The sequence below is a fragment of the Phascolarctos cinereus genome, unplaced genomic scaffold (assembly GCF_003287225.1).
Source record: "Phascolarctos cinereus isolate Bilbo 61053 unplaced genomic scaffold, phaCin_HiC Scaffold_5;HRSCAF=322, whole genome shotgun sequence".
NCBI classification, from domain to species: domain Eukaryota; kingdom Metazoa; phylum Chordata; class Mammalia; order Diprotodontia; family Phascolarctidae; genus Phascolarctos; species Phascolarctos cinereus.
Genome location: NW_027555958.1, coordinates 177,693,230 through 177,765,318, shown reverse-complemented (window position 1 = coordinate 177,765,318; position 72,089 = coordinate 177,693,230). Strand labels below are relative to the sequence as shown.

At 37.4% G+C, this 72,089-nt stretch overlaps 1 protein-coding gene and 1 non-coding gene across 2 annotated transcripts; one reads left to right on the top strand and one right to left on the bottom strand.

The window, feature by feature from the left end:
• Nucleotides 1–12,869: 12,869 nt before the first annotated feature.
• SPACA1 (sperm acrosome associated 1) lies at nucleotides 12,870–52,892 on the top strand. Its single transcript, XM_020963046.2, has 8 exons — nucleotides 12,870–13,198; nucleotides 13,449–13,532; nucleotides 18,253–18,309; nucleotides 28,710–28,811; nucleotides 31,121–31,227; nucleotides 31,628–31,763; nucleotides 44,440–44,560; nucleotides 52,656–52,892. The coding sequence occupies exons 1-8, from the start codon at nucleotides 13,060–13,062 to the stop codon at nucleotides 52,810–52,812; spliced, it is 903 nt and encodes a 300-aa protein (XP_020818705.1). The 5' UTR covers nucleotides 12,870–13,059; the 3' UTR covers nucleotides 52,813–52,892.
• On the bottom strand, nucleotides 35,314–35,419 carry LOC144457996 (U6 spliceosomal RNA). Its single transcript, XR_013487560.1, has one exon. It is a non-coding gene; the product is annotated as a U6 spliceosomal RNA (small nuclear RNA).
• Nucleotides 52,893–72,089: the final 19,197 nt, after the last annotated feature.

The following is a 72,089-nucleotide window of genomic DNA, read 5'->3' as shown; positions in this document are numbered from 1 at the left end:
GGCCAGAGTTCTCTTCAAAAAACTCTTTTCTTTTTAGTTGAAGGGGAATATCTAAAAATATGTTTAAAGTTCAGTTTGTGCTGGATGAAATGACCAGGCCAGGAAAAGTGTAGTATATGACCTTGTCTTTGATGATTACTAAAGATACTAAGTTCACATGTATAATCCCGGGAGAATTTTATGTATTTCCCACACTCTCATTGGTTTTCTTTGACATACTCGTTAAGTTGCAAGAATTAAATCAGCTTCTCCCTCAAGCTGTACCTCCCATGGGTGCCTGTGTGTTACTACACAGGGTGGGGTGTTACTCAGAAAGCGGTAGGTGGCTGATTGGCATACTTCACTGGAACTGTATTTCCTTTAGAGTGGAAACAAACTCTTCTCCCTGGGGGGCTGATTAAAGGAGGGACAGAGGAAGGAAAAGAGATAAGGAGACTGAGATTTTTGTCTCTGGCAATAGAAAATCTTTGCCATCTTAAAATTTATTGAGAAAATATTTAGTTATATGCTCTTGATTAGAGGCAATGGGTTGCTCTGATTTGGGAATTGCTGGATCTGGGTTCAAATTCAAGATAGGTCTGACTCTAGGTGAAATTTTTATTGCCTGGGTCTTAATGTCCTCATTTGTAAAATAAAGGGTTGGGCTTTAGGAAGCCAGAAGGCAGAGGTGAGATGGGAGAACATTCAAGGCATGGGAGACAGCCAGTGAAAAAGCACAGAGTCTGGAGGTGAAGGCCACGTACAAGAAACTGCAAGAAAGCCAGTGTTCCTAGATTGTAGAGATTGTAGAAGGCAGTAAAATATAATAAGACTAGAAACGTAGGAAGGGGCCAGGTTGTGAAACACTGAAAAGCTAAGTAGAGGATTGTATATTTGATCTGGGAGGTTATAAGGAATCAGGAGGTAGGGGTGGGGATGGAGGAAAGGTGGGGAAAGGGCAGGGCATGGTAGACCTATGCTTTTGGATGATGACTATGGCAGTTGAATGAGGGTGAAACTATGTCTATCACTCTATTCCCTGTGCCATAATTTTTCTTTTAATTTTCCACCTTTAGAAAAATGTGCCTTTATTTGGTAAGCATGTGTGTAATTTTTCTCTCTACAGAAGAAGGTTGTAGGGATTGATGAGAGGAAAGTCCCTTAAGAAATAACTATTGTGAAATGAAACTGCTGGAATTGGCTCCATATATAATCTGATTGTGGTCCGGCCCTAGAAATAAGTATTGAAAGGAGAAAGCTTTGGGGAATTGACTTACCTCTGATATGAATGGTCCCTGGGAGAATAATTTAGTTCTAAGGCTGCTCTTGGGTTTATTTCCTCTCTAAAGCAAACCAAAGGGACATTCCCAGTACCAATACAAACCTAAGTCTGTAATTTATTTCGTTCTCCAAGAATTTCTCATATTTAAAGGAAATATTTTGCTCAGAAAAGAACTAAGACCTGTGTCATAATGCCAAATAGCTCTTCTGTCTGTTTTTTATAATGGACTTCAATCAGACTAACCTCCAGTCTCAGTCCAGAACCACAGAATTTAGCCTTTTGTTAGATGCTAAGCATTCATTCATTCATTCATTCATTCATTCATTCATTCATTCATTAATAAATTTTTATTAAGTGCTTATCATTTGCAAGACACTTGAGATACAATGTTAGGGTACAGAAAGGGGAAGACAAAAGTATACAAATAACTATGATATGTGGAAGGGTAAGATAAGAGAAAGAGCACATGCTCTGGAGTGTGAGGATCTGGATTTAAATCTTGCCTTTGATGTTTGCTACCTTTTCGACTTTGAGCATGCAACTTCTCCTCTCTAGATCTCAGCTTCTTTATCTACAAAATGCAGGGAATGGCCTCTGAGATAATCTCAAGCTCTCCATTTGTTATTTTATGAGATATCCAGGAAATGTGCAACGATAATTATGAAGAATGTGGGATCATTTCATCTCTGCGAGTGGGGAAGTCAAGGAAGACTTCATGAAGGAGGTTTTACCTTAGTGCCTTGAAGTGTGGAATAGACTTCAAAAGATATAAAAGGGTTTCCCCTATGGGGGTTAGAAAGCTACCTGGAAAATAGAAGTGACATGAGGGAGGTGGTGTGGTGCTTGGTTTCAAGATCGGGGTGGTTTAGGCCCTGAGTGGGAGGCAAAGGTGAAGGCCTCCTGCCCCTGGCCCAAGGAGAGCAAATGGGGAATCATTGCACATACAAGTTGGTAAGAACAAGAACAAGAAAAGAAGTGTAGGGTTATCTGGCTGCAATGTAGAGAATGGGGAGAACAACATCTCATTAAGGGAAAAGGATGGATAGGCAAGTGAGTGGGGTCTTGAATGCCTGGACCAGGAGTTAATACATTGATTTGTAAATAATGGTAAACCATTGAAGGTTTGGAGGTAGGGGGGTGGTGTTATAAGCATGGTACATGAATAAGCTAAGGCACCACTGTGAAGGACAGTGCCTCATTTTACAGATGAGGAAACTGAGTCCTTAAAGGGTTAAATGATGTGACCAAGGTCATACAGGTAATAAATGTCAAGAGAAAGATTTAAATCTAGGGGAGATTGGTCTCCAGAGCCAATGCTCTTTTCACTGTCTCATAAGAGGGAAGACTAGTGAGAAGGTTATTACAAGAAGAGATAAGAGCTTGAATGAGGCTGGCTATTATGGGAGTTTAGAGGAAAGGACAAATATGTGATATTGTAGAAGAAGAAAAAACAGGATTTGGCAACTCCTTGGATGTGGGGGAAGGTGGAGAGTAGAAGAAAGAGTCAAAAATGGTTCTCAGTTTACAAGCTTAGGTGAAGGGAACAGATTTGCTTGAGAGTGAATAGAATACATAGGAAAAGGAAAGGGAAGGATAAACCTTATTATTAAACAACATAATAGTTAATTATGGTGACAGCATAGGGAAGAGAGGGCAGGTTTCAGAGTCAGGAAAACCTGAGTTCAAGTCCTGCCTTTGACACATAATAGCTGTGTGACTGTGGGCAACTCTCTCAAACTCTTTTTTCCAGATACTTCTCTAAGACTATAGGTTAAAAAACAGGTGTGTCAACATGCATCAGTGGAGGAAGTTCCTAAATGAGGAATTCCCCATACCAGTGAAATCACATCTGAATGGGAAAAAAAAAAGGTGATTATAGATCCCTTGACTTCATAGAGGACAGCAATAAGTTCCCTCTTCCCCTTTCCCCACTTCCTAGATTCTGCCTGCCCTTCCATCCCATCTAACATTCTACAAGGACATCTGTCTAGTAACTGTTTTCTGTCCACTCTCCAAGAAAACACTGACTCCTATACGAGAGTTTCTCCATCTGTCTATTCAAAGAGTACAGTGGTGTGGTGGATAAGGCATGGTCCTGCAATCAGGAAGACCGAAGTTCAAATGTGACCTCACATACTAATTCACTGTGTGACCCTGGGCAAGTCACTTAACCTCAGTTTCCTTATATATAAAATGGGGATAGTAATAGCAGCCACCTTGCAGGATTGTTGTGAGACTCAAATGAGATAATAGTCATAAAGCACTTAGCTAGTGCCTGGCATGTATTTGGTACTATATAAATGGTAGTTATCATTATTAGTCTACTAAGAACTAGTACAGTTATCTCTTCTATACATCATGGGGGTTAGGGGGGCAGTGCCCCCACAATCTGAAAAAATGCATGTGAAATTTTTTGGCCTTCCCTCCATACCAGAAAAGAAGTCCAGATTTTTTCTTTTTCTTTTATGGGGTGTTTACAGTACCTAATTGTAAAATCTGGGTTAAGTATTTGATCATAGGCTCTGTGTTGTTTGCTAGCCTTCCCCTGTTGTCTGTGGCTTCCACAAAGCTCTCTCAAAGTCCCCATTTAATTTTTTATGCTGACCCAAGATATACTGAAATGACGATGGGGAAAGTTGTGACGTGGAAGGGATAACAATATCTAGAAAATCTGACTCTAGTCCTTTTCTGCTCTGATAATTGATGCCAATGAAATCAGATCAGAAAGTATGGCATCTGAAGGATCTGAATATAACAGCATTCTATTTTCATTCAAAAAAGATTCAAGAAGTTTAATTCAACAAACATTTGTTAGAAATTTATTAGAAGGCCCATTTCTCCACCAATACTAAGCATTATTTGGTTTCCCTTTTGGACTTTAGGACAATCTACTTTCTGCCCACAGAAGACAGAAGGGCAAGGTTGAGTTACTACTTCGGGTTGGCCCATTAGAATGCAAGCTCCTTTTGGACAGGGATTAACTTTGCCTTTCTTAGTATTTCTGGCACTTAGCACAATGTGTGACACATAGTATTTAATAAATATTTGTTGACTGATTGGACACTGCTGGGACAGCATCCCTCAGCATTCCATATATCTCTCTACAATAACTTTTTAGGGAAGTTAGGAAAAGGTCTGTCAGAGTCATCTATTGGGGCAGGCTATTTGGGGAAAGTGGTACTCAACATCCATAAATCAATCTTGGGTCATTAGCAGATAGCAAGGAGAGAAGAGGGAAGAATCAGAGTTAGAGCTGATTGAAGTCCTTACCAGGAAAGAGTGAAAGCGTTAATCTAGGATTGAAGACAACAAGCAAAGACCTGGTTTAGTAGATGTAGTCAACCTGCAAGAATGGTAGGGGAGGGATGAGGCAGGGGATGTAATAGGGCTTACACATAAGCTTTGTGAGGAATTGCTTCTTCAGTGAGGTTCTAGACTTTTGTCCACTTATTACCTGTCTGACCACCCTTTCCAGTGGCACTGCACCCTGGTGCCAAGGTACACACAAGGCATTATCACTATTACTGGTGCTAGGGTACCTAACGTTCATGTAACTGTTTCTGGTGGCGGAGGAAGGAGAAAAGTGAGGTAATTGATCTGGGGAGCAGCCACAGCTGGGAAGCATGGGAAGCCTCAGAGGGTGTTTCCCACTGGCTAGGGGATTATTTAGCTGGGAGAACTGGAGAAGAGAAAGGTATGAATTGATGACAGGCTGTTAGCCAGTTGAAACAGCTCAAATAACTTCCAAATAATACTTTAGGATGTTGTCTTGTTTAGTGAGAGATCAGCTGTGCTTAACTGGATAAGGATTCAATGACAGTATGTGACTAAAAACCAATCAGTCAAACTACAGATCCCTTCTTCCCCCAAATACATATTTGGATTGTATATAAAATCTAGTATAACCAATATCGGAGTTGTCAAAACATAAGTGGGCTTTAGATATACAAATGCTTAGGCATTCTCATATGTTCCCACTGTGACATCTGGAAATGTGGAGATTAATTTATTTCACCTAAGTGGTTTGGGATTGGGGAGAAGAAGAGTAATACAAAACTCTAGAAAGAAAGAAAGAAAGAAAGAAAGAAAGAAAGAAAGAAAGAAAGAAAGAAAGAAAGAAAGAAAGAAAGAAAGAAAGAAAGAAAGAAAGAAAGAAAGACAAGAAAAAAATCTAAAGAATCTGCGGGTTCAGAAATAGTAAGAAGCACTTCTGAGATAGTTCAAGAGTCATGTGCCCAGGAAAGGAAAAGTTGATTTTGCAGAAATATTGCAAACAAAATCTAGGGAACTGGGCAAGTTGGGGCTTATTACATCATAGATTTAGGGTCAGAAGGCTCCTTAGAAACTATTTAGTAAACCCCAACCCCTTTATATTATAGGTGAGGAAATTGAGAACCAGGGAAATCAATTGAATTGCCCCTCATCATACAGGTAACTAAAGGGCAGAGAAGAAATCTGAACCCAGATGTTTGGATCCTCAATCAAGTGCTCTTTCCATTAAACCATATTGGGGTGGCTGTGAAGAATGTACTTTTGACTTGGGACTTAAAGGGTGGCTCAGAGATCCAGAGAGCAATGACTTTACTCCCTCAAGGACCAAGAGGATTGAGCTTTGTCAAGAATACTAGGGGTAGGGGAGTAATGGTTAACTAGAAAGTGGAACTAGAAATACCTTCAAAAACCTATCTCACGTATGGATATTGGCCAACCAGATAATGACAGCCCATATTTATATAGTACTTTAAGGTTTGCAAAAAACTTTACAGACTTTAGCTCAGTTAATTGGTTGGTTGTTGTCCTTTGTTCTTGAAGCAAACAACAATGATATCACTATGTTAGAGTCAAGTTACAATGTGTCCCACTATGACTGATCAGACCAATGCAAGCTTGGAGTTCTCTACCACAGGTTGGGCACAAATAGTCCATGTGAACTTTTGGGGTAGATTCTCTAAATTTTCACATTTCATATTTCTTTTGAGCTCCTTCAACTCTGCTTTGCTCATAGAGCACACCACCCTCTTTGATTCAGGTACACATGCTGGGTGTCCTGTGACAATGTCTCCCACATCACTCAATCAATTCCAAATCAATGACCAAGTGAGATAATATTTGTGAAGCACTGAGCACAGTGTTTGGCACAGAGTAGGTGTTTATTAAATGCTTGCTCCCTTCTCCTCCTCATTATAAGAGACAGTGTGGTATAGCAGCAAGAGATTTGGAGACAACAGACCTGTGTTCAAATTCCAACTCTATGCCTAACTACACATGTATACTTGGGCAAGTCACATAAATTCTCTAGACTTCAGTTACTTCTCTATAAAATGAAGGGGGAGGACTACATGATCCCTAAGATCCTTTTCCACTTTATGATCTATAATCCTCACAATGTGAAGTAAGTGCTATTACTGACCCTGTTTTACAAATGAGGAAATTGAGGATTGGAGAGATTAAGAAACTTGCCCAAGGTCACACATTTAGTGATTCTGTGAGATAGGATGAGATCCCAGCCCAGACATTCCTGACTTCATGACATGAAATCTATTCACTATGGCCCACTGCATCTTGAGACTGGGTACTTCCGACCAAGCTAACTCAAATGTAAAAAGTACCTACCCCATTTGAAGAGGATATGTCCTCATGATTTCCAGAAATGAAGAAATCCTCCCCAACTGTGCCATACTAATAATAATGCTTATTCAAAATTTAGGATTTGTTCTCAACATAAAAAATGATTCGAGCAGCTCTCAAAACCTCTTCTTTTGAAAATGCTTTTTTCATTTCTCTGGCTATATCAGGGAGAGAAGCTCTCTTTGCTGCTAATCTCTCTTTAATTCTTTTGGGTCTCTCTTTGTTCCCAATCAAGGAAAGCTGCTAATCTCTTTTACAATGGAGGACCTGTCCCAAGCAGCAGAAGGGTAGAGGCAGAGGTTGGGACTGAAGTCTGGTGCAGAAAATAACTGTTTCCATGGTGCACTGACAAGGTACATGGTGAATATTTGAATCTCAAAGGCCAAATCTCTCCCAAAATTTTCTCACACTGGAGTGAACAAGTCTATCTCTGGTCACAGTCAAAGAGTTTGTAATGATGGTCCAAGGGTTCCCACTAAAGATTTTTTTCTTAAAAAAAATAATTATTTTATTTTTAATCCATGGGACAAAATAAGCATTTCCATAAACAGTACAATGAAAAAGATAATTACATATGAATCTGCAAATCTACCATGTACAATTTACTATTCCCTCCAAATATACAACAAAGTTATCATGTAAATTTCTTTTTTTCTCCACCCCCTCCCCCAGGTGGTTACCAGTAGACACAAATACATACATACATACATACATATATGTATATGTATATGTACATGTATCTGTATCTGTATATGTATATGTGTATGTGTATGTGTATGTGTATGTGTATGTGTATGTGTATGTGTATGTATATGTGTATGTGTATGTGTATGTATATGTATATGTATATGTATATGTATATGTTTATGTATATGTATATGTATATGTATATGTATATGTATATGTATATGTATATGTATATGTATATGTATACGTATGTATGATAGCACTGTTAGGTGAATCTGGAAGTGGTTGAGCAGCTGGACTCAAAGAATCCTAATAAGTTCATTAGTGTCAATCCAGAGGCATGTTTTTCTCAAAATGCCATGGGGCTCCTAACTTGCCTCTGTTTTGTTCAACATCTTAATAAATTGCTTGAATAATAGAGGTAGCCTGCTTAACCCATTTTCCCACAGAAAAAATATAAGATTCATGGGGAGGAGAGTTACCCAGCCTCCAGAATGGGTTGCTCTCTCCTTCATTGCATGGATACCCACATTGATGAGATCACAGATCCATCCAAGTATTCAATTAAGCCTTGAGGTATGCATTCTATTATTTCAAATAATTATTTTGATCTTTTATTATTGTTTAAATTTGTACATGTTCAATCCTTGTCTCTCAACTAGATAATAAGTTTCTAAATGACAGGAATAGTTTCTTGTTTATTTTTATAACTGCACACTAGATATCTAAGTGGCCCAGTGGATAAAGTGCTGGGCTTGGGGTCAGAAAACTTGCGTTCAAATCCAGCCTCAGACATTTACTAGTTGGACAAGTCACTTAACCCTGTTTCCCTCGGTTTCCTCACCTGTAAAATGAACTGGAGAAGGAAATGGCAAACCATTACAGTATCTTTGCCAAGAAAACACCAAATGGGATCATGAGGAGTCAGACGTGACTGAAAAATGACAGAACAACAAAACTGCACGCTCAACTTTCTTGTAACTGTCAAGAACACTACCATCCTCCTAATCATCCAGTCTCACAACCTCAGTATCATCTATTGTGTCATCTTCCACTCCTCTTTCACACTCACTCCACATATACAATCTGTTGCAGTCTTGTTTTTATTTTCACAATATCTGTCATATACATCTCTCTCCTTGCACTGCTATCTTCCATGTACAGGTCCTCATCACCTCATGCCTGGACTATTGCAATAGCCTTCTGCTTGGTTCCCTGTCTCAAACCTTCCCTCACTCCATCTAGTTCATCCTCCACTCAGCTGCCTAAGTGATTTGGTGCTCAGCTAGTAAGTAGAGCACAGAGTAGAGCACTAGATGTAGCACTAATCCTAAAACCTGAGTTTAAACCGAGTTTCAGATGATTACTACCTCTGTGAAAACCTGGGCAAGCCACTGAGCTTCTCTCTGCCTCAGTTTCCTTATCTATAAAATGGGAATAATAATAGCACCTACCTCCTAGGGTTGTATCAAATGAGATAATATTTGTAAAGCACTTTGTGAACCTTAAAGTGCTAAATGTGTGTGTGCTAGCTTTAATACTACTGATTATTATTATTATTATTATTATTATTATTTTTATAAAGTACAGATTTGACCATCCAGTGATTCCCTGATACTTCCAGGATCAAATATCAAATGCTAGTTTGGCATCTAAAGCCCTTCACAATCTGTCACTTTCCTACCATTCTAGTCTTACAGTGTAATCCATGCCACACTACTGACTGGCCTATGAACAAGACTTTTCATCACCCAAGTCCTTGACTTTTAACTGGCTGACCCTGTGTCTGTGTAACAGTGATTCAGTGGCCCCTTGATTGGAGCCAGGTCTGTTATATCTGTCTCTAACACCCCCCCCCCCCGAATTTAGGGGGCCGAGCACTCTAATTACATTTAACTACTCTAAATCAGATTTGGTTATTCAAAGTAATATTTATTTCAAAGATATAGCAAGAACAAACATTTTGAAAAAACGCTCAACATTTCCCTGACACCTGAGGACATAATCTTCCCTATGTTATCTCAGACTCTGGGAAGGGAAAGGGGATTAGATTTATAGGTTAACTTCATTTTTATATAGCATTAGTCCCACTAAATTCAAATTCCCCTCTGGCTTTGTACTTGGACAAACATCCTAGTACTCTCTCTTCTCAGGGCTTTTCTGCTGGGCTGATTGTAACATCTGGCCTGGAATTATAGGCTTAACTATTCCCCATGGCTCAGGGTCCTGAGTCCAGGACTCTACTCTCTATACCTAGAAAAGGCAAACCAGACATGAAACCCATTTGTCAAGGCCACATGGCCTGGAATGAGGGGAGTGAGCTGGGAAGTATGTATGAGGGGTAGTCCTTAGACTCTACCTCCCTTACCACATAGTATCATGGTGCTGTGAGTGAATGAGTTTACCTGCAGCCTTGAATGCAGAAAAAGAGAATTGCTGTGCTTGGTCAGGTAGATTTAAAACACAGTCTATTCTGGCTATGCAGCCAATGGAAAAAGACTGCTCTTAGCCAACGTACACAAGCCCTCTACACTCCCAGGAGCAAGTTTCAGGTATCTCTTACATGGGTAATACCATTTTAGGTGATACGGAGATATGCCACATTTTTATACCTGGAGTGTTCTTCCTTCTCACCTTCCTTTAGAGGTTTCCATTGCTACCTTTAAGACTCAGCTCAAATCCTTCCTTCTGCAGAAGGTCCTTCTAGTCTCTATTCCATTGTCTTCCAATTGAGATTATCTCCCATTATCTCCCATTTTATTTGCATATTGTCTCTCCCATTAGACTGTGAGCTCTCTGAGGGCAAGGACCATGTTTTTGCGCTTAGCACAGTGCCTGGTACATTAGTAGTTACTTAGTGTCTGCTTTGAACATAGGAACTCAATAAGCATTTCTTTGATCTTGATGCTCTTTTGCTAGATGTTTTTATTTTATTTCAGATATAAATCTTATAGCTTGTCTTTGAGATCCTTCATTTCCATTTTGATTCCCACCAGATCTTATTAATTTATTAGGTCAAAAATGTTTCTCTAAGCTAAATTAAACATATTGGAGTTTGTGTGACTGAAGTTTCTCTGCCAGAGGAAGGCAATATCTTCAACAAGATGTGAAGGTGTTCTGAATTGACATTTGAGTTCCACAACTGTACCCATGATAATAGAACAACTATTTATCTGGAATATTGCATTTGACAGTACATATTGTCACTTACTTTAGCTATCCCTTTGAAAATGTCTTTTAAAAGCTACTAGTATGAATTTTTTTCTGACCTAGTATCTATGTATTTGTCATAAAGGACTCACTTGTTCATGAAATAAGGGAATACCTCTAAATTTCAGGAATCCGCATACATTTTGATCTTTCTTGATCTATGATATTTGAAGTAGTTTAATGATCTAAAATTTTAAACCATCCTTACACTATGGTTTTCAAGCCTGTACAATGGCTACTTTTAGGGTTCCTGTCTTTTATCTGTGTGGCAACAAATCAAACTTTCTATTATTGTCATAGATAATGAACTAAATGACCCTTTAAGGCATGCTAACACTTTCCTCAAACTTACTGTTATTGAGGTTGAATATCCTCATTTGACATCATAGCATTTAATCTGCCCCACTTTCTCCCATCCCCCAAGAATGTAAGCTGATAGGGCAGAGATAGTATCATTGTTGCCTTTATACCCTCAATATCTAGTAAAGTATCTGGCACGTAGTAGGCCAACAAGCATTATTAATAAAATACTTGTCAAGCTGTCCATTTAAAATTGTCCTTATGTACTTACATTCTAGTAAGGATCATATTTACCTTTGCATATGCCTAATCACCCCTATTAGACAACCCCTCTCAATCACACACACACACACACACACACACACACACACATACACCCCCCCCATGATTTTAATTATCTCCCCACATAAGGAAGAGATTTCTAACAACTTGAAGGGAAAAAAAAGTATCCATCCATTATAAAACCTCCTTTTCATTTGTTCTAGCTTTACAACTCTTGGTGAAATAAGAGCTTATTGTATTTTCATAGTACAGTCAGAATTTTAGAACTAACAACTTCCTTGGAGATCATCCAGTCCAACTTCCTACATGAACCAGTCCTAATAGTGTATACAAGAGGAGTAGATAAGTTATTATCTTTATCATTTATTTACCAGGTGTTTGTTTCCTGGAGTAGCACAACTCAATGACCTTCTAACTTGTTTCCATCTAGGAAACTTTGAGTATGAGAAGGGTAACTTTGATGAGAGGGGATTTGGTTTTGGGAAAGGAAGAGAGTGAATGTGTGGTGAAAAAAGCCTTGAATTTGAATATAGGCTCACTCTATTTAGAGCTTATATCACTTTAAGGAAGACATTGTGACCTCTGTAAGTCTTAGTTTCTTCATTTGTAGAAGGAAGGAGGTTAACCTTGGTTATGTCAAAAGTGTCTTATAGTTCTAGATCTTCAAGAGTTTTTTTTTAAAGTGTGGGGGTGGGGTAAGGGTGGAAGGGGGATGGAGAAAATTAAGCAATTCCTTCTATTCCAAGAAGTCTTTCTAAATATGTACATATTGGGGCAGGGGCTTTTCCTTGATGATACTTAGGGTATTGGGGGATAGAATGCAAAGAAGGAATGAGGTTATGAAAGACACTGGGAAAGAGACAGTGAAAGTGAGGGAACAAGCATTTATTAAGTTCATTTCACCTCTGCATCTTTTTTTAATTCATTGCCAATTCTTTTAATCAATTCTTACTCGCCAAGTTCTCTATTTTTCTGACCGTTCTGGTTGTCTTCTTGTGGACACACTCCAGCTTGTCATAATCTTGAAGAATGCTGTTCCGCTCAGACAACTACTGGAATATTGTTTACAAATATTAGGCGAAATAGTGCCATAGAAAGACCCCAGTGTTCAAATAGCAGGGCTCCCACTTACTACCTGTGTGACCTTGGGCAAGTCATTTAACCTCACTGTGCCTCAGTTTCTTCTTCTGTTAAAGAAGTTTGAATTAAGGTCCCTTTCAGCTTTAGATCTATGATCTGTAATACAAGCTGCAATGGAAAGCAGAGTTGAAGATTGTCTCCAATGTAGAAAATACTAAATGAGAAGGCAAAAGTGTCCAAGGCTGGGAAATGAAATGAATTTTTAGCCCTGCAACTGTCCTGTACCTCAGGCAAGCTCACAAGCACCATGGACAGAGTAGGTGGAGGCCTCTTTAGAACCTCCCCTAGGTCAATTCCACTTTCTGTCTCCTGCCAACCCCAGCCCTCCTAAACCTGCTGTGCAAGCCACCAGATTCATCCCGGTGGAGCGAAAGAAGGGTTGTCAGGCCGTTCCAGAACGCTGCAAGACCGGGGGATAGTGACGGGCCCAGTGACGCTTCAATGGTTGCCTCGGGGACTGGGGGCTTGCAGGGCCCAGCGGGGTGCCACAGGGTTCTGTGCGTCCTCACTCGGGTGAAAGCTGCGCTCGGAGCTTGGAGATTGTAGAGGCCATGGGCTCCGGCTGCAGCTTCTCTGTGCGGCTGGAGTTCCTACCAGGGGCTTTGCTCCTGCTGCTGGTGGGCAGAGACCTGGCTGGGGGAAATAACGCCACCGAGCTCAAGAGCCCCAACTTATTCATTTCGGAGGGCGGTGAGAGGCTGCAGCTGAACTTAGGCGTGGGAGGGAGTGGGGAAGGTAGAAGGCCAGGGACTGCTGGCTAAGGCTGGAGAGAGAGGAGGGAGGGAACTTGCTCAGAGCCAGGTTAGGACCCCCTAGTTAAACTTCATGTGCTTTGGTTGAGGCGGGGGGAGTGGGGGATAAGTGGAGGAAGGATGGGAGAGAGGGTTGGCAGCCCTGGGGAGAGGGCCTGGGGGAAGTACGAGTTACCTTCCCTCCCCAGGCATCCGCGAGGAAGATTTCCCGGACTTGCCTCCTGTCAACCCTCACTCGTTTGCAAGCTCCAGGGAAAGCCCCTTACTGGAAGGTGAGCGTGTTGATGATGCTTTTGAATGTGCTAAGTGTGGCAATACGAGCTCTGCCACTCCAAAGTGAGGGGACCTGTAGGGACCACGTTCTGACTGTGACATCACAAACGCGCTGGTCCCAAGGGCCAGCCAGGCCCGCCCTCCCCAGAAAGAAAGGGCAAGAACCGATTTTCTCTCTCTGGCTTACAATGGGGGGGGGGGGGAAATCATAATCACAAATGGTGACACTGTCTTTTCTAAGTAGAATGTGTAACAGAAACACTCACATTCCTACTTGAGAGCTTTTCTGTGTCTTCCTCACTCCACCCAACAATTCCTTTTTTGGTTTGTTTGTTTTGTTTTGAGGGTGGTCACTGAAGAAAGCTTTTAGTCAGCTTCCTCAGTTCTGTTGCGTACTACTTTTTCTTAGTCCTAACTTTAAGAAAGCAATTCCCTGCCACTATCACTTTCCACCTTCCCCTATGACACCTCTCTGCCCTCACCTCACAGAGATTTTTTTTTTGTTTGCTTTTGGAAAGTATGTTTTTTAGCATCACTTAGCCACATAAGGATCTCTGGATTGTGACATGTATATATGTGAATATAAATACACAGTGTCCCTAAAGTCTTAGTGAAGTTTTATGATTTAATAGCTTAAAACTGCATTAAAACTTAGAATAGCACATATATAGATATAGGTAGATACATGTACAAATATAAATACAACTATACAAATGTCCCTATTTGTATTTGTATCTACATCCATATCTATATTTATGTCAGTATCTCTATATATCTAGTATTCCAAAAGTTTTAATAGTTTTAAGCAATTAAAGCATAAAACTGAGCTAAGATTTTTGGGACACTGTGTTTATATTCACACATATATGCATCAGCATGCTTCCAGTAAGCCACACAACTGTGTGTGTGTGTGTGTGTGTGCGCGCGTGTGATTGTGTTTTACCAACCTATCATTGATTCACACTATCACAGTATATTTATCCAAGACAAAAATCATCATGCTTTATTAACCAATACCTGCCAAAACTATACAAGATTTTCTCCTTTTCTTAATATCTTAAGGAAGATAAGTTTCACGTGCAATTTTTGCTTAGACTAGAAGTAACTAGAACCACTGTACTTTGCACATAATAGAAACTCTGAAAATATTTGTAATGGTCAATTTCAAATAGAAGCATAGAATGGATCATAGATTTGGGATCAGAAGGGATGATATAAAGATGATCTAGTATAATTCCTTCATTTTCCAGACAAGTATACTGAGGCCTAGAAAGGGGAAGTGAGTTTTCCAAGATCACACAGGTAAAATGCTGCAGAGTGGGAATGTGAAGCCAAGTCCCTTTGATTCCAAATCTAGTACTTTTCATACAACAAGTATATATTTCCATTACTGAAATAATGGTGCTTATGATCAGGGCAGCTAGGTGACACAGTGGTAGAGTACTGGGCTTGCAATTAGCAACTGTTTGACCCTGGGCAGGTCATTTAACCCTGTCTGCCTCAGTTTGTTCATCTGTAAAATGAGTTGGAGAAGGAAATGGCAAACCACTTCAGTGTCTCTGCAAAGAAAACTCTAAATGGGGTCACAAATTAGACACAACTGAAATGACCAAACAGCAATAACAACAAATGGTCAATTTCAAATAAAATGGTTGGAAAGTTCACAGCTTTTAGATCTGAAGGGATGATATGAACATAATCTAGTACAATTCCCTCATTTTCCAGATTTGGAAATTGAGCCATAAAAGATGAAGTAAGTTTCACAACATTGCATAGGTAAAAGGAGGCAGAGTTGGAATTTAAATCCAAGTCCCTTTGATCCTAATCTAGTGCTTTTCCCACTACAGGTATATATTTTCATTACTGAAGTAATGGGATATTTTACACTACTACAGTAAAGAAACAAATTAAAACTCAACCTCTGTATACAGTAAAGAAATGTAATGTCATAGATACTTAAACTAACATTCCTTTATATACCTTTTTTACAAAAAAAACCCTAAATCAATCAGCAAATATTTATTGAATGGTCACTATTTCTTCTTCATTATGCTAGAAATGGTGATCACATGACTACAGCAAGTCTGCCACTCCATCTTGTTACCATGAATAAAGTATGTTGGATTTTCCATTATGGATTCAAGGAAAATCTAGCTCCCAGAACTACTTTTTAAGGATGAGATTTGTATTAGTAGGAACATTTTCACTTTCCAAAATAACTGCTCCAACATCATGTAAGATCTTTTTTCCCCCTTAACTTTAAGTAGCAAAGCAATAAGAAATTTATGACCATGACTCACTTTAAAAGAAATTTGCAGATATTTGTTACTTGCAATATTTTCAGATACATCTAAGTCAATATTTTAAAACAAGAAAGCTCAGTAAAGCAAAATTTGTGACCCTTTTATCTGTACAGAATGCTTGGCTTATTTTATATCAGATAAATAAAATGCTTTTATTATATATATTTTATGGGGGAAAATCTTTATACACAAATCTTTCACATCATAAGATAAAAGAAAAAAATTTTAAATAGCTGCGGTTCTAGTCAAAGAAATACTAGGATTTTCAAATCGAAGACCATCTAGCCTTGGCTTTGAAATATCATCAATTCATATGCAACTCATTATATATCAGCTTCAAAACAAGTTGTATAAATAATTAAAAGTAATATGTAAAATATTTTATATGTCTCTGAGATATTCATTAGAACCTGCTTTAATTCTTGAGCACTTTAGTATTAAAATACATGGGGATGGGGTTTCAAAACCAGTATGGAGAGAGAAACTCAGGCATGTACTGAAATGTTCATTCTTCCCCAAGTTTAGAATCACTAATCACCTTTTCCACAGCCAAGTATCTTTCTACCATTCCATAATGGCATGCCATTTAGGCAGCTACAAACCTTGATCCCATCATTAGCCCCAAACAATCAGTTATTTTCTGACACTGAAGATCACTATGTCATCAAGGAAGAAAGAAAAGACCATTAAATAATTGACTTCCTCCCAATAGACAGGACAGAGAGGGAGAGAGAGAGAGAGGGAGCAAGAGAGAGAGAGAGAGAGAGAGAGAGAGAGAGAGAGAGAGAGAGAGAGAGAGAGAGAGAGAGAGAGAGAGAGAGAGAGAGAGAGAGAGATTGTCCGAAACGCATGAGACCACTAACTAGACTAGGAGGTAATCTCATGACTAGTCCTGGGCAAAGGGAAATCACTCAGCTATAGGAAGCTCAAAAAATCAAAACCTGCACCTAAGCTTTTGCTTGCAAGCACATGAGCAACTAATTAACATAAGTAACACCTTGTCATGGTTTCCTGTTTAATGAACCAGTAGAATGCAGCAAATTTATGTACCAGGCAGGTACAATAGCAATGGCTCCTTTGGATTTATTTAAGACAGTCACAGATTAAGTTTCTTGTCTGGTGTTATCACTTGGGTAAGAAGTGACCTGGGACAGTTGTGTGGCTTACTGGAAGCATGCTGATGCATATATGTGTGAATATAAACACAGTGTCCCAAAAATCTTAGCTCAGTTTTATGCTTTAATTGCTTAAAACTATTAAAACTTTTGGAATACTAGATATATAGATAGAGATAAACATGAAGATATAGAAAATGAATAGAATTGATGTATAGCCTTTATAATTTTAATAAATCCAATGCATGAAACTTATCTACCTGTGTACATATTAGCCAGTTGGAAAATAGACCACAGAGCCTAGTCCTTTAGGCAGGCAGATTACTAGATCACACAACTATCATTAATTTAACATGGAATAATTGGTAAAGAAAACACAATGTTTTAGAAAATATGTGTGGATTTTTTAATAGAAATCCTGTTTATAGTTTAACTCCTTGAATACTTGATTTCTTTCTTTAAAAAAGTATTTATTTTGGGGGCAGATGCATGGTGCAGAAGATAGAGCACCAGCCCTGGAGTCAGAAGGACCTGAGTTCAAATGCAGCCTCAGACACATGACACTTACTAGCTGTGTGACCCTGGGCACGTCACTTAACCCCAACTGCCTCACCAGAAAACAACAAAAAAAATTCCTTTAAAAAAAGAAGTGTTTATTTTTAACATCCTTTTTTTGTTAAATCGAGTTCCAAATTCTCTCCTTTTGTCTCACTCCTCCCCCACCCATTGAGAAGGCAAGCAATATGATAGCAATTTTAAGTGTGAAATCATGCAAAACATATTTCCGTATTAGCCATGTTGCAAAAAAAATAATAATAGAAGCAAGAAACAAAGAAAGTGAAGAAAGCCTTCTTTAATCTGCATTAAGAATTCATCTGTCCTTTCTCTGGAGATGGATAGCATTTTTCATCATGGTCCTTTGGAATTGATTTGGATCATTGCCTTGGTCAGAGTAGCCAAGTCTTTCACAGATCATCCTTACAATATTATTGTTACTACGTACAATGTTCTCCTGGTTCTGCTCACTTCACTTTGCACTGGTTCTTGTAAATCTTCCCAGGTTTTTCTGAAACCATTCTGCTTGTCATTTCTTGTGTCACAATAAGAATAGTTGATTTTTTTAAGCACTTGGACTCTGCATAATTAGCAATAGAATACTTTTGTTACTTATTCTTGTACCATATACAAAATTAAGAAATATATTTACCAATAACAAGATGTCTTTTTCTCTCTCCTTGGCTAATAGGGCTCCACCTGGGAAGAATTTGATTGTAAAATGTGTCTTCATGCTTTATGTTTAGGTATAAATAATGCAGTAACCAAGGAGGTAGAATATGGAATGTGCACAGTTACATGTGGTAAGTAGCACAGCAGATGAAAAGGTACTGTCACTTTTTTAGGGGATGGTGTAGGGGAGGGAATGCTAACTGTAGCAATCTGGCATTTGCAGTCATTTACTTTTATTCACCTTTCATTAATTTCAGTTTCCAATGGTCATAATTAACAGAAAGAATTGAACTGATTGTCCTTAAAAGTTTGGGGCAAATCTTTTTCATTTTTTTTTAGAGCTAAATTTTAATGCAGCTTCCTTTATTAATTGGCACAGGAGCTGCCTTCACCTAAGTAACAATTTTCTTCATTTGTGGTCATCGGGAGGTGTTAAGAAAATAAAGAAATCTGCCAATGCAGATTGAATATGTTTCCCTATATTCAACACTGAGAAACTGATCCCCTTCCCCCAATTGTCTGGTCTGTAGCAGTCTCTCTATCTTTCATTTCTGCAAGTTGTGGGCCATATAGCATACACTGGAGAAAAGGGTTATAGACTGTGGGAGAGATAATGTTTCAGGCCTCTGCCTGACTGAATATTTGTCCTGTCTTTTAATAGCTGTTGGCCTTATTGTAGAGAGAAACTCTCTGGCTTGGGGGTAGGAATAAGGCCTCAGATGGTATGGACCACATTACTTAGAAAGCACTGTATATTCACAAATAAAATTAACTGTATTCTGAATAGAATCTGCCCTCCTGAGAGCAGGTTAATTGCTGTGGATTTGGCAGCAGATAAAAGATATGGAAAAAAAGCTGATAGGAGAGAGAAAGGGGGGAGAAGTAGCACTGAGCAATATCATAAGAAAAGATGGAGAATTCCTGCTGATCTGGCATCAAGGTAAAATTCTATGTCCCATATTTAGGGTCATCAAAATTCCCAAACTCAGTAAAAGGCAATTATAGCAATTGATTTCTTTCTTTCAGTGTGTATAGTTTGCTATTCAGACATCTAGATTCTTTCATCAAATAACTTCTGAGACCAAATCTCTTCACCTCTCCTTGATAATAGGAATCACAAAGTAAAAAATATCCCTATAGTAAATGTGTGAATCTCTAGTTGCAATTTACACTTTTTTTTTTCACTGTCTTCATAAAATATTCACAGAAGGTGGAGAAGGGTCTCTGATTCCTGGCACTTTAATTACACGTATGGTGTCTGTCACTTCAAGAACTCATTCAATAAGTTGTACGTTATCTCTGGGAAATATAAAAGCTTCTCAAATGACACGATTCACATTTTTGGACCAAATCTGTAATTTTGTTGGTCTATAGAACTCCTGGACAGGAAACCCCCTATAACAATGCAGATCAGCAGCTCTTTGGTAACTTTGAGTCTTAAACAGTTGGCTGGGAGTGCTGAGAGGTTAGGTGACTTATAGGCAGTTTCACAGCCTATATGGGTCAAAGACCAGGATTTGAACCTAGGTTTTACTGACTCAGAGGCTGGCTCTCTATCTGTTATGCTGCATTGGCTCTCATGATGCATATTTAGAAGAAGTAAATGCTTTCCAATGCAAATTATTCCTCCCTGGACCAAACTGTTTCATTCTGTCACCACAAAATCTGAAAAGACTCTCAGAAATAACTGTGGTCAGAAATCCCCTGCCTACAATATGCCTAATGAGATGCAAGTCAACCATCTATCCTCAGCTTGCAAGCTGGCTTGTGTAGTAGCCTTCTCCACTCCATTTCTCTAGTTGTTGGACAGGACTTCCTAATATTGAATCAAAATCTACTGCCCTGGAGTGGCTACTCACCTGCTTTCAGCCTTTAAATAGTTGAAAACAGCACTGGAAAATAACACTGGATTTGAAGTCAGAAGCCCCATGCTCAGTTCCTGGCTTTTGCTGACTTTCTGACTTTTTGAAGTCACATCACCTCTCTTGACCTCATCTTCCTAATCTATTAAGTGAGGGGATTGTAATAGATGATCTCTAAGGTCCCTTTTAGTTTTAAATCTATAACTTAGTGAGCCTCATAGGTATCCTGTTCTCCAATCTTACCATCCTCATGAGGTTTCTTTGTTGTTGTTATTGAATCATTTCAGTCATTCAGTTCAACTCTATGTGATCCCTTGTGGAGTTTTCTTGGCAAAGATACTGGAGTGGTTTGCCATTTCCTTCTCCAGTTTGCTTTCCAGATGAGGAAACTGAGGCAAACAGGGTCAAATGGCTTGCCCAGAGTCACACAGCTAGTAAGTGTCTAAGGCTGAATTTGAACTCAGGAAGTCTTCCTGATTCCAACCCCCATGTTCTCTCCACTGTACCACCTAGCTGCCTCAAGATTCTTTGGCACGTTTTCAAATCCTTTCCCAATCCTGATGATCCTGTTTCTGAATGATCCTTTAACTGAATAAAATCTATGAGGTCTGAATGCTGAAGAGGAAATTGAGACTAGTAACCTACCTTCCTATACTTATTGCTTCTTACATACTAGAGACTAGTATACAGACACACACATAAACACATACTCACATACACAAATGCCAAATGCACAGTATACAAGGGGAGCAGTGTGTATACACACAAATATATTTATGTATATCTCTACACACATATATATTCACATATGTAAACATATGTACATATATGCAATATGTATACACATACATGGATTTGTAGTCAAATGAACTAGGTTCAAATCTGGTAAACCTCTTCAATCTCTCTGAGCCTCAGTTTCCTTATCACTAAAATGGGAATGTTGGATTAGATGACCTCTTCCAGTTCTAAAGTGATGACCATCCAATAGTTATTTAAAGGACTAGGAACTGGCAAATCTGGCAAAGAAAGACGTGAATATTAGATGGCAGAACTTGGTCTAATTCTAAGTCAGTTCTTGCTTAACTAATTCTCAGAGAAGCTGGTCAACTGTCTTTGAGCTGGCTGAGCCTGAGGGTAGCCTCTAAATACCTTTCCTGAATTTATGTGACATAATCTGCACAGTAGACCCAGAGCAGCCTCAGTTAACCCTCTCTGTAAGCCCTTAGTCTTCCCAGCACTATCTCTGCCTACTATGTATCAGAATCACTTAATGCCGGATCTTTGCTGTCGCACAGCTTCTGTCCCACACACGTACACCAAATACTAAGACTTTGAGAGTGTGTTTAGTGACTGAGGGTCCCCCTTCCCATCAGTCACATGACTAAGTGGAAAAGAATGTTGGATCTGCAGTCATAGGTCCTGGGTTCAGAGCCCAGCTCTGCTATTTACAAACTGTGTAAACTTGAACAAAACCATTTATGTCTTTGGGCCTTATTTTTCTTATTTACAAAAGAAAAAGGAATGGTTTTTGATGATTTTTTCAGCCACTTTCTAGCTCTAAAACTCATGCTCTTACGAATTGCATGACTGATTTGGTTTCAGTAGCTTTAACCCTTGCTGGCATTTTTCTTCACTGGCTCCCAGAATCTTGACCTTTGGGACTTCTTCACACCAACCTTCGCCAAAGATTCATCCAGTGACTCATGCCATCACCTGGGTCCCTGCTGCTGGTCACAAAAATAACAATGATACATTCTGGTAAGGTCATTACTGTGGAATGCTGAATTAGATCACCCTCTAGGACTGACACTTTCACCCAAAGATCCCTGACTTACTGGATTAGTTGTTCCATGACAATGTTCTTGCCCTCCCCCTCCCAATTGGACCTTCAGGGTGCCTATGGTTTTTATACAGAAGAGGGATGGGTAGAAGGCTACATTCCTGGACATTTCAAGTATAATATGGTACCTTTTGACCTTTGGAATACTCCAACAATCTTTTAACATTCCATGGTCCGTTGTCCACATTTATAGTCCCTAAGACTAGGGTTTTACTTTTTTGTGTGTCATGGGTGCATTTTTAATTGCATGAAATACATAGAATTATAGAGGAAACCAAGTGTATTGAAATGGTTATTAAATATTTTTCAAAATAAGTTCACAGACCCCCAGGTTAAGAACCTCTGTCCTAGATGAAAGGTTGACTGTATATCTAGATTATATGTCTCATTCCAAGATTCTAAGTGGTACTCCCAGATTATCTGGACATCTTTGGGATCTTTCAAAGCTAGGAAAATGTCATTCTGAAGGAGAGGGGATGGAATCCCTCTTTGTATACATGGTATAGGCTAGAAAGGGATCCAGATGGATCCAGGAAAGGTTGGTATGCTATAAACTCAAAGGATTAGGAGTTGGAGAACTATTATTCTTCTTTCCCCCTCAACTTCTTGATAATGTACCTCATAGACTCCTTTAAGATGGTGCACCTTCCAGCAGTTTTCAGTGACCAGCAGTTTATGTAGTGCTTTAAGGTTTATAAAACCTCATTTTATCTTTAAAAGAAACCCTGGGATGAGTTTCCTCATCCACAGATGAGAAAACTGAGGCAGACAGAGGTTAAATGATTTGCTCAGGGTCACTTCACACAGGGCTAGATTTGAACTCAGGTTTTCCCAACTCCGGGTCCAGCATTCTTATCCACTGGAGCACCTAGTTTCTATGTTGTGGTAGAGGACACATACACTTCCTCCACCTTAATAACCTTCAACTAGAAGTGATCGCCCCCTTTTCATTCCTCTCATATACTTTCATTTGTACTTCTTATGGCTATGATATCTTTCTCCATTATGTCATTATAGTATCAATTATTTGCAGACATAGCTTATTTCTTTTCCAATATCTCCTTGAGCATGAGAATTACAGATTTTCCCATCTTGATACCATCCCTCCAGCAGTTAGCTTAGTTAATGCATTACAAATAGAAGGCACTCAAATGCTTGTGCTTAAATTGAGTAGGATATTCAAAATGTACAATGTTGCAATAGAGATTTAATCTGAAAGTTGATACCTCTTATAGACATTTCCATAGTATCCATTTATTACATTGTATCCCCAATTCTTAGTACAATGCTTGGCACATAGTGTTTAATAAATCTTATGGATCAAGATATTCTAACCTTAATTAAACAAACTTTCATTGAGTGCCTACTGTATGTCAACCTCTAGGTACTCTGGGGACAAAAAGACAAAATAAAATCAGCTCCTGCCCTCAAGTTTATGTTCTACTGGGGGGAAACAACATACACATAGATAAATATATACCAGATAGATACAAAATGAATATAATTTCTACTGGGGTGAGAATTAATAACTAGGGAGATCAGAAAAAGCTGCCTGGAGGAAGTGGTGCCTGAACTGTGATTTGAAAGAAAACAAGAATTCTATGAGGAGAGGTGAAGAGGAAGAACATTGATTCTCAGGTAGCATATTGTAGTGAGTCCCCTGACCGTACTGGTTAGCCTTCTCTGCACTCACTACATCTTAAACTGATCAATGTCCTTGAGACTTACTCTAGCTTTTGTTGATTCATCTCCATGAGATTTATTCCAACTTGTCAACACTCTTTCTGAAATTTTAAGTGTAGAATCAGAAATAATACTCCTGTCGTTGCATGAAGAGAGTTCAAACACAGTGGAATTATGACTTTCTCCTCCTGGACTTCATATGTACATTTATACAGTGGAAGGACACCTAAGAGAAGTAACGGATAAAAGGGTCAGTATCTTGGAGTCAAAAAGATGTCTTGTCTTCAAGTCCTGCCTCTGACAACATACTAACTATGTGACCTTTTATTCTCCCAGGCAACTCTCCATAACTACATTGTAGATAAATTGCAGATTGGAGTGCATGATAATCCTCAGTTCTAATGAAATTCTTTCTAGTCATATAGCCTCCCCTTCTCCACCTCTGTACTTCTGAGTTGATTTTTTTGAGCCTTCACATTCAACAACATTTTCTTTTGTTAGACTTGGACTTTTGTTTAAGCCTATCAAAATCTTTGGGGATCCTGATTCAGGAATTTGAATCTTTGACAAGACCTTGTCTATTTGTCCATTTGATCCTATTCTCACCTGTCTCCAGGACTTGTCCCATTGATTATGTGCTCTGTCTCTCTCTCTCTCTCTCTCTCTCTCTCTCTCTCTCTCTCTCTCTCTCTCTCGTTTAATCTCTCTACTCCGCATCACACAAACATATCATCATTCCTCTATCCTTAAAAAATATTAAACTGATCCTGTCATCCCTTTAAGATGTTATCCTCTACCTTCCCTTCCTTTCACAGCCAAATTCCTAGAAAGGGCCATTCTACTGTATGCTCGTTGCCCCTATTTCCTAACCTCCCATTTACTTTTCAATAGAAAAAGCTAATTTCCATCCCCATTACTTGATAGAAACTATGCTCTCAGAGGTTACCAACAACCTCTTAACTGCTAAATCCAAAAGCCTTTTCTTAGACCTTATGCTACTTTATTCTTAATTTTTTTTTTTTAGCTTTTGACACCTTCAGCCACCTTATCCTTCTGGATACTTTCTCTTTTCTTAGATTCCATGACCCTGCTTTCTGTTGGTTTTCCCTTTACTAGTCTGATATTATCCCTTTAGACTCTTTTGCTAGATCATCATCTCCTGCCTACTAAATACAAGAATACACTCAGGCTCTGTCCTAGACCCTCTTCTCTCTCTACATCCTCTATATTGGTGATCTTATCAGTTCCCATGGGCTGACTTGTGATCCCTATTCAGATGATTCCCAAATCTGTATATTCAGCCATAATCATGTTCCTGAACTCTGGAACTCAATTATCGTTGTCCTTTTTAGATGTCCCATTGACATCTAAACTTCAACATATCCCAAACAATTCTTATCTTTCCCATCAATACCATCCTCCTCCAAACTTCTCTGTTTCTGCTGAGAACACCAACATCCTTCCAGAAGTCCAGGTTCCTAATCTCTGAACCATCGTTGGCTTTGTTATCCCTCCTTCACTCATGTTTAATCAGTTGCCAAGTATTGTTGAATCTACTTTCACATTATCTTATGCATCAATTTCTCTCTCTCAATTCACTCTACTCTTTGTAGCACTTTTAAGATTTGCAAAAACAATTTACATGTATTATTTACTCCTAACAACAACAAAATTGGTGCTATTATCATCCTCATTTACTGATGAGAAAATTGGGACTGAGACAAGGTTTGGGTAACTATTACCACCTCTGGCCTACATGACTGCAATAGTTTCTTAATTGGTTCCCCCTACTTCTGGCATCTTTCCCTCTCTAAGGAATCCTCCACATAAGCTGCCTAACTGATATTCCTGAAATACAGATGTGATCATCTCATTCATGTACTTAAAAATCTAGTGTCTCTGTTACTTCTAGGATAAAATACAAAATGCTATCCCTAGTTTTAAAAATTCTCTACCACTTGGCTCCTACCTACTTTTTAATTTTTGTTTTATATGATTATCTTTCACAAGTACCCATTCCAGTAAAATGAGTAGCCCACTAGCTGTTCTGTGTTCATAGCAATCTCCTGCCTCAGTGTCATCGCATAGGCTGTTACACATGCCTAGAACGCTCTCTCTCTTTTTTGTCATTGTCTATGGGAGTTGCTGGTTTCTTTTAGAAATCAACTCAAATACCACTTTTTTTATGAGGCTTTTTCTGATATCCTCAGGTGTTACTAATAAACACTAGCATTTATGTAGTGCTTGAAGACTTGCAAAGTAACTTTATAAATATTATCTCATTTTATCCTTATAATAATCTTGGGACTATTATTATTCTCACTTTACAGATGAAAAAACAGTCAGATGGAGGTTAAGTGATTTCCCTAGATTGCTCTGTTTTGAAATTATATTGTTTGTGCTTTGCATTTACTTAAATGTGTACTATACATGGTATATCACATCCATCCCCCAAGAATGTAAGATTTTTGAGGGCAGGTATTTAATTTTTTTTTCTCTTCAGCATCTAAAACAGTGCTTTGAATAAGGCACTTAATAAATTCTTGTTGTATTAAATGTGTACTTTATCATTGCTACATTTTAGTCATGAATGTCATCCAGCCTAGTTTCAATGATATCATCAGGCCATTTTTACTGTGAATTAAAACATCTAGTACATTTTGTTTATTACCCACAATTTTGGCATTGGCATATAGCTATATGAGACTAAAAATATTTCACCCTTCTTCACTATTCTTGTGTTCTATGAAGTTCTGAGCATCTCTAGTGTTATTTTTCTAATGCCATAACTGATTCTATTGCTTAGTAGATATATCTAGGCACTCATCCTCCCTCACCCTCTTCAGCCTAAAGGTCTCTTAATCAGGTAAGCCAGTCTAAAGAGAAAATCCATTCTAACTTGCTTTTATTAGATGTCATCTACCCCTGATAAAGCTCCCATTATTTCCATATCTTATGATATTGTTCAGTCATTTTCAGTCACATCCTCCTCTACATGGCCCCATTTGGGGTTTTCTGGGCAAAGATACTAGAGTGGGTTGCCATTTCCTTCTCTAGCTCATTTTACAGATAAGGAAACCAAGATAAGCAGGATTAAGTAACTTGCCCAGGGTCATACAGCTATTAATTGTCTGAGGCCTGATTTGAACTCAGGAAGAAGAGTCTTCCTGACCTCAGGCCTGGCGCTCTCTCCATTGCAAAGATGAATCCCATCCTCTGACATAATTTCCTAGGCCAGCCAGTCATTTTCCATATTCTCCTTTCTCTTTTAAATTTCTTACCTTCGGTCAGCAAAAGTGATAAACCACTACTGTGCCCCAACTTCTTCAATTTCTTTCCTATGTCTTAAAAAAAAAAACCTAGATAATCTACCCCAGGTTCCTCTATGCCAGTGTTATTTGTTGCTACGTTAATTAGAAGACAGGAGTATTCTACAGGGTTTTTTTTGATAAGTCTAGGAAGGCTATTTCACCTTGAAACTGTATCCCCACCTATCCACTCATCTCTAATATTCTCCCTGGACTTTAGCTATTAACAACTCCTATCTGCTTCAATTGTTTTCTACATTTGAAATGGCAGAGAGTTCACATGAATTCACGTTTTCTCATAGTAATCATCATTTCCCTTTTTAAGGGCTCACAAACCATCCACTTAATAATCTGTTCTGAAATTCTGACAGGAACTGACATCAAAATTAGCTAGTACAATGACTACCACAGGAAAATAACAGTGAAATTACACATTAATTCCACTTATTTGGCCTTGCAGCAATATTTCAGTAATATTAAGTAATCTTAGTGTTCTTTCAATTAAGAATACTCATTTCCTTTGAAGAGCTAGCATTTTTTCCATCAATCAATAGTCAATAAACAATAAACATTTAATAAGTACCTACTATGTGCTGGGTATTGTGCTAACCACTGGGGATACAAGTACAAATTTTAAAAAGAAATGGTCTCTGTCCTCAAGGAGCTTTCTTTCTAATGGGGGAAGACAACATATAAAAAGAAGCTGAAAAATAAGGGTAGGAGGTGTGAATGGGGAGAAGTTAACCCTGTGCAGGGGTATGATGGAGAAATCCAAAGAAATCCGAAGGCAAACCAACTGGTGGGAAATGAGGGGAAACCAGTGCTTGGCTTCTCTTAAATGGAGGCTTTGGAGCTCATGGTTCTTTCCTCTAATTAGAGGGTCCAGTCAGAAGGGCAGAGAATATTGATGAGATGTGAGTACAAGGCTAATTCAATCTTGCAGGATAATGAGATTTCCCAATAGAGTTTCCTGTGGCATAAGGGCATGATGGAGAAGTCCAAAGAGTCCAAAAGCAGGGCAGCTAGTGCTATTTGAACTCAGAAAATTAGTTCTCATTTGATTCTCCATCATCTACAAATGATCATACACATAATCTCAGCAAACTGTTTATATACAATATGGCAAAAATAAATAAGTTTGCTTAAAGCATATTTGTAAATTCTATCATGAGTTGGTACTGTCCAGGAAATAATTTCATTAATTCAAATGAAGTCATGCTACTGTCATACCTTACTACTTTTCCTCATCAAAAGTATTGATCTTCTTTCATCCCTCCATGGTCTAAATGGAGTCCTCTAAATGTCACTTTCAATCTTTTTCTTCTCCTTGTCTTTCACATTATTAACTTTGAGGATTAAGACTTCTCTTGATGCTAAAAAGCCAAATAGGGAAATGATAGTTTTTCATTATAATTTTCTTCAACCTGTGACTATAATGTGCATCATTAGCATGTTACATTCAGGCTAAGATGAATGAACCTGTGTACTACCTTTGTAAAGTGATGAATTGATTTAAGAATACTAAATAGTGTGGAAAATGTTAAAGAAGGCACATATTTGACAGACAAAACATGACTTTTAAGGAGTGCATTCTATCACCAGGAATATTGTGCTTTCCTCTAGGCAAATTAAATCATTTGCTATGTGCAAAAGGTATTTATAGAATAATCCAACATAGGGGGCCTGAAGCAAGAGTTATAAACTTTGTAAATAAATATAAATACCAGAAGACCATAGAATTACACTTGGGAAAGAGTTGATAGAAAAAAGAAGGAAATTCTAAAGTGATTTCTAAAAATTTATTGGTGATCTCTGTGTTTATTTTCCCTCTACCAAAGGCATTGGAATTAGAGAAGTTATATTAACAAGGGGATGTCCTGGAAGGGAATCAAAGTGTATTGTTCGAATGGAAGAATGTAGAGGACCAATAGACTGTGGATGTAAGTAAGACTCAGTATTACAGCAAGGCTGGGTAGGAGTATTTATCCTGGTAAAACAGAATGGAAATGTTCTACAAATGGGTTGAAGTGATCATCTAAATGCAGTTGAGTATCCTTCCTTCCTTCCTTCCTTCCTTCCTTCCTTCCTTCCTTCCTTCCTTCCTTCCTTCCTCTCTCTCTCCCTCCCTCCCTCCTTCCCTCTCTTTCTTTTTTCTTTTCCTTTCTCTCTCTCTCTCTCTCTCTCTCTCTCTCTCTCTCTCTCTCTCTCTCTCTCTCTCTCTCTTCCTTTCTTTCTCCCCTCCCTTCCCTCTCCATTTTTGGTTGTTCAGTCACTGAATCATGCTTGACTCTTTGTGACCTCATGGACATAGTATGCTAGACCTTTCTATCCTTCACTATCTCCTAAAGTCTGTCCAAGCTAATGTTCATTGCTTCCATGACACTATCCATCTCATTCTCTGCTATCCCTTTCTCCTTTTGCCTTTAATTTTTCCCAACATCAAGATCTTTTCCAATGAGTTTTGTCTTCTCATTATGTGGCCAAAGTGTTTAAGTTTCAGCTTCAGTATTTGTCCATCTAAAAATCTGAATTAATTTATTTAAATATTGACTTATTTGATCTCCTTGTTGTCCAAGAGACTCCCCAAAGTGTTCTCCAGTGCCACAATTCAAAAGGGTATATTCTGCGGTGTTCAGTTTTCCTTATAATCTAACTTTCACAGCCATACATTACTACTAGAAAAGTAGTATACTTTTATATAGCTTTGACTAAATGGAGTCAGCAAGGTAATGTCTCTGCTTTTTAGTATGCTGTCCAGATTTGTCATAGCTTTCCTTCTAAGGAGCAAACATCTTCTAATTTCATTCAGTTGCCATCTGCAGTGATATTTGAGCCCAAGAATATAAAATCTGACACTGATCTCTCTGTCTCTGTCTCTGTCTCTCTCTTTCTCTCTCTCTCTCCACACACACATACATACATATACACACATATGTACTAGCAGGGAGGTGGTGCAGTGGATAGAATACTGGGCCTGGAGTCAGGAAGACTATCTTCCTGAGTTCAAATCTGACCTCAGACACCTACTAGCTGTGTGACTCTGGGTGAGTCACTTAACCCTGTTTATCTCAGTTTCCTTATCTGTAAAATGAGCTGGAGAAAGAACTGGCAAACTGCTCCAATATCTTTGCCAAGAAAACCCCAAATGGAGTCATGAAGAATTAGACATGACTGAAAATGGCTGAACAGCAACAATAAATACATATATATGTATATACACACATAGTAATATACATATATATGCATATACATATATACATATACCCATGTATATGTATATACATTTATATATTCAATTATTGTTCTTTTGATATACAAATATTCATTTTTATTAAGTTCAAAATAAAAAAAGAATTTGAAAAAAATTGCCTAGAATAGGAGAATCATAGTAATATTTAAGATGTCATTCTACCCTAGACTGGCCTATAAATTAGGTTAGCTCTCTTTCTTATCTTGTTTCAAGAACTCATATGTGCTTGAAATATTAAAGATATTCTAAATAATATAATAACGTATTGTCACAGCCCTTTCCTCAGAGTCCAGGGCACAACAATTCTATTATCAGAATGCATTAACTTCATTTTATAAAAAAGTTCTATGTCAGAAAGAAGACTTATTGTTAAATGGCTTTACAGGTCAGGCTCCCTTACAATAAGAAGGTTTCAATACTTCAGTAAGGAAGAGAGTAGGTATTTGAGGGCTCCACCGTAGACCGAAACCTGCTCTGAACCATATTGTTCTACATCATTGTTTTGGTGGGTAATAGTGGTCCCCAGGCACTCAATCTCGGGGACTAATAATATAATTAAAGTCTTACTTGGTAACACTAAGCTAGTTGCTGTTGTTATACTTTCCTCTCTAAAGTTGGCTGGGATTCTCAGAGTACAACCAAAAATAAAGCTTTTTCCTCACCAGGCTTAGAACATTTGCTGTGGGCATATGCCACTTGACTCTCTATCCCCTGATCCCTGGTGATCTCAGAACTTCAGGGAAATGAAGAAATCTTTTTTTTTTCCCATAGCAGGGTTGGGTACCCCTGTTTTACATCCATCTATCTATCATCTATCTATCTCTATAACCTTAGCTACACACACACACACACACACACACACACACACACACAAATATATATATATATATGTATGTATGTTCCTCAAAAGTGCTTTGAAATATGTTTATATAGCAATTTATGATGTTTACAGAAACTTTAGAAGATTTTCATATATTGACTAAATTTTTCTTCCTTTAGGGGGGAGACCAATTTCAGAAAACCTTTCTACAGTGAAGCTTGGTTGTATTTATGTACCACCAGAGAACCGTTTCAGGTATATATGGAAAATGCTTATTACAGACGAGGTGAGCAATCAATCCATATAATTTGGTGTTTTATAGTATAACAGTTCATTTGGTTATCAGGTCTAATGATCTTAGATAAACTTTCTCTACAAAAGCTGTTTTTTAAAAAGGAATAAGAAATGCAATTTTATTATCATAATCAGAATTTTTCTTTGTTGCCATTAAAAAAAACAGATGAATAGGTTGAAGTCTGTGCTAGTTCACTCCCTTAGCTATTATCAGTACACTAAAATTTCATTTTTTTAAAACAGTACTCTATTTCAGAAAGGAACCTTATTGAATCTTATTTGAGTAGAATAACCAAAGAAAATGGCCATTCTCTAGTTGACTAAAATTGCTCTGTCTTCCAAGCATACATAAAAATGTTCCATTTTATTGCTTTTTATTATTTTTTTAATAGCAAGCAATCACTCTTCCCAATGACACAGCTATCCTTGAAGTACACCGGGAAACTCACCCTGAAGCATTCCAGTGTGACACAACAGAAAACAATGAAATAGTTGCCTCTGTAAAGTATATTGTACATACCAAAAAAGGTAAGTTTTAAGTAGTCTTTGGTTTGCATCTATTATTTAGATTGTTCTTAGAGCAGTTGACTCAATAATTTCTATATTTTAAAATGGATTCTGATGAACTTCACTTCACAAGATTGATATGTTCTTTATGTAAACCAGGCCCCCTCAGTTGGGGACTCTCTGAAAGCTATCCAGTTTCCAAAATGTGTGTCATGTCAGTATATACTCAACATCACAGCTCACAAGCTCTCACTAATATTTCATTTATCAGATGAACTGGAAGATTTCCCCAGTGCAAAGTATATGCTACTTAATTCAGCTGCATAGCAAAAATAAAAGGGAATATTCCTTCTTCCCTATGCTTACAAACTTAAGGGTATACCACACAAAGATTCTAAAACTATAGGTGGAAGAGGCAACACAAATATAAAAATACATATGACTAGAGTGAAACATTTGGGAGAGGGCATATAATGTTAGGGGATACACACAGCCAGGACAATTCATACTTCTAGGTCTGTGAACCCTTTGGAATCCCTCTTTGCTGCAGATGTTGCTGCTTACTTCTCCACTGAACTACTGATGTCATCTGCTGGTTTGGTGATGTCAGTAGGCTGCTGTAAACTGTTGAGGTTCTCTGCTGGTCAGATTTCTCTGATGTATATAGTACTGCCCTCTGCTGTTGTCTCTATTAAATTGTTCTCTGCTGGGTCTCTTCTTTTGCCACCTGCTGGGGTCTACTTAATTTCAGGGCCATAAAACCTTTTTTCCACCATAGAAAGAAAGAGGTCCCTGAACTTTTAGACTGTAGCCACAGGTGTTATCTCATCTATTTATAATATAGATCAGAGGTATGAAACTGGGAGCCTTCCAGGGATCTTTAAGATCCTTTGAACTAGATAGCCAACCAGAAAGACAGAGAAGGATATAGGTAGGCATTGTCTCTGCCTTTTAAGTTGGTTTTATTTTGTTTAATTTCCCAGTCTTTGAATTCAATCTATTCTTCGAGTACATTGTCTATCTTTTTATTTTTTTTTTCTGCCTGATTTGCCATGTCTTGATTTCAGTTGTCTACTTGAGTAGGGTGAGATTTTCGTTATGTCCTCCCCATCCTGTTCCTTTCAAGAACTGGTATCATTCAATGTGATCTGTATAGGTTTATAGTTAGAGCAATGAACCAGTAACAAGAAGGTTTGGATTTTGTTTCTGATTCTGCTCTATGTACTATAACTCTCTCTCTCTCTCTCTCTCTCTCTCTCTCTCTCTCTCTCTCTCTCTCTCTCTTCTCTCTCTCTCCCAAGACATCCTGCATTTTTTCTGTGTTTCTTTTCACTAAAATTTATTTTTTGGATGAATAGAAATCCACCCCTCTACCCCAATGGGGGAAAAATCCTTGTAACAAATATGTATAGTTTAATAAAACTAATTCCCACATCGACCTCTCTTTAAATTACATATGTTTATAAAGAAGGCTACAGAAAACAAAATTGTCAACTCTCCTTTTTCTTTCTTAAAGAATGTTAAGGGGCAGCTAGGTGGTGCAGTGGATAGAGCACCAGCCCTGAAGTCAGGAGTATCTGAGTTCAAATCCAACCTCAGACCAAACACTTGACACTTAAGTAGCTGTGTGACCCTGGGCAAGTCACTTAAACCCAATTGCCTTTAAAAAGGAAAAAAAAAGAATGTTTGTTACTGGGACCTTTCTTCTATTAGCATTTTTAAAGTTTCCTTGCAACCTATTGATACACTTCTGAATGACAGCTTGAGTGGTATGATCTTATTGAATAGTAAAATTGAGCAGTAAAATTTTATCCATGGGTTTGAAAAATCAGTATCACAAGTACGGGAATATGATAAGGGAGGCATGGCTAGTAAGAAATTCATCTGGAAAAAAAAACTGTTTTTTTTTCAGAAACCAATAATAAAACTTGTATTCACTGCAAATTATTAGTATGATATGGCAGCCAAGAAACAGTGTAATCAGCTGATTTATGATATAGAAGGGGAAGGAAATAGGCATTAATTATCTACAATGTGCCAGGCACTGTGCTAAGCACTTTATTGAGAATAGGGTTATGGGTTATAAGGCCATGGGAAAGATGGAATAACAAAAGGTTATGATCAGACAAAGGAATTTCAGAGTTCATGAACAGGGATGTGAAACAGTTCTAGGTGATGGTAAGATCAAGGATATGGCCATTTGTGTGTAGCTGAGATATGTAGAGGAATAGGTCATGGGAAATGAGTAAATTGAAGAATTGAGAAGTTAGGGTGTTTAAAGGAGTGTCAATATATATGTTGGATTCTCCCAATATGAGGGTAGGAATTAGGGACAAGTGAAAGTCTATGAGCCAGGCACTGAACTCATTGAAATATGTCTGTAGATAACAGCTACCAGAATCTTTATTGGGGATAATATGGTTTAAATAAACCTCAAAGGAGAAGAGGTTATTGAATGATGGTGGTAGAAGGATAGCTTGGAAGTAGAAATGGAGAGCAAGGAATCTTCCAAGTGTCCTCCACCAAAATGTAACCAGTGCTGTAAATGTTGGCTGGGGATGTGACATGAATTAAGAGGGTGCCAGGTGTTAGACTGCAAGAAGATGGAAGGAGTGAGAAAGGAAAGGGTTTAAGATGAAAGTAAATTGATTACCTATAGGGCAGTCATTCTAGAGAGCATATTAGAAGGAGTGGGCAGATCTTCAGCAGGATGTTGGGAAGGGGTTGGAATAATGGAGATGAGAATAAAGGAGCAGACATTTAGGTTCAGGGAATGAGGTTTATATAGTGATAAGCAAGGGTTAAGAATCTCTGGGATGGGGATGGTATAACGCAGTAGGAGTATGCCAATCATATGAGTTCAGGTAGATTATCAATGTCCTCAGGAGACCAGGCAGCTGGTGTGGAGGTGGAGGAAACTGAAGGGTAAGTAGACAACGGAAAGTGAGCAGAAGTGGCTAAACCTTCATACAAAATCAAGGTTAAAGGCAACGACTCACTAGTTTTGAAGTCTTGTTATAATGCCATAGATTTATGATCATTAATAATAACATATATCAATAGTATTTTAAGGTTAAGGAGAGAATAACAAACATGTTAAATAGCATCTGTGTGTAGGTCACTATGCAAGGCAATAATTCAGTTTGACTGAAGGTCAAATCATGTCCCCATTAATGTATATGGCTCCCTCTGGACTACTTTCTTCAACTCCCACTTGCATTGGTGGGCTGCGGCCCCAGAGGGTGGCTGACTGTTCTCTTCAGGGTTCTAACTTTGAGAGCCAGGGGGTGGTTTTCCAGTACTGTTTCTCAGTAGCCTCCATCTATTATTTTTTCAAGATGTTATCTTTTTAAAAAAATTTTTAATTTTTAGTTTTCAACATTCACTTTTATAAGATTTTTGAGTTCTAAATTTTCCCTTTTCCTTCCCTTCGCTCTTCCCCCCTCCCCAAGATGGCATGCAATCTGATATAGGTTATATATGTACAGTCATACTGAACATATTTCCACATTAGTCATGTTGTGAAAGAATCAGAACAAAAGGGGAAAACCACGAGAAAGAAAAAAAACAAAAAAATATAGAACGCTTCATGAATTTGAATGTCATCCTTGCACAGGGGCCATGCTAATCTTCTCTGTATCGCTCCAATTTTAGTATATGTACTCTGAAGCAAGCACTATGCTAAGCACTTTTTTACAAATATTATCTCATTTGATCCTCCCAACAACCCTGAGAGGTAGGTATTATTATTATTATTGTTATTATTATTATACCCATTTTTCAGTTGAGGAAGCTGAGGCAAACAGAGGCTAAGTGACTGGCTCAGGGTTACATGGCTAGTATTTGAAGTCAAATTTGAATTCAGGTCTTCCTGACTTCCAGCCCAGTGCCACTGGGTCATTTTGCATTGGGTCACTTAGCTACCTCTAATTTATGAGAGGATAAGTGTCCAGGAATAAAGAAGTGATAAGTCCCTTTGTATTTTGTCCTAGTCAGACTACATCAGTAGTTTTGTGTTCAATTTTGGGTACTGATAGAAAAGACATTTATAAGCAGAAGGGCGTGCAGAGCAGGGCAACCAAGATAGTGAATCACTTAAGATCATGCCAATGAGGATTGATGGAAGGAAACTGGGAATGCTTAGACTGAAGAAGACTTAGCCAGGGGTTCTTATTATATAGTCCATAAACCTATTTTTTAAAACAATTTTGATAGCTATATTTTATTCTGATTAGTTTCATTTGTAATTTTATTGATTTCATTTTATACATTTAAAAATATTATTTGAGAAAGGGGGCCATCACACAAAAATGGTTAAGAATTCTTAACTTGAATTGTAGTAGTACAAATAAAAAGATCAAGAAAAGGAAGCTGCATTTGGAGTAATGGAAAAACCAATGAAAGACCTAGAGGAGAAATAACAACATAGATTTCCTCCAAGGGTGTGCTGCTCTCAAGAACCTGTTATGTTTTTGGCATGAGCATTTACAACCCTGAAATAAGCAAATACTTCAAATCGGGACAGGATTTCATGTTTTGTTGATTGTGTAAACTTAAGAAATGATGGAGAAAATGTTAATGATGCAGATTAAACTCAAAAGTTTTTCATTTGTACATTTCTCCCCAGCATACCGTTGCCTACCTACTGGCAGATTGGGAGAAGGGGAGACTATTGGACAGAATGGTGTTTATATTTTCAGACAAAGTTTCTGTATTAGATGTTTTTGCTAAACTGCCTTTCTTTGTTACAAGGTGTAGGGTTCAACCTGGGGTATCTGGAGAGTGTGGGTAAGAAATGATTGTGATATAAAGAAAAAAGGAACCAATGAGAATATTGATATCTATATGTATGTTATGATCAAGGTGGGGAGACATGATGGCTGTCTTTAAGTGGAATGGATTGCTTTGGGAGTAGTAGGTTCTACTTCATTGATAGGCCCAGAATCCTAGGAATGACAGCATCTTCGATATCATCAGTCTTGCTTCCAGTTAAGCCCTGAAAGCCATCATCTGGAAAAGCAACTCATGGGGAGAAAGGCTAGACATCCTTGGCAGCTGTCAACCGACTGCTACCCATAGGGTAGGCAAGCCAGCCTAACTGAAGCAGCAAGGCACCTTGAGAAACACAGAAGCAGTGTGTGCCAAGCAAGTCAAACCACCACCACCACCACCTGGATCCTCATCTCACCTCATATTCTGATAGCCCAGGACATCAAATCCAAGAACCTCAGGAATACCAGCGCTTCCAATACAATGTCTGTAGCTATCATTCTGGAAAGAAACCACTGTAGAGATGAAACCTGGCAACTGCTCTTACAGGAACTATAGTCACATCTTTCAAAGACACCCCAAGAGAAAGTTCTTACCATGACCTTGGCACTGTCAAATGGTTCGATGTTAGAAAATAATATTTTTTAAGTGGAAATGACATTAAAGAAGAGGAATTAACTACTTTGCCAGCATACCCTAAGGACTACAGGACTTTTCCATCTAACTTGCAGCCTAAACCTTCCATATATTTCATTTTCCCCATTAGAATGTGAGCTCCTTGAGAGTAGGGACTGTCTTGCTTTTCTACATTCCTAGCATTTAGCACAGTTTTTTGCGCATCCGTGTTTAATACAGCCTGCTTGCCTGCCTTCCTTCCTTCCTTCCTTCATTCCTTCCTTCCTTCCTTCATTCCTTCCTTCCTTCTTCCAGATCTTCAAGGCCAAACTGGATGATTACTTGTTGGGCATGTTGTATTGGGGATTCTTTTTAGTTATGGGTTGGACTAGATAACCTTTGAGCTCCTTTCCAACACTGATATTCTATGGTTTTGTGACCTAGTAAGTGAAGGAGTTTGAGGAAAAGGAAAAAAAATATATATTTCATTTGGTTCTGTCCTATAACTATCAAAGGCTCAAATTTTGGTTCTTGTGGAAATTCTCTCATTAACATACTGACTCTTCCAATGGCAGTCCATGATGGTATTCCAAATCAATTGTTCTAATACTCTAGTTTGACATGTTATTTACTACTTCCCAAAGAGAATCACCAGGGCCACATGACAAAATGCAGTTAACAGTCATGAAATTGCTGAATCAAAAGACCCAGGTTCAAGGACTAGTTCTGCTACTTATTAGCTACATGACTTTGGGGAAGTCATTTCAATGATCTGGACATCAATTTTTTCCCCCTGTTAAGTCAAAGGCTTGAACCTTTAAGGTTTCTTCCAACTCTTAGTAATCTATGAAGTTATCTATGAACCTATACCTTAATAAAAGGTATTTACAGGGTTGGTGGGGCAAGACGCCAACATTCAGATGTTGCACCCCTTGCCTTTGAAAATTGTATCTGTTATTTATTACAGTCCACCAGTGGCTCTGAATTTTCATTGTAATATGGATTTTGACTTATTGCAAATATATACCTGCATGTTCTTAAGGTTGATTATTTTCTATGATTAAAAAAATGTGCATTTGAAAGGGCAACTTATCTTCCTAGACATAGTGATTTATTTCAGAATTAGGAGGGCCTAGGTTCAAACCCTACCTCTGACGAGTTCTTACTGTGTGACTCTGAGTTAATCACTTGACCTCTTAGTGCCTAAGCAGCTCTCTAAAATTATAAATTGTCAACTTGTACTATTAGAGAGAGTTGCCTCTCTGGGAGTTCCCTCAAGTCACAATCTATAAATTTTTTTCTTACTGTGCATCCCATTTGAAAAAAAATTGAGCACATACCCTCAATTCATGCATATTTATTCACTTATAAATTAAACATATGTGCTATTGATTAACTCATTCTGTCCAACTTCCCCTCAAAATGGAGGGGTTATGGTGCTATTACCCATTGGTTACTGAACGAATAACTGCTGTTGAAAGGGGCATGTTAATAGCTGGCAGTACTTTTGTATAATACATGTAAGGATCTGAATGGCTGATGAGTACAGGCATACCCAGTATGCAATCCAATGAGCATTTATTGACCTATATTCCGAGCTCTGAGGATACTGTGACAAAAGCAAAACCAGCCTGTGTTCTCAAGGGACATTCCTTTCCCACCAGATGTACTGTGGTTTTGAATCCACCATCATCATGTCCCCCACCTCCACCTCCTGTAGGATATATATGTCACCAGAAAACCAGTCATCATGGAGGCTGCCTTAGCTTTGGTTCTTACATCTTATTAGTACCCTCAGTTGCCTCTGCCCCTTTTATTGGAGGGCTGGAAAGCAGAGCAAAATACTCCTCCTAAAGACTGTCCTTAAAGACAACTCAGAAACCCAGCCAAGTCTTCATTTCCCGCAAATGTTGTTGCTTGGTTTCAACTCCTCCATAATTATACCCCTTGGCTATCCCTGTTCCTCTTTAAGCTTTTTGTGTGTCCTCCTTACCCATTAGATTGTAAGCTCTTTGAAGTCAAGGGACCGTCTTTCTTTTTCTTACTTATGTCCCTAGTGCTTAGCACAGTGCCTGTAATAGATGCTTAATAAATGTGTATTGTATTGTGTTGGGATTTCATTTTATTGAACATGTAAGCAGAGGTTAGATGACCAGAAGTACATGGACACAAATGAGAGTCAGAGCATGGACAGACTAGGAAGTGTCAACAGATCTTAAATTTTTTTCTTCATCAATATTAGCTGCTATACTTTCTCTAATGCTATGTGACTATAGGCAAATCACTTAAACTCTCCAAGTGTCAGTTTACTCATCTCTGCAATGGGGATAATCATTGTTGTATCACCTGTCTCAGGATTGTTTTGGGGAAACTGCTTTATAAATCTCTTGTTTTTAGTTTTATTGATGTCTTTTGTTTTTATATTATAAACATTTATAGATTACCCCAATCCATGAGAGATCTTTTGTAACAAAGTAAAACAATTAAATAAAACGAGTAGTACAGTAAACTCATTGGAAAGTGTATGCAACATTCAACATCTCAAACTTTCTATTTTTTAAAATTGCTTTTTAGATTAACAGAAATCTGTTTTCTCTCTCTTACCCCCCTACCCCTTTGGGAAAACAAGAAAAGGAAAACAAATTCCTTATAAAAATATGCATAGTCAAGCAAAACAAATTCCTTCATTGGTTCTAGACAAACATATATGTATGTGTGTGTATATATATATGCATATATATATACACACACACACACATGTATATTTGTATATACATACATACATATACACACATACACATTATATGTACATATACATGTGAATAAATATATGTATGTACACATATTTTTGTATATAAATACATAGATAGATACATATGTATGTGCTCACACACATAATTTTACACCCTAAGTCCACCACCTTTCTCTCAGGAGGTATATAGCTTGCTTTACCATTAGTGTTCTGGCATTGTGGATGGCCATTGTTTTGATCATACATCTTAGAATTTTCAAAGTTGTCTCTGCAATGTTGCTGTATATAAATTGTTCTCCTGGCTCTGCTCATTTTATTCTTCATCAGCTTATGAAAGTATTGCAAATTGTTCATTTTTGTAATTTTGATGCTATAGTACAGATTTTTCTTCAGGTTCTGTTTGCCACACTCTGCATACCAATTTATACAAATCTTTCAACATCTCTCTGAAATTGTCTATTTCCTTAAATTACAATGATACCCTGTCACATTCATATACCACAACTTATTCAGCCATTCTTAACTGATGAGCATCCACTCCCCCCTCCAGCTTTTGGCCTTTTGCTACCACAAAAAGAGCTACCATAAACACTCCATACATATAATTTTTCCCATTTCCTCAATCTCTTTCATATATAGGTCAAGCAATGAAACAGCTAAAGAGCTAAATAAATGTGTATTATCACAGAAAGCCTGCTTCAAATCACAATATTCCATGGTGGAAATGAATAGCAGATAAAAAATCAAACCCATCCTAATTGGTGTTGACTCTCACTATGAGCTCACTTGATTATCATTTGGCTCTTACCTTTGCACTTATATGTCTTTGTCTCATTCTCTGGTTACCTATGGTGAAGGCCTCAATCCCTGTTTTTTTTTTCAATAAGTTAACCTAGATAGATGATACAGTTCAGTGGAGTATATACTCTGGCAGCCATAACACTAGACAAATTCATTTTTGTTATGACAAAATCCTCAAAATGCTTAAGTAGCAGAAACATGTCTTTTTAAAAAAATGACAATTGGACACAGTATCAAAGCATGACCATTTTAGTGGTCTATTAAGCAGATGTTTTAGCTGGAAATATACACACAATATGGTAAAACATACTAACTTGATCCAGAAAGTGAATCCAATGCCATCATCAAAAAATATCACTCATTACTTTTTCATTCTCTCTTTCTTTCTCTCTCTTATATATGGAAAAAGAGAAATATATACATACACATACATATGTATACATATACATGTAAGCATACACATACACACAGACCATTAGAGGCAGCATGGTGTAGTGGATGGAGCATTCAACTTAGAGTTAGGAAGATCTGAGTTAAAAATCATTTCTTTTTCTTTTTCTTTTTTTTTTGGCTAGGCAATGGGGTTAAGTGACTTGCCCAGTGTTATGTGTTTAAGGTCCTCCTGAATCCAGAACTGGTACTCTATCCACTGCACCACCTAGCTGCCCCTAAAAATCATTTCAGACACTCATATGTGAGCCTAGGATTGTTTAAGCTCTCTAGAAGTTACTTAGGTTTCGTATCTGTAACAGAAGGGGTCAGTCACAATGACTTCTATGGTCCTTTGTAGCTCTAAAAACAGTTTCCCACAAGTCTCAGCGCAGTTTGATCTACTAAAGCTTAAAACTTCATTAAGAGTTTTGGGACACACTGTATAAGATTCTATGATCTATCATGTTTGGAAAAAAAAATTTGAGGCTTTTGGTTGGCCTGTAAGCTCAATATTAGTGAGTGGCATGATGTGGTAGCCAAAAAGTTAATGTTATCTTGAGCTACATTAAAAGAATCATTGCTTTGGAGACTAAAAAGGTGATGGTGTCTCTGTATTTACACTGATCAGACCATTTCTAAAGTGCTGTGTTCAGTTCTGGGTGCCACCATTTAAGGACAATGACAAGTTAGAGCCTCCAAGATGGGGAAGAGTCTTGAGTCTCTGTCATATGAGGATTGGTTGAAGGAACTGGATATATTTAGCCTAAATGAGAAAACTTGAGTGGGGGGGAGCATGATAGATGTTTTCAAGAATTTGAAGAGCTGTCATGGAAAGTTATGAAGAGAGTCCTGATCTGTGACATGGAAGGTTTAGATTGTATGTAACAAAACATTTCCTGAGTGTAAGGATGTTAGATGCTGAAATGAGTGATGGAGAAAAATAATGGAAATTTACAATCTCGTGCTAGAAAAGAAAATATAACAATGGCTGTTCAATCAATAAATGTACAAGAATCTGTCAAGTGCCCACTGTGTGTCAGGCACTGGACATACAATTAAATAACCCTGACTGTCAAAGGGCAGACATTGCTTTCAAAATGTCTGTTGGATTTCTTCCTGTATTGGTTTAGAAGTTTCAATTGTTGTTCAGTAGTTTCCCAGTCATGTCCAGCCCTTTGTGACTCCATTTGGGGCTTTCTTGGCAAAGATACTTGAATTGTTTGCTGTTTCTTTCTCCAGTTCATTTTGCTGATAAGAAACTGAGGCAGGAAGGATTAAGTGACTTGCACAGAGTCACACAGCTAGTAAGGGTCTGAGGCTAGGTTTGAACTCAGGAAGATGAGTCTTCCTGACTCTAGGTCTGGCATTCTATCCACTGCAGCACCTATCTTTAGTTTATGGCATATCTAGTCTCAAAAAGAGAAGACTGAAAGGACAACTGCATGACCTCTTAAGACAGCCTCATGATCAGAACCAAGCATTGTTCTTTCCCTGCTATAAGAACAGCTGTAGGCTTTCAGAGCTGGAGAGAACTTTGAAATCATCTAGTCCCATTTCCTTATTCTGAGGATGGGAAACAGAATGAGATCCAGAAGAGGCCAAATTATTTGCCCACTAGTGACAGAGTTGGACTAAACCCCAAGTATCTTGACTTTCTTTCTTTCTTTCTTTCTTTCTTTCTTTCTTTCTTTCTTTCTTTCTTTCTTTCTTTCTTTCTTTCTTTCTTTCTTTCTTTCTTCCTTTGGCTAGGCAATGGGGTTAAGTGACTTTCCCAGGGTCACACAGCTAGTAAGTGTTTTGTGTCTGATGCCAAATTTGAATTCAGGTCCTCCTGAATCCAGGGCCAGGGCTCTATCCACTGCACCACCTAGCTGCCCCTCATGATGCCTTTTTTAAAGTGTTAGTTGTATCTGAAGTAATATAAGCCTTTACACTGGGGAAACATAGCCTATCTCTGTCTAAAAACTATTTTTTCAGGTGGCTATTTGACTGCTTAGCTAATATGTCTAAGCTCCAAGAACAGGCAATTTTCACTTACTATTTTAATAATGGAGGAGCAAAATCAGATGTGGCCATGAAGTCGTTCTTGTAATTTTCTTCTTCCTATCCTTATCCCCTTCTCTAAACCTCCTTTTAATTAGCTAGACCTGGGTTGGTGCTGCTTAGATATACTGTGTAGGAAGCAAAAAATTGTGTCTTCTTCTCTTCTTCTTCTTCTTCTTCTTCTTCTTCTTCTTCTTCTTCTTCTTTTCTTCTGTTTCTTCTTTTCTTCTTCTCCTTCTCTTTGCAGGTCTTGCTTTAGACAACTTAAATATATTAAATTTAAGGGTGTTGTCTTTTAAAGTATTCTCTTCACTGCATAAAAATGACTGCTGAACCACTGTTAGTAAGACTGGGATTGTTTGGTTTTTTAGTTTTATTTATTTTATTTTTAATTTATGAAATAGAACACACATTTCTGTAATAGTAGAATAATAAAAAGATGACTGCAATGAAACTGTAAATTTACATGTACAACTTGCTATTCCTTTTAAATATGTAATAAATTTATTGTGTAAATTTCTTTTTTTCCCTTCTCTCCCCTCCCCTAGAAATGGCTGCCATTAGACAAAAATACATACACACCTATGTAAAATTATTCTATTCATATTTCTATTTATCAGTTATTTTTTCTGGATACAGATAGAGTCTTCCCATGTATTTTCCCATTAATGAGAATAGGCTTTACCTTGTATTATCCATGGCCACATGGCATGGTAATGTTTTTACAAAAAGGTTCATGATAATTAAGGCTATAGTCTGTGATGATGAAATAAAATTTCTATTCTGCCTAGAGTTTATGGTCCCAAATGGGGATTAGATACTAAGCTCTTTGAGGGATGTATCTTGATATTCCTAGCAGATAGTACAATACCTAATATGTAAAAAGTGATTAATGGGTACTGGTTGAATACAATTCACAAAGCAGATAATCATGGCTCCTAAATAATGACTGGAAAATAGAAGTTTGTTAGGACAGGTTAGAGCAAAAATCATCTCAATCTCTTCTACAAATGGATTTTTCTGGAATTGAAAAAAGTAAAGATAAAAAGAGATAATATGTGTTTCCCTGTTTAATTTTTTCCTGTTCTTCCTGTTCTCATTTCTGATGCCTCTCTTTGCAGTTCAAATGTAAAGCAAATTTATATATAATTTACTGTCTACTGACACATCCCTGAGCTTTTTAAAATATCTTTTCCCAAGAATTTATTTTCTACTTACATTTCAATATGATTTTTGCTATGATTATAATAATATTAATAACTGAATATATATTTTTTCCTTTAGAATTACAGTCAAGAAGAGTAAGCAGACCACAGACTGATATAATGCTGATATTTGTCCTGGTCATTGGTGTTATTGTTTGTATTGGTGTGATCTTTTCTTTAGTCTTCATAATTATTCACTGGTAGGTAAACAGCTGGATTTTTGCTTTCTTTAATCATGATTCTTCCAATTTTCTACTGAGGGCTAGTTATTATAGTCAATCAACTTTTTGAAATGAGAATGTTTGTAATATCCCTATTACTAGTAAGTCACAGAAAGAGAGTATATGTTCATTTGACAAACTTTTATTAATGCTTATGATATTTAAAGAGCTATTTGAGGCCCTAGGGTAGATAAAAGGATAAATAAGACATTCTTTCTGCTCTCAAGGAGCTTATAAATTAGTCAGCTCCCCAAAGAGCAGGCTAGAAAAATGGGCTGATTTACTTTGGATAAATATAAAATCTTGGATTTGAGTTAAAACAAAATCAACCAAACTCATATTTGATAGAGTAGATAGGGCTATAAAACATGTGAAAAAGACTTAGTAATGCAGGCTTAATAATAATAGCTTATATTTATATAGCACTATAAGGTTTGCACAATCAGCTAGGTGGCACAGTGGAGAGAGAACATCAAGCCCAAAGTCAGGAAGACCTGAGTTCAGTTCTGGCCTCAGACACTTACGGATTGTGTGACATGGGAGACACTGGCACGGGACTGCTCAGCATGGCGTGCCCTCATCACAGAAGGAGCTGTACTCTATGAGCAAAGCAGAATTAAAGTGGCTCAAAAGAAATGCAAGATGCACAAATTTAGAGAATCCACCCCAAATGTTCAGATGGACTATTTGTGCCCGACCTGTGGTAGAGCATTCTGAGCTCACATTGGTCTGATCAGCCACAGTCAGATGCACTATAACTTGACTCTAACATAGTGATGTCATTTTTGGTCCTCTTTGAGAATGAAGGACAACAAGCAGATGTGTGACCCTGGGCCAGTCACTTCACCCCATTTGCCTCAGTTTCCTCATCTATAAAATGAGCTGGAAAAGGAAATGGAAAACCACTTTAGTATCTTTGCCAAGAAAACCCCAAATGGGATCACAAAGAGTCAGACATGACTGAAATGACTGAACAAAATAAGGTTTGCAAAATGCTTTACATATATTATTTCACCTGAATCCCTAAACAACCCTATGAGCTAAGTGCTATGATGATTTCCATTTTACAGATTTAGAAACCGAGTCTTAAAGTAGTTGTGACTTGCTCACACTGAAAGTGAGTGTTTAAGGCGTGACTTGAATTCATGTCTTCCTCATTCCAAGCTCAACAAGCTATCAGACACTATGCTATACTTTTCCTTAACCTCAATAGATGTAATAGACCCATGACCTCTGTGACCCTATGTAGCATCCAAAAAAGCTAATGCTATCTCTGTAAGACTGCATTAATAGAACTGTGGCACCCAAAACAAAGGATATGAAAGTCCCATTTTAGTCTGTGCTAGTCAGAACACATTTGGGACATTGTTTTCAATTACAGGGGCCATATTTGAGGAGAGACATCAACAAATTGGAGTGTACCCAAAGGATGCTTACAAGAAGGTTAAATCCTGCCATTTGAGGAAAACCAAAAGAAACTGAGGACATATAGTCTGGAAAAGAGAACACTTCTAGAGAAGGAGATCATAAGAGTTTTCTTTAGATAGTTGAAGAACTATGGAAAACAAAGATTAGATTACATTCTGTGTGTGTGTGTGTGTGTGTGTGTGTGTGTGTGTTGTGTAGAAGCTTAAAATGGCAGAACTACCTTCCAGTGGATAGAGACTTAATATAAGGAGAAACTTCTTACAATTTGAGCCATAAGATCATACATTTAGAGCTAGAGGAGATAGCAGAGGTCAAATCTACTTCCTTTTAACAAATGAGAATGCAGGCTCTGAGAGGTTGTTACTTGCATGGGGTCATACAGCTAGTAACTATCTGAAGCAAGGTTTGAGCCCAGGTCTTCCTCACTCAAAGTTCAGATCTCTATCTTCTATACAACACTGCCTCTGTAATAGAATGAAGTAGTGGAGTCCCTGTAATTGCAGCTAGTCAAGAAAGATCAGATGACTATTTGTCAGGAAAGTTAGGCTGAGGAAGAGTGTTCTCTATTGGATAGGACATTAGACTAGAATCATAAAAGCTCAGAATTAGAAAGAACCTTGATCCCACCTAGTGCAGTTACTATCTATCCAGGGATCCCCTTACAAAAACATCCTTGCAAGGTTGCCCATTAGTCTCAATTGGACAACTTCCAGTGACGGAGAATTCACTGTTCTTACAATCTTATAATCTCACTGTTCATATAATCTCACTGTTCTTATCTTCTAAGGCAGTCCATACCACAAGCACTACAGCTTGTCAATGTCTCTTCTATAATATGGGGCACTTAAGTGAACATACTACTTCCTCCCAATGTCATCTGACAAGAACAAAGTGCAGCAGGACTGATTCTTATCTCCCTCATTTTGGACACTAAGTTGTTATTAATACTCAATTAGCTTTTTTGTCTATCGTATCAGACTATCGACACACACATATATCTTATAGTCCATTTGTATATATTTTATTTATACATTTTACAAACATACACATTTATACACATACATATACACACATGTAATACATATCTATTCATATATATGTTGTAGATATACTTTACATACACATATATGTGTATATATACCTATATCTATATACGTATATCTATGTACGTATGCATGCACACATCTCTTATAGTCTATAAGATCATCAGGTCTTTTTGACTGTGAGAACATTGAGCCATTCTCTGTCTAGAATTTATGTGGAGGCTTTCTTAAACATAAGTATAGCTCTTTAAATTTATTTTTTACTTTAATTGTATTAGTTTTGTCCCATAGTTATAGTTTCTTAAGCTCTTTTCACATTCCCATTTTGTCATCCAATACGTTGGCTGTCTCTCCCTGATTTATGTCATCAGCAAATATTATATACATGCCAACCATCCATTCATTCACACAAGTTATAGATAACATACATCGATGGTATCATCCTCAAATAAGAAGAAAAGATCCTTGCAGGATATCATTGACTTAGAAAACCACAAATTAACATTACCTATGTTGTATTGTGTTTTTGCTTAATTTCTTAAACACTTTCCAATTACATTTTAATCTGGTTTGGGCTGCACTCCTGAGTTTTGCCAGGGCCCACTGACTGCATGGATATGGAATGACATGGATAGATCCCTGGCATAGTATATAGAGCAATTGATTGGAAGTCAGGAAGATCTGAGTTTGAAACCTGCCTCTACTGCTTACCCTGGGCAAGTCACTTAGCTTGTCTGATCTTATTTTTTCTCATCTGAAAATAGAGATAATAATATAACCTACTTCTTTGGGTTGTTATAAGCATCAACTCAGATAATTTATGTAAAGTATTTAGCAAGCTTTAAAGTGCTATACAAATTTATAGTTTGCAGAGGATTGTTTAGGCATTACCATCCTTGAAAGCAAGGTGATAAACTCAATAATTGCTCGATGTCATTTACAACAAGGCTTTGCTATTTTAAATGTATAATTCTTAGTGGTAACAACCATAAATGAGAAATAAATCTTTCCACGATCACAATTTTTCCATAATGATAGTTTCTTCTCTCTGAGAAGAAGAAAAAGATGATGATGATGATGATGATGATGATGTTTGTTGTAATACATAGAGATCTAGCTTTGGAATTAGAAAGACCTGGGTTCAAGACCTTCCTGACATCTATTATCTGTGTCACCCTGGGCAAATGACAATCTCTCAATGTTCCAGGTAACTTTCAGATTGTAAGATACAGACAGCAGGTACTAATCTACATTAGCAGAGGAAGTTCTTTATCCTAAATCCCTAAACCAATGAACTCACAGGTCCAATAAAGATACAGAGAGTTATTGTTAGAGAAGCAGTGTGGCATAGATTTGGGAACAAGAAGACATGAGTTGAATCCTGTTGCTGATATTTATTAGCTGTGTGATCATGGACAAATCACTATCCACTTTGAACCTCAGTTTTATCAACTGTAAAATGGTTATTATAATGCCTTCAGTACATATTTCATAGAGTCATTGTAGGATTCAAGTAAGATAGTGCATAAAAGTGCTATGCAAATATTAAAGAACTATATACATGTCGCTTATTATTATTAGAGATCTCTCTCTAGGTTGACCTTAATCACTATGCTTAAGATTTAGTCATTCAACCAATTCTTAAACCCACCTAGTTGTTCTCATTCAGCCACATCTACAGTATTCCTCTGTTCTATTAGCCTAGGAACCTGTTAAAAATAGAAATGAGTTTACCCTGGTATGGCCTATTTTTAATGAACCCATGTTGGCTCTCATAATGATCTATTTCCCTTTCTAAAGTGGTCACAAAATTCACAGAATGATAATTGGAATACTCTTACTTCTTCCATCTTTGGGAATTAAGACATTTATCTTCCCCCAGTACTGTGCCATTTTTACTGTCTTCCATAGTTTTTCAAGATCACCAATGAGAATAAAACCATTACTTCCTCAGATTTCTTTGCATCCTGGGATATATATTTCACTTGGACCTTCTAGCCTTAACTCATCAAGAAGAGTTAGGGACTTTCTTAATTTATCTTTACTCACTTATTTTCAGTTTTAATTCCCTGTTAACTATTTTCATTCAATTCCCCACTGACCATAGATCATTCTCCTTGGGAGAAACACAAGCCAAATGTGAATGCGGCTAGTTTGCCTTCTCTTCATCACCTATTACCATCGTCTAATCCACTCCAAGCAGTGGTTATATGCTTTCTTTGATGTCACACAAATTTCTTTTTTCTTTTTCTTTTTTTGAACCGAGCCAATGCTTTCATTTGTATTTGGAATGCCCAGTAAGGTGACACCTTTGACTCCATCTATGAATGCAGAGTTAGATCATTAACTCTGTCAGTCAACAAGCATTTACTAATCACTTACAATAAACCGTATACTGTAGTCCCTTCCCTTGAGCTCACATTCTAAAGGGGTAAAATGTGTAGAAAAATATTTATGTATCTGTGTGTGTATACATACACAAAATCTCTATAGTGTGAGTAGAAGGGATTTTTAGAAGGAAGGCACTGGAATTGAGGAGGCGGGGGGGGAGGGGAGAAGAGAAGGGCTATAAATCAGGAAAAGCCCCTTACAAAAGGTATGTTTCAAGCTGACTCTTGAAGGAAGCCATTGGCAGAGGTGAAGGGGAGAGCATTCCAGGCCATGGTGAGGGCCAGTGAAAAGTCACAGTCAGGAGATGAAGTGTCTTGTGCATTGAACAGCAAGAAGGCCAGTGTTTCTGGATGATAGAATACATAAAGGAGAGAAATGTCTAAGGAGATTGGAAGGTAGGAGGAGGCTAGGTTATGAAGGGCCTTAAAAGCTAAAGAGAAGATTTTATATTTGATCTTGGAGGTGATAGGGAGCCACTGGAGTTTGTTAAGTAAGGGTCAGATCTGCATTTTTTAAGAAAAGAAACACTTCAGCAGCTGAGTGGAAAATGGTTTTGATTGGAGACAGATGAGCTTGGAAAGCGATTGTAATATTGTAATATTATTGATGAGAGCTTGCACAAGGGTGCAGCTGTGTGAGAAATACATGTATATGAGAGTTGTGAAAGCAGGAACAAGTCTTGGCAATAGAGATGTGTGGAACGAGTGTGAGTTAAGAGGAGTCAAGGGTGATAACCTACGTGGTTAGTTTGAGTGACTGGGAGGATAGCGGTACCCTTGACAGTAACAGGGAGATTTGGAAGAGGGAAGTATTTGGGAGGAAAGCATTGAGTTCTCTTTTGAATGTTTTGAACGTTGAGTTAGAGATGTCTTGGTATAATCTGGTTCAAGATATTTAAGAATTTGTTAGGGGCAGCTAGGTGGTGCAGTGGATAGAGCACTGGCCCTGAATTCAGGAGGACCTGAATTCAAATCTGACATCAGGCACATAACGCTTACTAGCTGTGTGACCCTGGGCAAGTCCCTTAACCCCATTGTCTAGCCAAAAAAAAAAGAAAAAAAGCATTTGTTGATAATGTGAGATTAGTGATTTCCTCAGAGTCACTGTTAATTCATGTCAGCAGTAGTACTCAAACCAAAGACTTCCTGATTTAGAGTCAATGACTCAACTTCCTTGAGCCTTATTTATCTCATCTATAAAATGGAGGGCTTGCATTACATAGTCTCTGAGGTTCCTTCTATCTCTATATTTGTAATTCCATGATCTGTTATCCCATAATTTCTATAACTATGCCACACTTCTCCCACATGGGTGCAATCTCTGAAGCCCCCCTTTTTGTTGTTTATAATTAGTTTCAGCTAATTCTGGGCACTCTTCTTTGTGGAATCATCCATTCACTTGTATGTGTCTTCAGTTATTTGCTTGTATTCAGAGGAAATACACATCTTCTATCTGTCTTTTTAAAATAGTTCATTGATGAGTTCCCTGTGCAACCACATCTGTCCTTTTAGATATTTTTAGGCTTTCCTATTCATCTGAAACTTATGTTTATTGTCAGGATTTCATTGTCAAGAACATCCCATTTCTACTGAACTTACTTTCCCTGTATATTTAAAATGATGGTTTCCTGACCACTCTTTCTTTTCCTTCCTTCCTTTTCTTTCATTCATACTCTGTAAAGCCCAGTTACATGCCAAATGATTCTCAGCTTCTTCTTCTTCCTTTTTTTTTTAAGCTTTTTGGTGAGGCAATTGGGGTTAAGTGACTTATCTAGGGTCACACAGCTAGTAAGTGTCAAATGTCTGAGATCAGATGTGAACTCATGTCCTCCTGACTCCAAGGCTGAAGCTCTATCCACTGCACCACTTAGCTGCCCCTCTCAGCTTCTATTTACCAAGAACTGTCAGATGGAGTGGGTTCTTCCTCTCAATGTTCATATCATTTGTATTTTAATAATAGGCTCTTTCTTACTGGTCAAAATTAGGTCCAAAATGGTAGTTTCCTTCATTGCTTGCTCCAACTTTTGAAGGATGAGATATTCAGTAAGGAAAATCAAAACTTTATTGGTTGCTCAGCTTCTAGTAGAATGCCAGAAAATGCTAAAGCTTCTTATCATTACAATATCATAATTATGTGCTGTGTTTCTGGAACTCACTAACAATTTCTCCTTTTGGTTGGGTGGTCCATTGTACTCCTACCACAATCCCATTTCTTTTTCCCTCTGTATTGGTTGTCGCCGAAATGCTCTCCACCTTTATCCTTCTGATTTGTGGATATGCTCAATGAGTATCTCCTTGGGATATATAATACTGCTCTACTCCTTTTGACTGAGGTCTGTCCTTTTGTTGTAATGTGTCAGTAATGAGGAATATCCCAACTCTCAGTCTCCTTGACTTTACATTTTTTGTTCACTTTTTCTATTACCAATACCATGTTTATTTGTCAGCAGGTACCTAAGATCATGAGTATTATTATTGCCCTCTTATATATTGTGTTGTGAATTAATGGGCCACCATAGTGATATTCGGGAACCTAGGTGGGCCATGAATTGAGTGCCAGGCCTGTAGTTAGGAAGACCTGAGTTTAAATCTGGCCTCAGACACTTACTAGCTCTGTCACACTGAGAAAGTGTGTTTTTCTCAGTTTCCTCATCTAAAAAATGAGCTTGAGAAGGAAATGGCCAACCACTCCAATATCTTTGCCAAGAAAATCCCACATGGGGTCACAAAGAGTAGGACACAAATGAAATAATTGAACAACAGATAGTGATATTTACTTTTCTTTAATATACATCCTACTTGTTCTCTGTGATATCTTACTAGGTAGATATCTGTGGATATTTTTTCCTTTCTGTCCCCTCTGAAAGAAGTGTAGCATAATGGAGAAGTGATGAATTTGGAGATGGAGGATCTAGATTCAAATTCCTGCTCTGCCATTTACTTCCTATGTGAAATGGGGCAAGTCACAACCTCTCTCAATCTGTTTCTTTAAATTCAAATCAAGGGGATGGGACTAGATACCCTCTAAGATCCCTTCTATTTTAAAATCTGTAATCCCCTCATTTTTCGTTTAACATCTTTATAAGCATACAGATACATTCTATGTCACACACACATACGTAATGAATGAAAGAACTAATGGCAGATAGGAGAAAGTATAAATTCAAGATCATTTAGTCTTAGATTTAATTTCTGCTTTTTTTTAAATTTTAGGAATACTGTAAAAAAATCCTGGGCAAAAAAAGGCTGTGTTTCAGAGATTCATTCTGAAGAGAGCTCAGTAAGATTCAAAGATGAAGCTTCTATGGAACCATTGCCAACAGATACCTTTGGGACTGAAGAAGATCACTTGACCGAATGGAATGAGTGACATATAAGCTATTAGAAAACAAAGAGCAGCATAGTATGTAAAATGCATTGTTATATAAATAAAATATATACTAAAACATTGACATGCTTGGGGAAGTGGTTTCTTGTAGCATGAAGGTAATGCCTGGCTTTCTGTAGTACAACTTGGCAGGAAGAGGACTAACATTTGATTGTAGAACTGTCTTATTAATACCATTGCCCAGATTATGACATTTAGTTAGACGGGCTGCATTCATTTGCCACTGAAAATAAAGCTAGGAGAGAGGACTCTGAAGGAAATTCTTCCATGCCTTCATTCCCTTATGTTCCATTTCCTATAAGGAAGCAGGGGGAGGGGAAGTGGAAGGAATAAGCATTTATGTACATAGTGCCTATTACATACCAGGCACTATACTAAGCACTTTACACAAATTATCTCATTTGATCCTTATAACAACCCTGCAAAATAGATGCTATTATTATCTCCATTTTACAGTTGAGGAAACTGAGACAGACAGAGGTTAAGTAACTTGTCCAGGGTCACATAGCTAGTAAGTGTGTGAGGCTGGATGTAAATTTAGGTCTTCCTGGCTCCAGGCCCAGCTCTCTCTATACACTGTACTACCTAGCTGCCTCTACAACAGGATCACAAGTGGTTCAATGGTACAGAAAATACCAATTGTTATTTTTGAAAAGCAAAATCCCCAATGTAGCATTCATTCTCTGGATTTTATGCCAAGGACTTACTATCTTGTAGGCATGGAAACAAACTCATTCCACTGAGAAAGGCTGCTACCTCTCCATTAGAATACTCTTGAAGAATGGTCTAAGACTCAGACAGGTTAAGTGACTTGCCAATTATCACACAACTAATAATTATTCAAATATCAAATGCCTATCATGTGTCAGACACTGTGGTAGATGATACGAATACAAAAATGAAACCTCTCCTGCCCTCAAGCAGCTTATAGTCTAATTGCAGAGAAAACATGTACAAAAGTGTATGTGCACACATATACTTATATATGTATAATACAAATAAGAGATACAAGGTGACTTTGATGGGACAGCAACAGTAGCTGAAGGTACCAGAAAGAGGTGATGTAATAACTGTCAGATGCAGGATTTCAATCAAATCTTCATGACTCCAGGTGCAACTACTCATGATGCCATACTGCTTTAGTCTCTATCTTTCAGTACCTGCAAAATTCCAACATATATCACTGGTTATAACCATTTTTATACTGTACTTAATTATGCCATGGTAGAAGTAGTTGGAAATTTTGGAAACAGGCAAGTTAAGATTACTACCTAAAGAATGTTTTAAAGTTTTTCTTATAGCCTCACGACAAGGTGTGAAGGAGAGTAAAGAAGGTATTAAGGAACTTTTCTATAACACCTTCATAAAGTATAAGCATCTTATGATTAAGAAAGAAGGGAACAACATAATTGGCTTCAACAAATTAGCGATACCCATGGAGAGTTAAATAACTAAGCCCTAGAGAATAAGAGAAAGTCAAGGTTCAGAGCAATTATTATGAGACTCCTGCAGGGATCTGGGAGGAAGTGATTTCTTTCTCTTCTTTCCTTCCATCAGCTATGCAGGTGGTCAATAAATTTACTTTTCCAGAAGGAGGCACCCAATCAAGCCTTGGAGAATTAGTGATGCTTAGGGTTCCATAGAGAGAGAAGATAACACTCTAAAAAGATGTGCACACAAAGAAATATTAACAGGAGGGAGTAAGCAACTTCAAGAAGCATGACCCCTGGAAGCAGAGAAGAGAGCTGGCTATGGATTCAAGAAAGAGCTATGCCTGGCAATTGAGAGTTGAGCCACAGAGAGGACTGAATGAAGAGATAAAAGACTTCAATGCTCCCTAGTTTTGGAGTTGAGAATTGGCTCAACACATGTTTTCCCTGCACGGGAGTCTAACTACCATTATAGTCTATATTTGTGCTTCCTTTTCCCAGATTGTGTGTGTGTGTGTGTGTGTGTGTGTGTGTGTGTTTCTTGGCATGAGGGGAGGGATTGTGCTACTGGTTTAACTGAGGAGAGAGCATATTTTATAGTTACTATTTTTAATTTGCTATCTTAGTAAATACATTTGCTTAGTAAATACATTTTATCTAATGACTTTTAGTACAAAAAACATTGGAATAGGTAACCACAAAGTCCTAGTGTAGCACTAAACATCTTTTGGCCCCAATACATGAATGAAAAAGCACATTGGTAAAATAGCTCAAAGAAGGTAAGTAACTTGCCTATGGCAACAAAACTATTGGAATTTGAACCTTTGTGGCTCTGGGTCCAGGGCACTATCCACCATGCCAGTTTCCCTTTATGTGAAATAGAACAATCTGCCATCTGAAATCTGAAAAAAGTTGGATTTTATAAGTTCCTTTCATATATTACTAGATTAGTGCTCAAAATGAATTATCTGTAATTCTATCCCACTGAGTCCATAAGTCAGTATAACCTCAACAGGTGCTACATACAGATAATGAGCTGGCATACAAATTAGTATAAGGAAAACATGCTGGATTATGTTTGTGAAATTATGCTGACTTTTCAATGTTACCAAACTTTTCCCTGCTCTCAAAAACCCATCTTTTGGAAATATTTTCCCATTAAGGCTACTTGGTGATAAGCGTTGGAATATCATGATCCTGAAAGAATGAAAACGACATATAAGCCAAAGGACAGTGGAAAGGTTCACATTGACTAAAACAAATTACAGAAGACATTATCAAAGTTAGGTGAGTAGAATAGGAAGAGGGCTGATCAAGGAGTAAGAGTGGAATTCATCAGATGGATGGTCTAGGTGGTGCCTTGGTATTCAACAAATATGGAAAGAATGAGAAGGCCTCTACTGCATTAGGTAGTTTCTCTATGAAGGACTGCAATTCTAGGGGAAGTCAATCTAAAAGTAATAGAAAGATTTTAAGAATAAAACTCTAAAGATATAAATTGCAAAAGTTTCCCAAGAGAAAGAAAATTGGGAGCTATCGAAAATACCAACATTAATGCGTAGGGAATTCATTTAGCAAATAAGATTAAAATTATAGAGAGGTGAGTTTATTGAAGTGATAGAGAGCCTACAGTAGGGAAAAGAATACTAGGGTTCAAGTCCTATCTGTTACACATATTGGCTGTGTGACTGTTTGCAAGTCATTTTATATCTCAGTATCCAGGAAAGATGACTAAAACTATTAATTTGCAGAGCAGATACTTATCTACATTGCCAAAATGAGCTCTTTTTAACAATGAAAACAGAGGTCTGATAAAAAAAAGAGTAAACCAAAACCCCAGATATGTATAGAAGTTAGAAATAAAACAGGTAACTGAGGAAGAATATGAATAATAATAATTAAGAAGAATACAAATAACATGAATAAGAAGTTACATTCTGAGCTAAGAATAGAGTTAAGAGTGCTAAATTTTGAAATTTCCTAAGGCTGCTGGTAAAGAATAAAGACCAAAAAGAGCACCTTTTTAAAAAGATGAAGCAAAAAAACAAAAAAGATGAAGGCAAAAATGAAGGGCTGACTATTCAGTGGTTTGCTGGTAAGTGTTTAACAACTGGCTCTCCAAGACAAAAAAATTTCACAACACATTTTCTCCATCACTTTCTTAAGACTACAAATCAATAAAACAGTAAACCAAGGCCTGATTTGTAGTGTTTGCCAATTTCTGAGGTATAAATACTCACGATGAAAATTTTCATTAGCTCTTTTGAGCTGGTATGAGCTGGCTGCAGCACAGACTTTACACTACTTATTAGATGGGGGTGATAACATAAGGAAACTTCTTCACTCTTATTTTGCTTTTGTTCTCTCTGGCAAGGAGAATGATCTTCTGACAGAGAAGGATAGAACAAAAAGTGGTTAACAGAGTTGGAGAAAGGAGATAGTAAGAAAACACTTAAGCTTTCCTCAATGAGTCCAAATCATTAGGCCCAGGTAAACCACAGCTTTACAGTACTGAAAGAACTGCCATATTTGAGGGCTTATGATCTTTTTAAATGTCACTATGACTGACCTTTGAAAAGCTGGGAAGAAAGGCATCGGTTAAGATGGTAACATGAAAGATCCTAGATGAGCTCAGTCTTTGTTTGAGTGACATTCTAAAATTTCCTGTGAAAGAACAATGAAAAGTAAACTAAAGTTAAGAGGCTATCAGCTCCTCTACCCAGGACAGGACTTTACACTATGGTTCCTAGAAACCAGTAGGAGAGACAAGACACGGGAGGTGGAGGCGAAAGTGCCAAGACAGCCCACATTGGAGCTACAGCAAGAGATGAAGCCAGTACAATACCTCTTGATTAAAGCAACTGGGGTTTTGCAGGAGGCCAACTACTAGCACTGTCAGTCATATATTGTTGGGGCTTGTCTGGGCCATAGCAAGGGGAATACCCAACTCCTTATTGGGGTCTATACAAGAAGACCAAGACAGGAAGTATAAAGAGACTTAATGATAAAATCTGAATCCTGCAATCAGCGGACTGAGTGAGAATACATGGATTCATGCAGAGGATGGGGCCTAATCCTTAGCCGTTATGTCAAGAATGGGAGAGCCAGGGGCACCCAGATTATAGAGAGGATAGTACCAAGCAAGGCCTGACCATGCCATCCAAGAATGAGGGAGTGAGTAGAGTCTGACCCAAGCACAAAGTCCCTCCCTCCAGAAATTAGGGCTAGAAATTAAAAGTGATTGAAAGAAAACAACACAATACAGAAATACTATTGTTTGAGAAAAAAACCAAGATATAAACTCAGAAGCAAAGAGTAAATATATAATGAGTTCAAATAGAGCCCCAGAAAAAAGAATGATTTGGTCACAAGAACAACAAAAATGGCTAGAATATATGAATTAAGAGAGAAAAAAATGAAATTACAATCCAAATAAAAGCTCAGTAGGAAAAAAAATTGGAAAGGTAATAAATAGCTCATACCAGAAGGTTGTGGACTTCTTGAAAAATAGAATAGGGCAATAAGAACTACATAAGTTCAGGAAACAATAAGATTAAAACAAAGTCCATAACTGGAAAACAGGCCTGGAAAGGAGATCAAGGAGAAATAATTTAAGAATCATCAGAATACCTGAAAAACATGAATGACAACTTTAAAATAACTGAACACCATATTTTAAGATATCATAAAAGAAAACTGTCTAGATCAACAGGAGGGAAAAAATGAAAATAAAAAATATATATATACTGGCTGGGTCCTGAAAGAAATCCTAACTGGAAAACACCCAGAATGCCATAGCCAAAATTCAGAAATTTTAAGTCAAAGGAAAAAAGTATTTTCAGGAGCCAGAAGAAAGAGTTCAAGTACCAAGCAACCACAGAATCACACAAGAGAGCTGTTCTGAAGAAGAAAGGATCTTGGAATACAATATTCCAAAAGGCCAACTCTAAAGGCTTATAGCCCAGAATAACTTGCACAGCAAAATGGAGTATAATCCTACAAGGTAAAAAAAAAATTTAAGAAAATAGAAGACTTCCAAGCATTACTGATGAAAAGACCAGAGTTGGACAGAAACTTGGAAATGCAAACCAGGAGACAAAAGAAACCTGGAAAAGTAAATACATTTATTTGATGGGAAGAGGCTAGATTATGATGAAGTACTAACATTTTAACAGACAGTAAGAAATATGTGTCCTCAGAATCCCATTAGTTTCTTGTATTACAGAGGGAGTAAAGAAAAACTAATACAGAGTCTGGGGATGCTTGGCTCTTTTTTGTTTATTTTAAGAGCAAAAAGAGATTTATTAAGGGAGAAAAGAGGAAAATTGGGGAAGAACTTGCTATCTCTCATAATTATAGTGCCTAAGAAGGAGAAAGGAGAGTACTCATGGACCTCACTCATCTAGAACAGGCAAATAAGGGTTGTACAAAGAGAAAAAGCTTTTTAGAGAGATCCATGAAATTTATCAGGGAAGCAAACAAAAGATAGGAAAAGGATAAGGTAGTTGAAAATAGGTGGTAGAGTTGGGGAAGGAATAGTCACAAACAAGAAAAACTTTAGAGAGTAGATCATGTGTAGAAAAGAGAGAAAGAAAATGTGAGAACCAGCACTAGGTTATAGAATAAGTAAAGAAAAGAAATGAACCTCTCCTTGTTATGGTCAATAGCACCTATCTAAATCAAGAGCTAGCATTAATTATAATAGAGAAATTCTGGAAAAGAAAAATTGATCAGTGGAATAGATCAAATACACAAGATCCAGAATCAGTAATAATAAAGCCAAGGGCACAAACCAAAGGATAAGGATTCACTCTTTGTTGAAAGCATCCAAGACACTTAAAAAGCAGCCCAGGAGAAATTAGGCTTAGACCACCAATTCACCATATACCACAATAAACTTCAAATGTACATAAGACATAGATTTAAAGGTCATAAAGAGGAGCAAGAAGGGAAACACCTTTCAGAACCATGAAGAGTTCTTGACCAAAGTATAGAAAGGATCACAGTTGATAAAATAGATAATTTTAATTACATAAAGCTGGAAAGTTTTTGCATAAGCATGAAGTTAGAATTAGGAAGGATCAGTTAACTGGAGAAAATCTTTGTAGCAAATTTCTCTAATAAAAATCTGATAAATAAGATAAATAGGGTAATACAAATATATTTTTTAAAAAAATTCCCCAAAAGATAAATAGTCAATGGATAGGGGCAATTCTCAAAAGAAGGAATTTAAATTGTTAACAGCTGTATGAAAATGGTCTCCAAATCACTAATAAAAGAAATACAAATTGTAACAGCTCTGAGCCTCTACTTCATACTCACCAGGTTGTTGTGATCAAAAAGGGAAAATTGCAATTATTGGAAGGGCTACAGGAGCACAGTCACAATGATGGATAATTAATCTACCTGTGAAGTGGTAGAATAATTCTAGAAATCATCATCCAGGGAGGCACCACCATCTCCTTGGCCATCATCTCTACTCAGACACCGATAATGATAGGTCAGGACCTTGAACCTGAAAGTCTTGGGGGTAGCAGTGTCCCACATACCAACACTTCTCCTTTCAGACAGTCACTCAAAGCCGTTATCCAAGGAGACAGCCAATGTGGAGAAAGGGACAGCCATCCCCAGAAATTGCCAACCATTTGCCCCAAACAGTGTGGGCAAGTCAACCTAACTGAAGTAGCAAGGCATGCTGATGGAGAAATATGAGGCAGTCTGTGCCAAGGAAGTCAAACCACAACCACCACCACCACCACCAGCACTTTTACCACTATATCTTCTCAAACCTTGATGGAGACAGCACAGGATCCTGAAAGCAATACCCTTTGGAATAGCAATACTTTCAGGCCAGTGTCCACAACCATCACCCTGGAAAACAGCCTCCATGGAAATAAAGTGATACATAAGCATATTCTCACCTCTTGGAAGAAAGATAATGGGCATTAGGTAAGAAATGTAATATATTTTCAGACACATCCACTGTCATACAAATTTATTTTGCTTGACAGTATCTACTTAATGGCTTGATTTTTTTTTTAAATTCAAGTTGCGCTTGGAGTTGGGGTCAGGAGTAGTGATAATAAAATTAAAAACAAAAAAAAGAAATAGTATTGATGATACATTTAATAAAACACAGAAGAGAGCAGAAGGAAATTCAAAAGGGGTCAAAGGCAAGATTGGCAATGTAGATACTACCATGTTAAATTTGGTAAATACTTAAAATAAGCTATATTTGGTTGGTTTATGGTTTCATATTCAATCCTATTTTTCTTTCTTTTGTGTATGAAAAACATTTGGTAATAACTGTCAAGTTCATAATAAAAATATTTATTTTAAGAGAAAGAAAAAATTTTGGAGAATAGGAGAAATGACACAATGTGGACATGGACAAATATCATGATTCTTTTCTTAAAGGGGAATGAAATAAACCTCAAACTAGAAACCAGTCATCTTGACTCTGATTCCTGGAAAAATTCTATAACATATTATTATGAGGTGGCTTGAGAGCATTGAAAAAAAAAGTGGTGGTCACTAAAAGCAGCATGCCTTTATAAAGAACAGATTTTTGTCAAGTTTCTAGTAACATATTCTTTTTGTTAGCAGGGAGACAGCTTGGCAAAGTCAATAGCAGAGTGGCCTTGGATTCAGTAAGAACTGGTTTTAAAGCATGCCTCTGACCTATACTAGCTATGTAACCATGAATAAGTCATTGGAGTACCTCTGTTCTCCAGGCAACTTTCTAAACAATGATGAAGTATGTCTCCCACGTTTTAGTGGAGAAATGAGAGATGCTAAGTGCGAAATGAGACATACAGATAAATTATTTATCTGTATCAGTTGAGCGAGTATCCATACCTGGAGTTCCCTACACTGATAATATAATAGGTTCAGGTTAAAAGAAAACAGAACAGAAACAGAACTAGACTTGCGGTCAGGGGAATTTTATACATTAAGTCTTTGTATTAAAATTAATTCTACAGCAAATCTATAGTCATTTCTGTGAAATTTATCTGAGAGCATGAAGGATTTACAAAAATACTTCCATGTCTGTAGAGAAGATGTAAATAATCGCATTTCTATAACATACTTCACCACTGCTAACAATGGCTTGGATTAGAAATTTCAATGTTTCACATTAGATAATTTTTTTCTTCCAGGGGGATGACATTGATTGGTTAGAAGAATTATTACTATTATAAATTTAAGAGTAATTTGGGCAATTTATGGTGAGAAGAGAATAATTATTGTAAAGTTCATCAAAGGAACTAGATGACCCAAATATGTGTGGAACCAGGAGCAATAGGTAGAAATTGTTGATGAAGAGCTTCAAAGAAGAACAAGAACAAAAGGTATAGAAATGTTTGATGGAGAACATGGAGGTCACATGGTAAAGACAAGTGATAACAGGGTATATGCCCTGGAGATATCAAGAGAAATTGAGGAAGGCCTCTATTTTGTTGGGTGGTTCCATTGTGGTGGACTTATGGGAAAATATGGGCAAGAAGCATGTAGGATAGGAAGTCTTGGATGAATTGCTATCTTCATTGTTGGAGGGAATATTTAAGTCTATAAAATCACATATCCATTTGAGTATAGAAAACAATAATTAGAGCTATCTAAAAGTGGAATGGGCTGCCTCTTGAACTAGTAGATTCAAATGAACTTTGAGGTCCTTTCCAACTCTGAGATTCTGTGATTCTGTGATACTGACAGGATATCTGTGAACACCAGTCCTGGAATCCCATAGAACATACCCCTAAATGGATCTCTCTTACTTTTCTCTGTTGGATTTGTTTTGTCAATGCTTTCTAAATGTGAGGAATACTCAAGAGCTCAGGATTCTCTTCTCTATAGAAAGGGTTTTACTTTTTTCACAGTAAAAATACAGATAATCAATCTTTAAAAAGCAATAAAATCTTGAGAAGATAGTAAAAAACTCAATAAAGTATGAAATTCCCGAATTACCTGAGTTAATATGTGCTTAACTGGACACCTGACACAGCAGTTCCAGAGTTTCAAATGCTACATGATGAGTTTCAGGATATGAGGGGAACATCAGCATGATGTAGCAGACAGAGTGTTGGCCTCAGAGTCAGAAATACCTAGGTGCAAGTGCTACCCTGACAGGTATTGCCTGACCTTGGCGAAGTCACTTAACCTCTTTATATTACAAGCAACTCAAAGTTGCAGAGCAGATACCAATCTGCTTTAATGGAGGAGATTTCCACAGATGGAGTGCCCTAGATGAAAGAAATCAACAGTTCAGTCCAAAACTTTCTGGTGATATGGCAAATGGTTGGAATACATATGTATGTATGTATGTACACACACACACACACACACACACGCACACCAGAATATCTGGGATGTATTTATTTTTAATCCTAGAAGAGGTCTTAAATATTATCTAATTCAACACCTTTTTTAAAAATATACTTTCTTTAGGTTTTTTTCCCCCATTCCAATAATTTTTGGAAATATTTACCCCTCTTCCACCCATTTGAATTACATTCTTTTTTATAGCAATGAAAAATACTTAAAAACACTTGACACAATGACTGTGTCTAACATGAATACAACATTCTTCCCTATAACCTCTCTGCCAAACAAAGGGAGATGAATTTTCTTATCTGTTCTCTGGGAACATTATTGGTTTATTGATTTTTCAATTCGTGTTTGGCTTGCTTTCATTTACATTGTTGAAGTCACTGTATATTTAGTTCTTTTGGAGCTGTTCATTTTGTTCTGCATCAATTCAAACAAATCTTCACAATTTTTTTTAGAATTCCTCACATTCATCAATTCTTACAGCCCAATAATATTTCACTACATTCCCATTCACAAGAGTTATGTGAAATAGTCTTTCTTTCTTTTACTTCCTTTCTTCCTTCCTTCCTCCCTCCCTTCCTTCCTCCCTCCCTTTCTCCCTCCCTTCCTCCCTCCCTTCCTCCCTCCCTTTCCTTCCTTCCTTCCTTCCTTCCTTCCTTCCTTCCTTCCTTCTTTCCTTCCTTCCTTCCTTCCTTCTCTCTCTCTCCCTCTCCCCCTCTCCCCCCCTCTTTCTTTCTTTCTTTCTTTCTTTCTTTCTTTCTTTCTTTCTTTCTTTCTTTCTTTCTTTCTTTCTTTCTTTCTTTCTTTCTTTCTTTCTTTCTTTCTTTCTTTCTCTTTTCTTTCTTTCTTCTTTCTTTCTTCTTTCTTTCTTTCTTTCTTTCTTTCTTTCTTTCTTTCTTTCTTTCTTTCTTTCTTTCTTTCTTTCTTTCTTTCTTTCCCCTTGTCTATGAACACAAGTTTTGTTTCCTTTCCTTTGCTGAAAATGTTTGTATGAAAGTGTCACTGTGAATATGTTAGTGCATATTGGACCTTTGTTTTTGTCTTTGACCTCATTGAGACAGATGTTAAGTAGAAGGATCACTGGGTCCAGAAGAGTATTCCTTAATATTACAGATGTGGACGCTGAGGTCCAAAGAGGTCACATGACTTAATAGCGGCAGAGCTGCAATGATAATATAATCCTCTTCACTCCCAGGCATAATTCCATGTCAATTGCAATGGTCAAATAGATGAATGAATCCAAGAAGTTACTACCTTAATCAGTAAACAAGTTGTGTACTTGGCACTAGACTGTACACTAGAAAAGGATGGGATTTAAGGATACCTTGAAGGGCCACACTGCATTGATGTAGTGCTTTTTTTTTTAAGTCTATAAAACATAGACATAGTAGGATGAAGATTTTTATTTCAAAATAAAATTAGAATATTTTGTGTCAATTGAAAGCATCTGGTCTTTCATCCTCGCATTTAAAATACTTAGGCTTCCCTTTGGGAGATAAGACACACACACACACAGACACACAGAGGTAATTAACAATACGAGATAGATTATTGTTCTCAACAACTTGTATCATCTTCTCTAAGTCATTTAACCTTTATTAACAATACGAGATAGATTATTGTTCTCAACAACTTGTATCATCTTCTCTAAGTCATTTAACCTTTATGGACCTCGGGTTTTTTCCCATTAATCTGTAAAATCAGTGAGTCAGACTACATGATCTCTAAGGTCCCTTCCTATACTAAATCTTATGGTTATCAATATCCATGAGTAATACAGTCAAATATGAATCCCTATGCCAACAGTTACTAGCTATGTGACCTTTTGTGTGTGTGTGTGTGTGTGTGTCTGTGTCTGTGTGTAACAATGCGCGATTGTCCATGGATTCAGCTTTCAAACACCCATAAGACCAGCTAGGCAGCTAGATGGTGCATTAAATATTGAGTAAATTTGTGTGTATCTGTGTGTGTGTCTGTGTGTGTCTGTGTGTGTGTATTCACAAATGCAGATTCATGACATTATCAGTGCAGGTTCTTTTCCACTAATTAAGATCACAACTTGCCATGTCTTTTTATCCTATATAATTCTTGTTCATGTGTTTCCATAAATTCTTCATAGGCCCACTCAATACATTAGAGATTTAATGGCATAATTAAGATTGAGTATCAACCATAGATAGGGGAGTGACTAAACAAATTGTGGTGCATGAATGTAATGGAATATTCCTATGTTGCGATAAATTATAAATATGATGAGTACAAAGAAACATAAAGATTTATATGATCTGATGCATAATGAAATAAACAGAACCAAGAAAACAATGTTACTTTGTTGTAGAATGTAAATGGGAAGTCAATAAGCACAAAACAATTAAAAATATAAAATTACAAAGAACAAGCATGACCCCAAAGAAGAGATATGAGAAGACATTCTTTCACTCTTTTCTTTTTTTTAATATAAATTTGTTTATTTTTAGTTTTCAACATTCACTTCCACAAGTTTTTGAGTTCCAAATTTTCACCCTATCTCCCCTCCCCCACCCCAAGATCATGCATTCTGAATATCCCTTCCCCTAGTCTGTCCTCTCTTCTTCTTCTCTCCCCTTCTCTTATCCCCTTCCCCTTCTATTTTCCTGTAGGGCAGGATAGACTTCTGTACCCCATTTCCTATTTCTTATTTCCCAGTAGCATGTGAAAACATTTTTTTAAACATATGTTTTTAAAACTTTAGGTTTCAAATTTTCTTCTTCCTCCCTCCCCACCCACCCTCATTGAAAAGGCAAGCAACTCAATATAGGTTGTACATGTGCAGTTATGCAAAACACTTCCATAGTAGACATGTTGTGAAAAACTAACTCTATTTCCCTTAATCCTATCCTGCCCTCCCATTTATTCTATTCTTTCTTTTGACCCTGTCCCTCCTCAGAAGTATTTACTTCTGATTACCCCTTTCCCAATCTGCCCTCCTCTCTATCATCCCCCTGCTCTCTTGTCCCCTTCCCCCTATTTTCCTGTAGGGTAAGACAGATTTCCATACCCAATTGAATGTGTATGTTATTCCCTCCTTAAGCCAAATCCTATGAGAATAAGATTCACTCATTCCCTCTCACCTTCCCCCATTTCCCCTCCACTGTAAGAGACTTTTCTGTTTTTTTTTTGTGAGATAATTTACCCCATTCTACCTCTCCCTTTCTTCTTCTCCTAGTATAATCCTCTCTCATCCCTTAATTTTATTCTCCAGATATGACCCCTTAATCTTCAACTCACCCTGTGCCCTCTATCTATCTATCTACATATACATACACATAATTTTTTCCTCCAACTACCCTAATACTGACAAATGTCTCAGAGTTATAAATATCATCTTTCCATGCAGGAATGTATACAGTTCAATCTTAATAAGTCTCTTATGATTTCTCTTTCCTGTTTACCTCTTCATGTTCCACTTGAGTCCTGTATTTGAAAGTCAAATTTTCTATTCAGCTCTGGTCTTTTCATCAAGAATGCTTGAAAGTCCTCTATTTCACTGAATGACCATTTTTTCCCCTGAAGGATTATACTCAGTTTTGCTGGGTAGGTGATTCTTGGTTGTAATCCTATCTCCTTTGCCTCCGTCCTTTAATGTAGAAGCTGCTAAATCTTGTGTTATCCTGATTGTTTCCACAGTACTTGAATGTTTCCTTCTGGCAGCTTGTAATATTTTCTCCTTGACCTGGGAACTCTGGAATTTGGCTATAATATTCCTAGGAGTTTTCCTTTGGGGATCTCTTTCAGGAGGAGATCTGTGGATTCTTTCAATTTCTATTTTGCCCTCTGGTTCAATATATCAGGGCAGTTTTCCTTGATAATTTCTTGAAAGATGATGTCTAGGCTCTTTTTTTGATCATGGCTTTCAGATAGTCCAATAATTTTTAAATTCTCTCTCCTGGATCTATTTTCCAGGTCAGTTGTTTTTCCAATGAGATATTTCACATTGTTTTCTAATTTTTCATTCTTTTGGATTTGTTTACTGTGTCTTGATTTCTCATAAAGTCACTATCTTCCACTTGCTCTATCCTAATTTTTAAGGAAGTATTTTCTTCAGTAATCTTTTGGACTTCCTTTTCCATTTGGCCAATTTTTCTTTTTAGGGCATTTTTCTCCTCATTGGCTTTTTGGACCTCTTTTGCCATTTGGGTTAGGCTATTTTTTAAGGTGTTATTTTCTTCAGTATTTTTTGGGTCTCCTTTAGCAAGCTGTTGACTTGTTTTTCATGATTTTCTTGCATCACTCTCATTTCTCTTCCCAGTTTTTCCTCTACTTCCCTTACTTGCTTCTCAAAATCCCTTTTGAGCTCTTCCAAGGCCTGGGACTGATTCATATTTTTCTTGGAGGCTTTGGATGTAGGAGCTTTGACTTTGTTGTCTTCTTCTAGTTGTATATTTTGACCTTCTTTTTCACCAAAGTAAGATAATATAGTCTGACTCTTTTTGTGCTGCTTGCTCATGATCCCGGCCAATTACTTGAGTTTTAAACTCTTCGTTAAGGTATGAATCTGCTTCCAATGTGGAGAATGTACTGTTCCAAGCTTCAGGGGTTTGTACAGCTGTTTTCAGAGATACTTGCAGGGCCCTGTAAATTTTCAGTTCTTCCAAGGTGATATGATAAGGGACGAGGTGTTTACTCCTTTCCTGGCCTGTGACACAAGTACTCCTTTCTGTCCTGTAACTGTGAAGGGTTCCTCTCCACAGCCACTACAAGCTCCACCAAGCCAGCACTCCTCCTCACCCCAGCACCTGCCCAGAACTGTGCCCAGATCCAAACACGGGCAAAGCAAGAGATTCCTGCCTCAGCACTGGCAAAGAGATCCCTGCAATTCCTCTCTGATCAGCCACTGGATTCCCCTTCAGTCTGTGGGCCAGAAGGTCGGGAAGCAGCTGCCCCCCAGCACCACGCTCTTAGGGAATGGAGCTGAAACCCTGCCTTCCTTTCTCAGCCCCCACAGAAACAGACTTCTCCCACTGACCTTCTAAGTTGTCTTTGGCATTCGTGGATTGAGGAGTCTGGAAACCTCCACTGCTGCCCGAGATTCAGTCCCCTGAGGCCTGCTCCAGGTTGGAGGCGCCCTGCTCTCCCACGCCGCGCTGCGCTGCGCTCCCAGCCCGTCAGGATATACCGTTCTGATCAACCATCCAGGTTGTCTTGGGCTGGAAATTTGTTTCACTCTGTCTTTTTGTGGGTTCTGCTGCTTCAGAATTTGTTTAGAGCCATTTTTAATGAGCATTTGCAGGGGTTTGGAGGAGAGCTCAAGCAAGTCACTGCTTTCACTCTGCCATCTTGGCTCCGCCTCCACTATCCTTTCACTCTTTTCTACAGGTGTGGAACATTGCATATATTTTCAGACATGTTGTATGGATCAGTTTTGATCATTTTTTTCTTTTCTTTTTTAAATTGGATAGGTCTTTGGGAAGGAAGGAGGAACAGATACAGGGAAACATTTAGGATATGCAAAAACAAAAGATAACAATAAATTTTATTTTAGAAACAAAACCGAGCAAACAAAAGGTTAAGCAAAACAATAACAACAAAACACAGGGAACTGAAGTATCCATTACTATTTTGTCCTATTGTCTAAATCTTTCTCACTTACCTCCCAGCTTCACCTCCTACACTTACTACAATTACTAAGAAAGGATTTCAGTGTCTGGGACTTGGGACTGGATAGAATTGGAGACTCACTGTAGCAGAAAGGAGAGCTGTTTTGGTTGTTCATATGTTTGGGTACAAGTCCTTTGTATTTTGTGTTTCTTTTTGATGAAATAAAGTGTTTGCAGGTCTGAGGGATCTTTACCATTTTTTAGACACCTAGACATAAATCAAATTTTAATGTTCCTAGGGGAAGTCCTAGGTGGAGACATGAGCCAGAAATAGAGATCTTATGGAGAAACACCTAAGATTAAACCTAGTCTGTAAAATTCCAGAACTGTACTTTAGAGACATGAGTTACTTCTGTATTTACGTATTTGAAATATGTCAGGAATATAAAAGTGTATGAATATGATGAAGTACTATTGTGCTGTAAGAAAGGAGGGAATGAGATGATTTCCAAAAAAGACAGAAAGACCTATTTGAAGTGATGCAAAATAAAGAAAAAGCATCAGAAAAAATTATACAGTAACATCAATATTATAAAAATGAACAATTTTGAAGGCATAAACTGATGAAGAATTAAATGAGTAGAACTAGGAGACCAATTTATACAATAACAACAATGCTGTAAAGACAACTTTGAAAACTTTAGGAACCATGAAACTATTATCAATATAATGATCATTCATGATTCCAGAGGACCAATGATGAAATAAACATGCTGTCAACTATAGAGATTTTACATTGTGGAGCAAAATGACATATATCTGTGTGTGTGTGTATGTGTGTATACACATACACACACACACATATATATACATATACATATTTATAAACAAATATATGTGTGTATGTATATACTCATACATATAAACTTGTATACAGCCAATGAAAGAATTTGTTTTGCTTGACTATGCATGTTTTTTACTAGAAATTTGGTCTTTTTTTTTCTTCAATGGGATGAGGGGTTAGAGGAAGAGAAAACAAATTTATGCTTATTTTAAAAAAACAAAGATGGGAGTGTTATATTATGTAAAATGTTGCCTATACTTTCAGATAAGGTTACCACAGTATGTCATAATGTATCATTATTATAAGTTTTTACTATTACAAGAATTATAATTTACTATTACAAGGATTACATTTACTATTCTTCTAATGTAGTAAAGATAATCTGTTAATACATAAATTAAAAAATAAAAATAATAATTAAAGCTAAAAGTGGCATATATACACATATATATTCATGTACGTGTGTATATATATATATATATATTATACACACACACACACACATATGTATATAAATCAGGAGTTCATTCTGTTGTTGCTATTATTTCTAATATCAGACTTTCCATAATTTCCATAATCTGGAATACTGTAGACATAGACATAGACATACAAGAGCATGAGTCCGTTTCTTACATTATTTTTGTCTCTGTGGTACTAATGATGTAGGAAATGAACTCATACTCTTGTAAACTAGCCTAGTGTCTTGGTGACATAAAATGAAATTACAGTTATAGATTCATAGGATATAGATCTGAAAAGGGCTTAGAAGTCATCTAAATCAGAGGCATGAAACATGGGAGAGTGGGCTGCATGCAACCCACAAGATTCTCTAGTGCGGCACAAATCAGATTAAAATGTAATTGGGAAATATTGAACAGAGTAAGCAAAAATTCAATAAAACATATAGAGTATTAGCATGTGGTTTTCTAAGTCAATATTTGACCTGCAGGGATACTTATATAAGGTTTAATGGCCATCATTTCTATTTGAATTTGATACCACTCATTTTACAAGTGGGGGAACTAAGGTTCAGAGATGTTGTGACTTGCCCAAGGTCATATAGTTAATAAATAGAGAAGCCATGGTTTAAATCTCAGTCTTTTGATTCCAGAGCAAGTGTTCCTTCTCCTACATAAACTTGGCTGCCTCACATTTGATAGTCCATCGACACAATAGGTTTCAGTTTTCCAAAACCTCGGACTTGAATGGAATGAAGCAACTAATACTGTTCCTCTTGTTGAAATTCCTGCCAATGTCTTTCTGTTAATGGCACCTTAGAGAGGGTTTTCTTTCCAAAGCCATTAAAATTTAATCTAAATGTCCTTCCTTTCCATCTTTTTTATTTTTTTTTATTGATGCAATTTTTCTGTTTTGGTTACAATGTTAGCAATATTTTAAATATACTTCTACAGTCCCTTTTTTCGTTGTTTTTTTGGAGGACAGTCTTTTTGAAATTCATAAGCCATCAGTATGTTATCCACCATCTGTCTCAAGAAATGCTGAGCCCATTTACATGGTTATTTAGGCTTGAAGCTCTCTGCTGTTGTATTTATGTGAGATCTAGTCATTTGTATGACGGAAAACAGTTTGTCTTTGACAGTTTTACTGGATCTTGTTGAAGATGGAACTTGGCTGCTGTATAGCAAGGCTTTTGTCATCATATTTCTTTAGTTTAAAAGAAAAAAAAAGCAAAGAAAAATCTCTGAAATCTAACTTTTTCTCAAAAACCACCAGACATCTTCAGTTAAAGGCTATACATTTGGGGCTTTTTACCTTGACAGAAAAAATGCTTTAAAAAGTTAGGTAAAGAAAATAGAAATCACATTAGAGAAAGGATACAACAATACTTACATTGTTCTTTCTACCTGTCTATGTACATCCAATTAGATGCTTCCCTGGTTCCTTAGGATGATATGGAACAGTGGTGTCAAACTCAAATAGAAGCAGGGGGACATTAAATAATACGTAAGAATCCCTTATTCTAAGTCAATACAAATTGACTTAGAAAACCACACATTAACATTATCTATGTTCTTTTGCATTTTTTATTTATTTTGTTAAATATTTCCCAAGTACATTTTTATATTGCTGGCCACACTTGGGAATGATGTGGGCTGCGATGGGGGACTACAGACCCAGGGTGCCGGACACCTCGGGTATAGAAAAAGGTGGCATTGGACTGAGAATTAGTAGATTTGGGTGATGTTGGACAAGTCCCTTCATTTTTGCCTCTTGATTTACTCATTTGTCAAATTAGAAAGTTGAACTATATCAATGGTTCCCATTTAGTGGACAATAATGGTCCAAGGAGGGTGAGGAGGTCACATTAAAAGTTCTTTTATGGTGCCTTAAGCAGTAAATAATTATAAAGACTATTATAAATAGTATATTAAATTACTTTGTGGAATCACAATACATTTTTTATTATTGAAAAGGTTTCAGAGAACATAGGGAAACGTGAACTAAAGGTGTTTGAAGAACATAGGCAACCATTGAACTAAATCCTTCCCCATCCAGTTGCATAGCTGTTAGCTGTGTCATAAGCAAAAGAAAAGGTGAATTTATATTCTAAATAGAGGATGAGGGGCAGTTAGGTGGTGCAGTAGATAGAGCTCTAGCCTTGGAGTCGGGAGGACCTGAGTTCAAATATGACCTCAGACACTTGACAGTAGCTGTGTGACCCTGGGCAAGTCACTTAACCCTGGTTGCCTCACACACACACACACAGAAGACAGAGGATAGAATGTGTTTCATGATTTGATTCAATGTCAGTAGGCCATATTCTTAGTTAATTTATCCAAAGGTTAAGATGGATTCATTCTTTCATGCTCTCTTTCTACTATTTCCTTTTCATCCAAAAACATCTTAGTTATATATGTATTTGTAGGGGGCGGGGGAGCCACAGCCAAGTTCTGTATATTAATCTCTGATTCCTTTTTTCTTTTTATGTACAGAAAGAATTTTTCTTTAGACACTAGTGAAATTAAACTAAATGCACTCATGAACAAAAACTAGGTAGGTATAAACCTATTCATGTGATATAAATTGCCCCCATGTGCATGTATGTGTGTGTATGCG

Bases quoted from the DNA above. Each gene is read 5' to 3' on its own strand.
- SPACA1 (XM_020963046.2), top strand. From the start codon at position 13,060: ATGGGCTCCGGCTGCAGCTTCTCTGTGCGGCTGGAGTTCCTACCAGGG. The intron at 31,228-31,627 runs GTGAGCAATCAA...TTTTTTTAATAG, and splicing joins AAATGCTTATTACAGACGAG to CAAGCAATCACTCTTCCCAA. The intron at 44,561-52,655 runs GTAGGTAAACAG...TTTAAATTTTAG, and splicing joins GTCTTCATAATTATTCACTG to GAATACTGTAAAAAAATCCT.